The sequence below is a fragment of the Motacilla alba genome, unplaced genomic scaffold (assembly GCF_015832195.1).
Source record: "Motacilla alba alba isolate MOTALB_02 unplaced genomic scaffold, Motacilla_alba_V1.0_pri HiC_scaffold_28, whole genome shotgun sequence".
In the NCBI taxonomy this organism is placed as follows: Eukaryota; Metazoa; Chordata; class Aves; order Passeriformes; family Motacillidae; genus Motacilla; species Motacilla alba.
This window is the reverse complement of record NW_024037374.1, coordinates 738,329-806,768: the sequence shown is the minus strand read 5'-3', so window position 1 is coordinate 806,768 and position 68,440 is coordinate 738,329. Positions and strand designations below refer to the sequence as shown.

Here is a 68,440-nt window from a genome sequence, read left to right as displayed (position 1 = left end):
TAACCCCTACCAATCCATAAAAGACCTAAAATCCTATTGGGAACAACCAGATAAAACAGATAAAAAAATGGAAAGCCCCTGATGGAATATATTTGATTTGTGGGCAATGAGCATACAGTGAATTACCTCAAAAGTGGGAAGGAACCTGTACCTGAGGAGTTATATGACCCTCCTTCTTTGTCAAATCAAGGTCCAAGAGCAATATACTAGGAACACCACTTTATAGAACCCTACATAGGAATAAAAGAGACATAAACCTCAATTTCCAAAAGCAGGAGGAAACCAGAAATGGGGGAAGATGAATGGCCTGCAGAAAGAATTATACCGTAGTATGACTCAACTACTTGGGCTGAGGATGGATCTTGGGGATATAGAACCCCAGTTTATCTATTGAATTGGTTGATAAGGCTTCAGGCCTTATCAACTCAGTAGTTGAGGTTGTTTCAAACCATACTTCTGATGCCCCAAAGTTACTGGCTAAGCAGCATTCACAAATGTGAGCATTTGTATATCAAAACAGAATTGTCCTAGATTATCTGTTAGCAGAAGAAGGGGGAGTTTGTGGAAGATTTAACAAATCTGAGTGCTGTGGGGACATAGAGGATTATGGGGAAGCCATCACAAAATTTGCTGAAGAAATTAAAAGAGTGGCACATGTACTAGTTTAAAAGTGGAATTCTATTCTGAAAGCTGATTGGTGGGATAACCTCTTTGGAGGTGCTTGCTGAAAGAAGTCGGGATTTATGCTATTATGTTCTGTTTTATGATTGTTGTTTTTACCTTGTATGATTCCATACCTTATTAGACTAATCCAATCAGAAATTAATGGAATTCAAATTACAGCAATGCCCATTGAATTGGCAGCAAAAAAGGAACCAAATTCTTCAATGATATTAAAAGCAAGATCTAGGCACACTCAAGGGAAAGGAACCAAAAAGATGGTGACTGAATGCAAAAAGAATACACTAGCACAAGAAAGGTTAACCAAATTTGAGAAAGAGTGCAAAGAAGTTGATACAACAGGGGAGATGTTACAAAACTAGAAGCTGAAATGAGGAAATGTGAAAACCTGCATTATTGGGAGTGTAGAGGATACCGAGATTCAGCCTTTTTATAAAGAGCACGAATCAATATGATCAAAAAGAGAAATGGGGGAAATTGTGATAAATGGATATGATTCATGCTAACTAAATTGTAACTATATCAATATTTTAGAAAATAGTTGTTATAAAATAAGAAGGAAAAGTATATGGGATTAGTGTTACAAAGCAGATGGGCTTCTTTGCAGATGTTACATGTGAAAAACAGGATGTAGGATGTAGTATTGAGATAAGCAAGATCTTTCTCTTGGTTTGAAAAGACAGGTGTCTGCTAAGGAAGGCTGGAGCCCCTCCTGAAACAGGAAATGTAAACCCCTTCCCTCCGAATTGTTATAATTTTGAAATTAAGAGGGGCTCTCAGGCAAAGGTATGGTAAGTTCTTTATTAGGGAAGAAAATAAAAATAAAATAAACAATACATTAGTACAAAACAACACTGACAGAGTCAGAATACGACCTGACACCCTGTTGGTCAGGGTGTTGGGAGCAGTCCAATTGAAATGGTGGCTGCAGCCCTCCTGGAGTGGCAGGTGTGGGTCTGTTGGAGCAGTGATCCTGTAGAAGGGCATAGTCTTCCTGTGAAGATCAGTGGTGGTGTAGATGGGCCTGGTCTTCCTCGGGAATCCAATGGGAAAGGGGGGTTCTGGTGTCCCAAAAATCTCAGGTTATATCCAGTTAAGAATGCTTGGCTCCTCCCTCTGGGCAGAGCATCTCAACAATAGGATGGTGTAATTTTTATCAGTCATGCAGTGACACTCAGTGGCCCATTAACAGCAGGTGTCTCCCCAGAGGGAGGATTAGTTGTGGAAGAGAATAAAGAAAACTGCCCCAATAACAGAAGATAACTGCCCCACCTCTAACAGACGGCAAATAGGATACACACATTGCTTTGCAATCTTAAAACAGAATCGACCTGGGGATGAACAAAACTGGGACGATTCCAGATATGGAATCTAAAGTAGTGATCTTATCTATGAAATAATCAGGCTTATTTGGAACATAATGCTTAAAGCTTAATGCACATGTGCAACCTGCAAGGTTAATTCAGAGGGCAGCGAGGGAGATGGTGAGCCTTCCTCTGAAAAGAACACCAAAAAGCCAAAAGACCCCTTAGCAACAAGCAGAGCATGCGCTATGCAGTACAGTGACACATATTTCAAAAATCGAAAATAGGAGGAGATTTATGGAAAATTATTGATAAATATGTATTAGCATAGAGTATATAAGCTTTACTTTGGATTCCTTGTTTTGTACGTGAGGCAGGGTGAGAAAACCCTCCCAAACCCTGGTCAGTTTGGCTTATGCTTTATATGACTCTCAATCATACTTAATTAATCACTGCCAAATTTTTGTATATGCTTGAGTATATTTAATATACTTGATTGTATTCATTTATACAAAATTGCTGTTCAATTAAAATTGCTGCTAAATTCAATTTGTTGTTTATTAAATTAGACATCTAGAACTTCATTCATAACAGAGCCTTGTCCCGCTGTGGCTTTGCTGTGAAATCTTTCTTTGCCCACAGCTTTGCCGTCATTCCTGCAGTGATGTCCAAGTGCCTGTGCCATGCCGGGTCTTTGGCAGCGTGGAGAGCCCTGGGCTGTGAGCACTAAGGCCCTGGCAGTGCCTGTGACGCCAGGGCTTCTCAGCAGCCTGCAGCCTCCTGAGATGTGCATCTGGGGCTCTGCTGGGGACCGCCTGTGAGCTCAGGAACAGTGTTCATTTGGAACACAGAGAGCTGTGGCATGGCCCCATGGAGTTCCTGTGCCAGCACGTGAGCTCCTGAGCCTTTGGCAGCCTGGAGATGGCTGGAATGTGCCCAGGGAGCCAGTGTGACTGTGTGTGACACCCCCAGCTGTTTCAGAGGATGAAGACTGCAGGTGTGTCCCCATGCAGGCCCGGTGAGTGTGTAGTGAGCAGCCGGCTCCTCAGCAGCCTGGAGACACACGGGATAATGCGGGAAATGGATCTGTAGAGAATTCTCAAAGCTTGATAGACAGTTCACATAGTATGCATCTGTATGTAAACTTTGAGATAAAATTGTTGACTTAGAAATGCTATGGAATAGGACAGACCTTGTTGAGAGAGAAATAGAGTTAGAAACAAGTTTCAAAGGATGGCTTAATCAACAAGACTAGATACTTTAGAGAAATAGGACTACAAATGACATATTGTAGTAGGACCCACGAGAGGTAATTTCAGATAATTTGCCTTAAGGCATTTAAGCATGTGATGAGTTTCAGTACCAAGGAGATCCATAATTAAATGTTACTCCCCATCATCCTGTGTACAGAAACTCAAGCTTGTGGTGCAATTGTACCACCCCAGTGCTCCCTAAGGGTGAAATTGCTGACCTGGATGAGCTCCCACGGCAAGTGCCAAAAGGATATTGGCTCATTTGTGGAGATAGAGCCTGGCTGGGCATTCCCTCAAAAATTAAAGGTAGCCCATGTAACATTGGACAGCTTACTGTGATAACACCTAATGTTAAAAAAACCATCAAGAGAGAACATAGAAGAAAAAGATTTGCCCATCATTATGAAGAAAACTATAATGACAATTTCAGACACTAGGGCATTGCAAAGTGAGTTACATGAGGTTTATTTCTACCTTAACTTGCCTCAGGTGTGGCATTGAAACAATTATACCGATTGGGTGTTGGCTGAGTAAAGAAGTCAATGCTACTTCCATTGCAATTAGTGACATGATGACAGATGTTAGTGCTGTCAGACATGCAACCTTACAGAACAGAGCCGCAATCAATTTTCTCTTACTGGCACAAGAGCATAGTTGTGAGGAATTTAAAAGATTGTGTTGAATAAATTTGTCTGACCATTCTGAGTCCATCCACAAACAACTTCAAACACTGAGAGATTTGACGAATCAAATTAAAACGGATGATGGATCATGGTTAGACGACTTGTTTGAAGGATGGAGTTTTGCACCTTGGCTAAAGGAGCTTTGCAAAATAGGTTTCTATGCATTGATAGTTATCCTGGCAGTGTTAGTGATAGTGCCTTGTGTACTTCACTGTGCACGGCAATCAATGAACAAAACCGTCAAAGAAGTTTTTTTCCGTTCAAGAGAGAGGGAAATGGATTTGTAGAGAATTCTCAAAGCCTGACAGAAAGCTCACATAGTATGCATCTGTATGCAAACCTTGAGATAAAAAATGGTGACTTAGAAATGCCATGGAATAGGACAGGCATCGTTGAGAGAGAAATTGAACTAGAAACAAGTTTCAAAGGATGGCCTTACAAATAAGACTAGATAATTTAGAAAAAACAGAACTATGAAAGATGCATTGTTCTTGGAGCCTCCTCTGGTCAGGATGACCCCGAGATGTGTTAAAAGCCTCTTTTTTCCCAACCCAACTGTCCAAGAAGAAGTCAGAAGTCTTTGGCTGTTGTTCTCAAGGTTGTTTATTAATTCTTATCTAAAACATTTTCTGTCTGGCCTGCCGAAGTCTGTTCAGGAGATCAGCCAAAGGCACACTGCCCTCCCACGGGGCCGGCGTTGTCTTTTATACTATAAGCTCCATACTTGATATTTACAGTTATGTTCCAATACCTAAGTTAGACAGTGACTTTCTACTCTAAACCAATCTAAGAATGCCAACATCACCCAGAAAATGGATTTTAGGAAGAAGAAAGAAGAAAGACAGGGCACACCCTAATTCCTCCATCTTGGAACCGTAAACCCCTATGTTCAAAATCCCAAAATTTCTCTTTTCACCCTGTGACTACTACTACTACTACTATGCTACCTAAACTTTTGTGACCTTTAATTCTTCATACAAAGTTGGTAATTTGTTCCCTGGGTCAAACTCAAAGCCACAGGGGTCTTTGGCTGCCTGCCAGGGTCTCCGGCCCCCCCTGCCAAGGCTTCAAAGCCCCCTGGCTGGGGCTCAGATCATCCAGGACTGTCAGAGAGACATCCTGGGCTCTGACACATTGTAGTAGGACCCATGAAGGGCAATTTTTGATGATTGGCCTTAAGGCATTTACAGCATGGTGTGGCTAAAGCTGATAGGCCAAGAAACACTCATAATGTATTGTAATTAAGAAATAGCTTCTGATTGTGATGGCGTGATTTATAACATCAGTATTGTCTCAGCCTTCTCATGAGACTGAAAATGGAATAAAAGTTTTCAAAATGCCTCTCAGTTGCCCCTTCTCTGGATCAGAAAAGGGCTTAGTCTGACAGGACAGAACACGGAGGGGGCCCAGGACATTTGTCACAGTCAGCCTCTGTCCCCAGCCATTGCCAGCCCTGGCTGCTGAGCCCAGCTTTGCCCTGGGCTGAGTTTGGCTGTGGCCCAGCTCCATCCTCCAGCGGGGCTCAGGGCCTGTTCCCGGCCCATGGCCAGCCCTGGCTGCCTCTCTGCTGGCCAGAGGCCGGCAGAGCCCGGGGCTGGGCTGTCTGTGCAGCCCCACAGGTGCCAGGGGCTCTGCAGGAGCTGGCAGAGGGCTGCCCAGCAGGGAGGCCATGGGGCACAGAGCCCCAAGGCTGCTGTGGGCACCCCGGCACAGGGGCCCTTCCCAGCCGCAATGCTCCTGGCCTGGGGCTGGGCCTGCCCAGGGGCTGGGGCACCATGGCTGGGCCAGCACAGGGCCACAAAGGGGCCACGCAGCCGCTGCCGGGGGCTGACAGCAAGGCCAGGCACAGACAAGCAATTGCTGAGCATGGCCTGCGCTGGGCAGGGGCTGAGTGTGCCACAGGCAGAGCTCAGCTGCCCTTGCTGCCTGCAGCAACAGTCAGGAGCCCAAAGAGCCTCCATGGCTGTGCTGGAGACCAAGGCTGCAGGAGGGAAATGCAGGGCTGCTGCGGGATGGGGGGAGGGCATTGAATTCCAGCAGACACAAATGTGGGGCTTAGGAAGACTTTGAAGAGAGGAGAAGCTTCACAAGCTTTAAAGGGGGGGACGTTACCAGATGAAAAAACCATCTCTACCTGCTGAGCACACACAACGCTTGTTCTTCAAAACCCTGCACAACGTGTAAGGAGGAACTGCACAATGTGTAAGAAGGAGACTTGCAAAGCGACCAGCTCCAGTTGTGCCAAATTTTAACAGTTCACTGGGCAGTCAGGTGAGACTCTGGTTCTCACCAACCACCAGGGACCACCAAAGAGACCCCCAAGACTGAAGAACACATCTGTGAAGGGCAGGGAAAATATGTTAGTGATTTCAGGAAAATGATTATGATGTGCATGTTTATTCTGTGACAATCACTGAATATGTATGTAAAATACAGTCTGTAAGCAGGAACTTTCCTTTAGTCAGCATGCACAGCTTTGGGAGGAGCTATTCCCCCTTGTGCATCTGCCTAAATAAAGAATGCTGCATCTTACTGCTTCTTTGGTGTCAAGCGGTTTTTAAAATTTTTTCCGATTTTTGGTAGCAGTGTCACAATGGCCTCTTGTTTCCCTAAGGTCTCACTGCGTTACAATAATCTCATCAGTTCAGCCAGGCCCCACAGTGTCCCAGTGATCGACTTGGCTCTGCAGTTTTAAAAGAGCCCTTGGTTCCATGAGGCCCTGCAATGCCACACTGGCCCTTGGTTATACAAGACCCCAACAGTGCCACAATGATCCCCTAGCTTTCACAAGGCCCTGAAATGTGACAATGGCCCCCTGGGTTCCTTGAGTCCCTGCAATGGCACAATGGACCACTTTGTTCCATTGGCCTCCCCTGTGTCACAATGGTTCCTGGATTCCATGAGCCCTTGCAGTGCCACACTGCTCTCCTCGGTTCCATGAGGCCCTGAAGTCACAATGGCCCCTTGCTTCTGCGGAGGGCCCCAGGGCCACAAGGGTTTCGTTGGTTCCACAGTGTCACAAGAGACCCTCAGTTACATGAAGCCCTGCAGTGTCACAATGGACATTTGCAGGGCTGGAACACCTCTGCTCTGGAGCCAGGCTGAGAGAGATGGAGCTGTTCAGCCTGGGCACGAGAAAGCTCCAGGAAGACATTAGAGCCCATTCCAGCACCTAAAGGGTCTTCGAGAGAGCTGGAGAGGGACTTTGGACAAAGGGCCGGGAGGGACAGGACAAGGGGGAATGGCCATGAGGTGAAGGAGGGCCAGTTTTAGATGGGATATTGGGAAGAAATTCTTCCCAGTGAGGGTGATGAAGCCCTGGCACAGGTTACTCAGAGAGGCTGCAGACTCCCCACCTCTGGAGGTGTTCAAGGCCAGGTTGGATGGAGCAATCTGGTCCAGTGGAAGGTGTCCCTGCCCATGGCAGGAGACTGGAACTGAATGATATTTAGGATTCCAACCCAAGCCATTCTATGATCCTGGACTTGCCCCTCCCTGCCCTCATTTAGCAGCAGCAGGTTGACATTTTTCTTTCGCAGCCATTTACTGCAAACACAGCGACTGAATTAGCTTTGCTCTGGATGCTGCCTGCAGCCTCCATCAGCTCCGCTGGGCTTTGGCTTTCCTACACACATGAACACACACTCAGGTCAGATTTCTGAATTCCTCCTACATAGTTTGTCCTCACTTCCACCTCTTGGTCGCTGCGTTGTGGCTCATTCCTGTCACTTGTGCCTGAGGCAGCACAGCCCCCCTGCCCAGCACAGGCTGCACATCCCTCTCATCAGACACGGCACAGCACAGGGTGTGTTTTGGGTGGGCAAATGTTCCCCACCAGAGTGTCCATTCCAGACCTCAGGGTCCAGCCTCTCCAGCCATTCCCAGTGCCTGGGTTCACAGAGTGCCCTGCTCTGGGGTCTGCCAAGGGCTGGCTGAGGAGTGAACCGGGGCAGGGCTGATGCTGCCACTATGCCGGTGCTGAAATCGGCAGGAGGAAGGAGGAAACCACAGACCAAATAGACAAATAAAGTGGGGGGAGTGTCCAGGTCTGAAAGTGGCTGATGGAAGAGGCTGGAGGGATGGTCAAAGCCCTGGGGCACCTTCTCAGACTGGCCATACCACCAAGGCCACAGATCAACCTCCTCAAAGCTGCACCTGCCTGAGATCCCTGCCAGGGGACTGGCACAGCACCACACACCTGGTGGAACATGTCCTGGCCCTGCAGAGTCACACAGCTCAGCTGACATGGGTGGGTTTTATCTCCTGGGCACTTCCCAGCCCAGGCCAGCTTCTGCCCAGCTCCTCCCATCTCCCCTGCCCTCACTCCAGCCCAGCCCAGCCCAGGCCAACCCAGCTCACCCCAGCCCAGCCCGGCCCATTCGGGGTGAGCCCCATGGCAGTGCCTGCTCTGGGGTGCTCCAGTGTCACTGTTGAGCAAGAAATGACACAAATCCACCAGCAGGGTGGTTCGCACAACAGCAGCAGCTTTTAATACGAAAGTTCTCTTCTTTTATAACTGGGTTCAACACATTCTACTTGATTGGCTAATTAACAACAACATTTTTCTCACAAACAGTCCTTGAGAAGAACAGAATAACAGAGTAGGAAAACATCACCTGCAGGTTGTCTATACTAATAAGTTATCATAATTTCTCTAAAACTCCCTAAAAAAACTCACAAGTCCATTGTGAAAAAACGAATCCCATTTTCTTGCTCTCTGACTGTCCTAGGGTGACGTTATGATGCTTGTATCCCCATTTGTGTGTCTGTTTATGCTGGATATATGTTCTGTGCCTTCAAGACTAGCTCTGAAGAGCAAATGTTTTGTTTTGGGTTTTGTTATCAGCCTGCTTCCCCACGGCTGGCAGGACACAGAGACAGGGAGTACACAGCGCGGCTTTTGCTTTTTGCTGGGCTTTTTGCTTTGCTCTTGCTCTGGCTTCTGCTTGCTCCTGCTTCGCTCTTGCTTTTGCTTTTGCTTCTGCTCATTAGTTAGTTTAGCTAAGCAGTCCGAATCTTTTTCTCTGGACTATTTTTTTTCCTTCCCTTTTTGGAGCTACTCAAACCTGCTCTGGACTGGGACCTGGAAACACCGAGAGCTTGCACCTTGTGGCTGCAGCAGCCATGCCCAGTGCCGGAGGGACTGACAACAGAGCAACCACCCCCCAAGAGAGACTTTCTGAATTTGTCATCCTTTTCAGAGTGGTGAAGGAGTGTTATCATCTGGTATTGTTCATTCTGTGTGCTGGGGTGCTGTGCCTGTTAATAAACAGGTTCTTTCCGCTTCTCTCCGAGGAATCCTTCCCAAACTGGTTGGGGGAGGGGCTGTGTGGGTTTGCTTTCTGGAGGGGCCTCCTTTGCAGGTTTTCTCCCAAATTTGCCCTAAACTAGGACACTGACCAGGCTGTCACATCCACAGGTCCCCCTTTTTGTTTAAAGATGGAGGTGGTATTTGTAATCCTCTGCGGGGTCCCTTGCAGGAAGGAGAACAAACATGGCTCCAGAGGTTACTTAATCGACACCGATTAAAAATGGTCAGAGAGATTGGATCTTGTGATTCTCTCTTACAAAAATGCACTAACAATCCTAAATCATGTACTCATTATATTACAAAGCAGTCCTTTTTTTCAGAAGCAGAAGGAAATGTCTACTCCCTACTCATGGACTGGCCATCTGATTGATGGTCATCATCCTGGTCCTCATTCGAAGGTTGCCTGTTGGCCACATTGCTGTTTTGGTGTTGCAAGTCAGGGTGGACACACCTTGCAGGTACCCATCGCACTCCAGTATCTGTGGAAACACATGCATAACCCACGGCCCCAGGTTGACAAGGTTGTACGGGCCTTCCCACTTATTAGTGGTTAGATCCCGTATCCAGACCTTTGCTCGAGGCAGGTGCGTGTCCCCTGAAGAGTGCAACAAGAGAAAGTGATTTAGAATGACAGGGTTCTCTGAATTCTGTGACACTGTCAAATGGTTTATTGTATATAAAGCTTTTTCCAGTCCACTGTGCGGCATTTCTCCTGGCATTCCCCTTTTCTGTCTGTCCCGAACACGCTTCAAGGTACCATAAGCACGTTCAATAATGGCCTGGCCCGTTGGAGAGTGCACAATACCAAGCTTGTGTGGCACTCCCCATAGGCGTAGAAACTGCTGCGTCTTCTGTGAGACATAGGCAGGGCCATTGTCAGTTTTCACAGAAGAAGGTATTCCCAAGACTGCAAAAGCCATCCTCCAGTGGGCAATCACGTCGCAACTCTTTTCCCCAGTGTGAGCAGAGGCCCACATGGCAGAGGAAAATGTGTCAATAGACACGTGCACATACTTGAGTCAGCCAAATTCAGCAATGTGAGTGACATCTGTCTGCCAAAGCTGCAAGGTCTTTAGGCCTCTAGGGTTCACCCCTGCTGGCAAAGGTGCAGCAAATCCACGACAGTCAGTAAAAGAACTGATGATGTCACGAGCTTTCGTCAGCATCAAATGAAATTGTTTCTGCAAAGTATGTGCACTTTGATGGAAAAAATCATGCGACACCTTGGCTTGCACAATTTTGACAGGCTGAGGTGCTACCCAAGCAGGGTTAGCCAACCTGTCAGCCCTGGCATTACCTTCTGCTATGAAACTCGGTAAGTTGGGGTGACTCCAAATATGTAAGATGTAATACAGATGGACTTGGGTTTGAATTGCACTCCACAAGGCTTCCCATAACTGAAATAAAACCACGGTATTGACTTCCTTCAGAAGTGAACAAACCAAATGCTTGGTTGTGTCAGTGGCATAGGCAGAATCAGTCACCAAATTCAGAGGCACTTGGGGAAAAAATTCCTGGAACGCCATGGCAACGGCCTTTAACTCAATCAGTTGGGCTGAGCCTTATTGGAATATTACCAATATTGCAGACGGGACATGCCTTGGCTTGTCTGGCCCTTGCTGCTGAACGAAATAGCGGCAACTGTGGTGTTTCACCCCAGAGACACTATTGGCTAGCTGGATGTTGCATCTGGGCAAGTGGAGACAAGTCCAGGCATGCTGGGGCTCTGGTGGTAGCAGGATGGAGTTTCCTCCCGTGGAGGGTCCACTTCTCAAGTTCCCTCTGATGGAGAAGCTTTAAGGCGATGGTGAAGGAAAGGAGTTGGTTCTGATGGAGGATTTTAATCCAGAGCTTTTAGTCTGGCCCGCAGGCCTCTGAATCTAGCAACAGCTCCAACAGAATTCTGACCGTGCAGTTTGCTCGCCCTTTTACCTGGGGGAGAGGAGGAGAGAAGGGATAGGGACCCCACCAACCAGGTACGCAAGAGAAGGTCTCAAAGGAAAAAGGACACCTGGATGGCCAATGCCCCCCGGGGGTAGAAGGCATCTTTTGAATCTGTCAATCACTCAATGCCCTTCTGGAATTCCAGGATTGACAGACAGTGCTTGACAGAGGTCGGGATGGGGGAAAGGATGGGTGATTGACACACCTGGGAGGGAATCTTCAGGGGAGGGAGCCAGGGTTCTGAGGAAAACCAGGAAATCATACCGCAACAGAACCTGACTCATGGCCTTCCAGTGTCTGCCATCCAGATTCATCCTCCCAAGTAACAGTGGCCTTCCCTGTTTTTCCGGAGCCATCAGTGAAGACAATGGGCCCTTGCACTGCTACCCGCCTGCTCTTTGGCTGCAACGACAAACCCGTTGTCTTTGCCAGCAGCAGCAACTTATGGCTGGGCATATGATAAGCAATCTGCCCTGAAAAATTCTGCAGTGCACTCTGCAAAGGAGCGCTGTTAGCAAGGCTCCATTCAAAATCTTCCCGTTCCACAGGAAGAATGATCACTGAGGGATCGGCAGCCATCAATTGCAAACACCATTGACGGCATTTGATTATCAAACAAGCAATTAGCTCGAACAATGAAAGCGCCATCTTTTTTAGCTGATGGGGCAAAAAGACCCATTCCAAAACGTGCAAGGGATCAGACCACCTATCACTCCACTGGCCAATGTTACCTGTAGGATGAAAATCTGGATTGGTAATGAAGACAGTAATATCAATGGAAGGATCTATCTGATGAACCTGATGAGCAGAAACAGCCCTTTGGACGTCCCTCTGTTGCAGTGTGATGCCATAGTTTGCCTCAGATACCCCAGGTTTCTCCCTGAAGATTCCTTCCCTGGATGTGTCAATCACCTCTCCACACCCCGACCTCTGCTAAGTACTGTCCATCAATCCTGGAATTCCAGAAGGGCATTGAGTGATTGGGCAAGTTTAAAAGATGCCCCCTACCTCTGGGGGGCATTGGGACAATCCAGGTGTCCTTTGTCCCTTGGGACCTCCCTCTCCCGTACCTGGTTGGTGAGTTTCCTCTCCGTCCCCTCCCCCCTCTCCCCAGGTAAAAGGGCAAGCAGATCACACGGTCAGGAGTTCTGTTGGAGCTGTTGCTGGGTTTAGGGGCCATGCGGCCCAGAATGAAAACTCTGGATTAAACCCCTCCATCATAACCCACTCCTTCCTTCACCATCGCCTTAAAGCTTCTCTGGCACAGGGAAACCTGGGGAGTGACCCTCTAAGACAGCAAGCTTCATCCACACCGCTGGAGCTCCAGCATGCCTGAACTTGTTCTCACGTGCCCATCTAGCTAGCCAGAAGTGTCTCTGGGGTGAAACACCACAGTTGCCGCTATTTGGCTTAGCTGCAGGGGCCAGACAAGCCAAGGCATCTCCCATCAGCAATATTGGTAATTTCCAATACTCCTCCAGCACTTGTCGTGCTGCAGGGGTCAATTCCTGAGGCGACCTCAGGTCAGGATCCCCTTTCAAAGTGTCATACAATGGGGACAGTTGTGTTCCCCAGGGTGTCAGTCTGAATAAGGACGCAAACAGCTGATGACACCCATCAAACTTCTGGGCATCATTCAAGGTCAGAATAGAATCTGAAAATTGCACCTCCTGATGCTGAATGGTTTGGTCAAGAATTTTGACCCCCAGATACTTCCAGGAAGGGTGCTGATGAACTTTCTCCGGGGTCACCTGTAGCCCATAAGCATGCAGAGCCGCAAACAACTGAGGCCGTATCCTCAGCAACTCATCCTGGGTAGGTGCTGCCACCAGGATGTCATCCATACAATGCTAACAATACGCGTCAGGAAACTGAACGCGAACCCCGGGCAAAGCCTGAGCCACATACCACTGACATACAGCAGGGCTACTGTGACAGCCCTGTGGCAAAACCTTCCATTGAGATCTCCGCACAGTTTCGGCATTGTTGACTGAAGGCACTGTGAAGGCAAACTTTGGCTTATCATCAGGATGCAAAGGAATTGTAAAAAAAAAAACCCTTCAAATCAATGACCAAGAGCTCCCATCCTACAGGGATCATTGTGGGTGAGGGCATACCAGGCTGCAATGATCCCATGCTTTCCATCACTGCATTAATTTTCTGGAGGTCTCGTAACAATCTCCATTTCCCAGATCTTTTCTTTATCACAAAGACAGTATTCCAGGGACTCATAGAAGGCTCAATGTGTCCCTGTCGCAGTTGTTCCTGAACCAATTCACGAAGGGTGGCCAGTTTCTCTTCTGTCAGGGGCCAGTGATGAACCCAAATGGGTTTGTCCACCAGCCACCGCAAAGGCAGCGTAGGATATCCTTTGCCCTTCAACGCAGTGGCCCCAGCTAAAAATCTGTCCCAATCTGCACCCCCTAGGCGGCCAATACATCCTGCCCCCACAGACTGATTGGGGTTGAAATGACATAGGGTCGAACTGGAGCCACCTGCCCCTTCGCGTTGGCAATGAGCACAAAGCATTGGCTCATCAAGGTATGTACCGGACCCCCCACAACGGGTGCTCCTGTAGGGGCCAAAGGCCATGCAAGAGGCCACATCGAGAGGGAGATGACAGTCACATCCGCCCTCATGTTGATCAAACCTTGCAGCTCGATCTTTGGCGGGTGGGCACCCGGTAGGTCAGGGTACACACCATCTGGGGTCGCTGAGCAGAAATGGCCACAGACTAGAGGGCTTGTGGCAGTCCCATGGATCCAAAGCCACCCCTCCCATGAGTCTGCAGGTCAGACCTGGGGACACATGACTGAAAAAGCACAAGTTGAACAATCCAAGTCCCTGCCCAAATAGCGACGGGGGGAGGGCATGAAAACCATGGCAAAAATCAGACCTGAAAAGTCAGACTCAATGACTCTCAGGTGAACAAAGATTCCTTGGTGGGTGACACTAGACCTCCCTGCAGCCTTCTCTGCAGCCACGGGAGCCAGACAATGCCGGCTAGCCGCTCCCAAAGCTTGGACGGAGGTGGCCAGAAGATTTGCCACCCCTAAGTCCTCCTCGTGGACTCCAGGTGGTGGTGCCATCTGTGGCATGGGTGGCACAGGTGAGAGTGAGGCTACGAGGATCCAAGACAGAGGAAGGAAAGAGCGAACACTTGTTTGGCTATCAAGGAGACTTCATTTCTCGATGGGTCCAGGGACAAGTGTCAGGGGAGAAGGGCTTGGGGAGGAACTTACAAAGGGAGTGGGCGTGAAGGGAGGAGGCACAGAAACAACCATTAAGCCAAGGACATGGGAGGAGTGTAAAACACAGTTGAACCAATGAGGAGCATACAGAGGAGGGGAGAAGCCCGGCAGACAAATCACATAACAAGGTAGGGATGATGGACACCGAAAATTCTCGTAATAAAGAGGGGGGTGGTTAACGTAACAGACAAGGGAAGTGGGCAGCACCATAAGGAGGGGAAGAGGCTTATAAGGGCAGGAGGGGAGGGGCGGAGGATCACTCAGTTTGAGGGACAGGCTACTGGCCGGAAAAGAAAGTGGTAAACAACTTGGAGCAAACCATTGTGAGGGGAACATATAGCGGGAACTGGGGATCAAGCCATTTTCCAGACTTAGACCAATTAATAAAACTTAACATTAACAATCTTTTAAAACACAATGCCACTCCTTCCCACAAGCAGTGCGCCCAGCCCCTTTCCCAAAGGTCCGAGCATGTCTAAAGGAACCTTATGCTCACAACAGGATTCTAAAAGGACTGTGCTGATGGTACATACATCCATGCCGGCAGAGTCCTGGGTGATGCCTCTGAGCTGGCTGGGCAAGCCTGACCCAGCGCCGTGCTCTGAGGAATCACTTGTGTCAGGGCGCAATTCCTCTGTGCGCTCTTCTTCCCATTTCCCAGGCCCACCAAAGGCTGGCCATTGGCATGAAATTTGGACTTGCATTGGTCTGAACAATGGCCTGCCTTTAGGCATCCAGAGCACAAGAAGGTGCCATCCATACCTGTCACTTGTGTGTACCTTGCTTTTTCTTGCCCTTATTTTTGTGCCTTTTCTGTTGTCTGCCCCCTGAGGGCACCTGGCCTGGCCATGTAGCAACTGCCAGAGCAGACACTCTGTGGTCCACAGCCTCCATCTTAATACATGCATTGACCATGTGTGCCACCGACGGATCACCTGGAAGAGCATCTATGATCCTCTGGCAGTAATTGTTCGCGTTGAACTGGACCAACATCTTGCAGAAGCTCCCCCTTAAGGCAATATCCTCAACCTGCTTCTCCAGGGCAGCAACAACCTTCTTGACAAATGGCATAAAAGGCTCACCTGGTCCCTCTACAATTGTTGTACATTGTGGTGCGGGGGAGGCTGCCTCAATGGTCTTCACCAATGCACCAAATCCTACACTTCGACACTGCTCAAGAACACCAGTGTCCCAGGTAGCCTGAAAACTAGGATCAGAAAAGGCATGCTCCCCGAGGAGAGCATCCACCCCCATGCCATACCTAGGGTCAGCCTGAGGCAGAACCCTCTTGCTTGCCACAACCTTCACAGCAGCTTGCGTCCAGTACTTCTTAAAAATCGCATACTGCACAAGCCAGAACAGAACCTGAGCAATATGTTGAATATCAAATGGAGCAAGCAGGTCCATGGATAGCACTCTGAGAGTCTGCACAACTTGCTCAGAGCCAAGGCCATATTTTGCAACCTGGTCCTGCAGATCTTGGATTGCCCGCCAGGCAAATATATCATGCCTGTCGGAGAGTCCCAAATTTGGGACAGCTTTAAACATGGGTTCGCCTTGTGGCAGAACATAGTCCTCCTGAACCACCTGTGCCCCTCCCTCTGATGCCAGACAAACCATCCGATCCACACCTGTGGCCCCACCCCCCGAGGCAAGCGTGGTGTCATCAGCTGTACACCGCGGCCTCCCCGCCCTGTCCAACGGACCCCCACCCCCAGCTTCTGAAGCTCGTGCCTTGACTGTGTCCCAAAAGCTGCGGGGATTCGTGGGGTGCACGGTCACCCGACAGGGAGGCAAAGTCCAGAGATTATGAGCGGACGATGATTCCACCTGTCAGTGCCAGCAGTCTACCATCAGAGCACGCCCCTGCCGGGGGACTGGCCGTTGGCCGTCATCGCTGTCCGAGTCCCCATCTAGGAAAGGGGAGGACAGCCAGCGGGTAACGGGGTGGCGGATCAACCAAAAGGCCTGGATTTGAGAGGCCAACCGCGGGCTGCGAGACTGAAGGGCTAGATACAAGCGCAGGGGCAGGGGGACTGGCTGCAGGCTGTGCCGCGGCCAGGGGCCCAGCCACGGATGGCGCAGCCAAAGAGGGCCGACAGGCGGCGTGGCCATGGCCGGTGGCACTACTGCCACCGCCGCAGGCTGCACCGGCAAAGGTGTAAAAGCCATTAAGTCAGCCAAGTTGGCTGCCGTGCCGGGATGACGAGGAGGCAGCCTCCCCGTAACCAAAGGCGGGGGAACAAAAGAAGACACAGCCCCCGCTGTGTGATTTACCATTCAGAGATATGGTGCTGGAGCTGTGATCACGGTCACACGGTCACTGTTGTCTGCGCAGGCACCATGGAAAAGGAGGGGGAAACCTTCCGAGGCATGAAGTCAGCAGCTGGAAAGGGCACTCACCGACAGGCATCAACAGTGGGCATGGCTGGTACAACCGTCCAGGCTCTGTGGCTGACAACAAGGAAGCTGACGGAGCGACCAGTGTTGTCATGTTGTCATGTTGTCATGTTGACCGCTGATGCCAGAATCAACCCCACTCCTTCCCGTGAAGCGGGGGGGGTGGGGGGGGCGGGGGAGGGAACTGTGAGCCAGGGACTGCTGCTCCTGCTGGCTGTAAGTTGAGGTGCAGTGAAATCCCCAAAAATGCTTCCGCGAGCCGGTTGCCCAATGCCTGCCACAGGATCAGGCTGAAAGCAGCGTCCACACTCACTGGAAAATCATTAGCCTTGGCCCATACTAAAAATTAACGGAGTGAATCATCCAACACAGAGAGTTCCTTAAAAGAAATCAGGTCCCTCCATACGGAGAAAATCGCTGCTTCCTCTTTAGAAGTGTTGCTCCCCATCGCGGAAACACCGGCACCCGACCCCAGCGAAGCACAAACTGTCCGCGGCACTGGGGCTCGTCCCGCCCGCTGGCCCAAGCTACCAGGACAAAACTGTGGACCCCGTCCGATTCAGAAGGACGTGGGGAAGGATTGTTACCTCTCCGGAGAAACAGACGGTGTTGAACGCGGGCAGACGGCGCCGTGGGGTCCCGGTGGAGATCCGGCAGGGGTCCCGCGGGGGCCCCAGGCGTCCCGGTCCACTGGCCCGTGAGGGGCCGATCGGGCGGGCAACACACGTCATCGGTCACCAGATGTCACCGTTGAGCAAGAAATGACACAAATCCACCAGCAGGCTGGTGCACAACAGCAGCAGCTTTTAACACGAAAGTTCTCTTCTTTTACAACTAGGTTCAACACATTCTACTTGATTGGTGAATTAACAAAAACATTTTTCTCACAACAGTCCTTAAGAAGAACAGAAAAACAGAGTAGGAAAACACCACCTGCAGGTTGTTTATACTAACAAGTTATTATCGTTTCTCTACAACTCCCTGAAAAGTCTCACAAGTCCATTGTGAGAAGATGAATCCCATTTTCTTGCTCTCTGACCAGGCTGTCACATCCCCACTCCAGCGCTGCGGGCACTCACCCCACAGCCCTGGCCCCCCTGAAGGGCTCAGCAGCCGCTGAGGGGCAGGGAGGGAGGTCAGCCTCCACATCAGCCCCAGGGCTGGAGCTCCCCATGGCAGGGCAAACGGAGCTCAGTGACGCTGCAGAACTCCTGGTCCTGGCTCCAGGAGATGCCCAGCACAGACTGCCTCTGCCCACTCAGTGCCAGCCCCTCTGACCAGGCCAGCACAGCAGCCCTGGGCAGAGGACAGAGGGGCCTGGCCAAAGGTGGTGCCTGCAGCAGCAGCCTCCTCTGGATTCCTCCCTGCAGGCCCAGAAACGCTCCCTTGCTCTTCTCCCTAGACATCCCTTTCCCCAGCTGAGCGTGTCCTGGCTGGCCGGGCTGGCTTGTTCTGATGCCCCAGCCCCTGCTCCCCACAGGGCCCTGAGCTGGCTCTGCTGTTCTGCACACACCAGGTTCTGCTGCTGGCCATGGCTGCAGGGAAGCAGCAGCTCCAGGGAGAAGGTTGCAGAGAGGCTCTGGGCACTGAGGTTGAAAGGGGCACCCCAGGGTCCACAAGTTCTCTGTGTGGGAGCTGAGCTTGTGACCCCCTGAGCCCTCCCAAGTGCTGGGGCTGCATGTGGGGGGAGGGGGTGAAAGAACAGACTCTGGAATGCCATGGGAAAACAGTGTTGTTTAAAGTTAAGGAGAAATGCATGCCTTTTATTGAAATGCAGATCTGTTTGTACCCTTTGTATCTCTCATTAGTTACCTCTGTAAGAACTGTTCCCCTTCCAGCCCCCTAGATGTTGCCACTTTTGCTCTCCCCCCCGAACTTTCCCTATTGAGCCTTTGGTTTGTATTCAACCCCTCCCTTTGCTGCTGTGCATGGAAAAGCTGTAACTTTCCCCAAAAAACCGCCATTCGCCTGGTGTCCTTCAGACTGACTGTTATCCTGTACACCTTTGCTCCTCTGATTTACCGTCCATTCTCCCGCTTATCCTTTGGTTTTCCTACTACCTATGGACCTTGCAATAAAATCAGTTGGAATTATCCAGGATTTAGTGACCCTCCTTCTCTCCCGGTGAAGAGAAACACCTAGCCGAGGTCGAGTGGGTGGCTCCGGACCTCCGGCAGCTGCACCTCCAGCTCCAAAGGAGGTGTGACAGATGGGAGCAGAGACAAAGAATTCCTGCTGGATTCTTTATTGTGTTTGCTTATACAGGGGACCTGGAATCCATATGCAGAGGTGTTTTGTGTCAGTAACGCTGGTAGAGTGATAAGAGTAATAGTTTTAGCTGAAAGTAATTATTTCATGCATAATACACAATAAGAAAAAAGAGACATATATGATCAGAAGAGCATCTGAGTTTTTCAGAGGATGAGAGACTAATTGATATACCATGTATCCTGTTGAAATACTTTCCTCAGGGCTTCCTGGAGAAGAGAGATGACCAGCTGTCCTGGTTTTGCATCAGAAAGTCATTCAAAGAGAAGCTGATGGCAGTTTCTTCCATGTCTGACAAAAAAACCAATCAGTAATTAACTTTGAGAACTGACAATCTGTTAAACCACTGAGAAAGCTGATACGCCTCTGTGAACACCTATGTAAAAAAAGAAAACTCCTGGGAAATCCCTCTTTCTCTTCTGGTCAGCAAAGAGGTAACAAGGCTCCTGTCCTAGCTGGGCCGGGCCAGGCCTCGCTGGCTGCCAGGCAGGGGCAGGGAGGCTGCAAGGCTGAGGCCAGGCCGGGCCCCAGGGGGTGCAGGGCAGAGAGGGGAGGCTGCAAGGCTGAGGCCAGGCCGGGCCCCAGCGGGTGCAGGGCAGAGAGGGGAGGCTGCAAGGCTGAGGCCAGGCCAGGCCCCAGAGGGTGCAGGGCAGAGCAAGGGGAGGCTGCAAGGCTGAGGCCAGGCCGGGCCCCAGAGGGTGCAGGGCAGAGAGAGGGGAGGCTGCAAGGCTGAGGCCAGGCCGGGCCCCAGCGGGCGCAGGGCAGAGAGGGGAGGCTGCAAGGCTGAGGCCAGGCCGGGCCCCAGCAGGTGCAGGGCAGAGAGGGGAGGCTGCAAGGCTGAGGCCAGGCCAGGCCCCAGAGGGTGCAGGGCAGAGAGAGGGGAGGCTGCAAGGCTGAGGCCAGGCCAGGCCCCAGCGGGTGCAGGGCAGTGAGGGGAGGCTGCAAGGCTGAGGCCAGGCCGGGCCCCAGCGGGTGCAGGGCAGAGAGAGGGGAGGCCATCGGCCACTGAGTCCAAGCCTGGCTGTTGAGATCCCAGCCACTCCCTCCCTGCCTCACACGGCCACCAAAAAAACCCAGAGGTGGCTCTGCAGCCTGTGCAGAAAGAAGCCACGGACCAGACCAGTTCAGCCTAGATTCTGCCACCGCTGAGATTTGTCTGCAACTGCTGGGCAGGAGGAGGAGAAGCCATCAGCCCCCCTCCCCGGGTGCCGGCTGCTGAGTTCTGACCTGGCCACTGAGACCCTGGCCACCCCTGCCCCAGCCCAGCCCAGCTGCAGCTCTGACCCAATGTTACTGAGCACGGCTGGGCCACATAACCATCTGCAGCCCCCAGAGGAGATATTAACCCTTTGAGTGCATCAATCCCCCCTCGGGTGAGAGAACGGGACAAAGTGCAGACACGTAAAGAAACAACATGAAGATACTGAGGTCAGTGAAGAGGAAGTGAAATCCCAGATGGGAAGGATGAGGAGATGCCTTTATCTCGGGGCTGAAATCTTCTCATAAAGCTATGGAGAAGAATTAATTGATCCATCAGACCTTTTTCCCTATATTGTATTAAAGAATTAGGGGGGGGGATGGATTGTTCAAACCTGTGTTGAAGCAGGTAAATGCTGAAATAGCTGTGAATTTTAAAAGTTTGAACAGAGAGAGAAGAGCCCTGAGACCCTGTGCACCCAGGGAGAGAAGAAGACCTCTGTTCCCAGAGATGAAGATGATCTCAGATAAAGAGAACCTTTGCTCTTGAACAGCACATCCTTAAAATAGTACCCCATAACTTGACATGGCCCATAAACCCAGCTGTGGGAAAAGCTGTGGAAAAGATGGGAATGACTTCACAATTGCCAATTTCCTGGGTGGCTGCTATTCGTGAAAATTAGACACCATGAGAGAACTGTTTTCTGGTGGAGCACTTTCCAGTTAACAAGAGGGACTCCTCTCCCTAAGTGAATTGTAGAAAGACTATTCTAGAAGTGCTAAACTGACTGAATTGTTTCTGTGTATTGGAAGTGGGAAAGAAAAGGTTGTGGGGGGAGGAGAAGTGTTCTAGAAGTTTTATCCTGATTCTCATTACTCTTTCTTTTAGTTACTGTTAATAAAGCTTTCTTTATATCCTTTTTAAGTTTTGAGCCTGCTTTGCCTTCCTCCTAGTCCTATCTCACAGCAGCAAATGAGTAAGTATATTCTAGTGGATGCACTGGCGTTTGGCCAGCACTGAAATCCACCAGATTAATTGGTGAGTTGGCTGGGAAATCTCAAACTTGGGAACCAAAACCACTACAATGTACTACTAGTACGAAGCAAGTGAGGAGCTTGGATCCACGGTTCTGTTTCTCAGGTGACCGGAACAGCTGGAGAAAAGCAAAGTGTTTGTCATTTTATAATAAAGATTTTGTGTTGTTTTTATGAGTGCAATTTTGTGCTTGAGTTTTGGATCTGGGTGTGAACCTTGGGTCATGTGTGAGTGTAAAATCTGTCAGAAGAGGTGGTATTGCACAGCCACTCGCAAGATTGCCTGGTGCTGAGAGTGTAAAAGAGCAGAATTAAGGACCAGAAATCAGGCCTTTAATTTGTTAATTTCTCTAGGACACAGGGAAATAGGCAGTCCAAGAATAGGAAAAGTTTGGTGGGAGGCATTGATTGAAACACACCAGGCAGAAATAATTAAAATAGTGTGTGGGAGACAGTATTTGGTTCTTAGAATTTGGACTGTATCTGAGGAGGACTGGGAAAATACATGTTAGAAGTGTAAAGTTAGATTTGCGTAGAAGCTAAGGAAGAAAAGAGACAAAAAGGGTGTTGGGATAAACTAAAAAATGGGACACAAGGCAAGCAAGAAGAAAGCCCCCAGGAGAAAGTGAAGCAAGAAAGCATCAATATAGATACCTTCTGATAGCCCCCTTGGGATAATATTGGCACAGTGGGAACATAAACCTGACACACAGAATAAAAATAAGATCAAAATGATACATTATTGTATGATAGAATGGACTAAATAGGAGATATACATGGAGGAGATATACATGGAGCTTTATACATGGTTCCTTTGAGAGGGAGATGTGCCAAGCTTTGAGTATTTAAGTGAATGCTAAAGAAGCAATCAGGAAGAGAAGGATTCTGCCGCTTGCTGGTGGGGGGAAGCCTCTCTGGGAGAAATGAATACATTTAAATTAAAGGAAGCAAAAAACTGGGACTCCTTAGATTATCTGCCTCCTCCATATCTACCAACACCTAATGCACCCCCTCCACACCCTGATGGACCTAGCAATAATACCAGGGGAAGAGCGGTCCAATGAGAGGAATCAAAAAATGAGGACCAAGGAGAATCACTACACCCCCTCCAGAAAGTACCCTTGGGAAGGGCACAAGGGGAATTGGGTTTGTAACTGCCCCACTTATCTCCTCTGAAGTGAGGGCCTTTGAAAAATAATTAAAAGGTCTACTACAAGATCCTATTGGATTAGCAGAACAAGTAGACCAATTTTTGGGACCCAATGTTTATACTTGGGATGAAATGCAATCTATAATAAACCTTTTGTTTACACATGAAGACAAATGATCCCAGCAGCAGGGTTGCGGATAGGAGAGGGAACATGTAAACAGACACTCTGGGGAGGGGAAAATGCCATTACAGTGCCCAATTTGGGACCACAGTAACCCCAGGGGAAGGCAAAACATGGAAGAGTATAAACATTAATTATCGGGGGAATTAGGGAGGTTGTTCCCCCACACTCAGAATGCCCATAAGGCATTTGCTGAACAACAAAAGAAGGAGGAGACTCCAGCTGAATGGCTGGAGAGGTTAAACAGAAATATGAGACAGTACTCGGGAATGGACCCTGTACAGAGACTGGACAAGCTCTGTTAAAAGTGACCTTTGTCACTCATGCTTGGCCAGATAGAAGAAAAAATTTAGGAACATTAGATGCATGGCAAGACAAAGGATTGAATGACCTGTTAAAGAAGCCCAGAAGGTATACATACAGGGAGATGAAGAAAAAGCAAAGACAAAAGCTAAAATAATGGTGGCTGCTATTGCCAAGGCAAACCTGCTGCTTGCCCAAGGACCCATTCCTACAAGGAAATGAGGCCCCAGTCAGGCCAAGACAAATGGAGCCAGGAGAGGACAAGGAGAACAGAGCTACCTGGGAAAAAGGCCCTAAACAGGGAAAAAAGGGAATTAAACAACCAGGGCCCAATCTGTCATTATTGCAAAGAAATTGGACATTTAAGGTGGAACTGCACACAGAGGGAAAAAGACTTGAAAGCCTTTAAGGAGGTTTGAGAAATGGATGAACAGAGGTGGTCAGGGGCTCTATCTCCTGGGGTCAAAATATCAGCAGGTATCCTTGATAATTTTAAAAGTAGTCTGCCAGGAGGGGAAATTTGAATTTCTAGAAGATACAGGGGCTGAGAGGACACGTGTCTGTAAAATTCCAAAAGGATGCAAAAAAAGCCAAAATACCATTCAAGTAGTAGGGCCAAAAGGAGAAGGATTTAAATCACCAATTATAAAAATGGAATATTTGAGGGAACAAAAAAAAGTAGGAATGGAGGATGGTTTATTAGTATCAGCGACAGGATGGAATTTGCTGGGGAGGGATTTGCAAGTGCAGTTTATTATCAAGGTGCTTCCAGAGGGAAAGAAAATGGGAGAAGACAAAAAAACAAAATGAGGAAGCAGTTTGGGCCAAGCCTGGAAATAGAGGCAAGGTAAACATAGTGACTATAATAATCAACACAACTGATACAGATTTCCTGTTTCAAGTAAGACAATACCCACTCTCTCTTGAAAGGAGAAAAGAGTTGCAAACAGTAATTCAAGAATTGATTAAAGATGGAATTTTAGAATTGTGCATGTCTCCCCACAATACCCCTGTATTATCAGTAAAAAAATCAAATGGGACATACAGGCTCGTCCAAGACCTAAGAGAAGTAAATAAACAAGAGATCAATATCCAGTGGTACCCAATCCCTACACACTATTGAGTAAAATTCCCCCACCGCATCAGGGGTTTAGTGGGATAGACCTCAAAGATGCCTTTTGGGCCTGTCCCCTAGCAGGAGAAAGCAAGCTATTGGACAAGCCTTAGAAGAAGTACTGCAATGTTTCCCCAAAGTACCAGAGGTAAAACTTATCCAATATGTTGATGATTTACTTCTCTCAGGGGAAGATGAGGAAAAAGCCCAAGAATTCACCCTGTTGTTACTAAATTTTTTGGGAAACCAAGGGCATCAAGTATCAAAAGAAAAACCTCAATTTGTGGAGAATGAAGTAAAATACTTAAGGCATATAATAAGCCAGGGGAGTCAGTGAATGAATCCTAAAAGGATCACAGGAGTAACCTCACTTCCCCAGTCAAAAACTAAAAAGGAAATTGAAAACTTTTGGACTTGTTGGGATATTGTAGGATATGGATAGAATGGTACACCCAAGCTGTTAAATTCCTACATGAAAAATCAGTAAAAGAGGAAATGACAGGGGAAAAAGAAAATGAGCAGAGATTTGAAAGTTTAGAACAAAAATTGATTAGTGTCCCTGCTCTAGATAAACCTTTTTACCTATTTGTAGATGTGCAATAGGGCAGCCCATGGAGTCCTAGCCTAAGAATGAGGGGGGTCCAAGAACTAATCATTCCCCAGTATGGAATAGTAAACAACATCGATTCAGATCGAGGAACCCATTTCACATCAAAAATACTATGGCAGGTGGTCCAAGCTCTGGGTATAGAATGGGAATTAAACACTCCATGGCATCCACAAAGTTTGGGGCGGGTTGAAAGGATGAATCAAACTCTCAAGAGAACTCTAAATAAACTGATGCTTGAAACCCAAATGTCATGAGTAAAATGCCTACCCCTAGCCTTGTCGAAAATCAGGACACAACCCAGATCAGATTTAGGGATTTCACCCTATGAAGTGATGTTTGGCTTACCCTTTCTGATTTCACCAAATAATGTTGCCACTTAATGGAGAAGGGGACGACAGTGTCAAGAAATACATTCTGTCTAAAGCACAAACCCTAGAGGAACAGCGAGGAAAAGGGATGCTCCCTCAGACTGCTACCTAGACTTCAAAATTCATAATGTCAATCCTGGGAATTAGGTACTGGTTGAATCACAGAAAAACCAAGCCTTAATCCCCCAAAAGGGAAGGTCACTTTCAGGTGTTGCCACTGAATCAGCTGTACGAACTGCGGAACGAGGATGGACACATGCTAGCAGAATAAAAGGACCAGCAGCAGAACCCCACAACTAGGAAATCATCACTTCCACACAGAAGGACTGAAAATTACTCTAAAACCAAATGCACAAGGTGAATGTGGCAAGTAAACTACGAGCAACCTCATTATCAATCCAGACTAGGAGGGAGTTCCCCGTGAGCTTTATTGATCTTTTGTATTCCCATAGGCCAGAGGCTTTCCAAACTCCAGGGTGGTGGTTTGCTACCTCCCCAGTCGGGGGCATCAGGATTATCTATATTAACAAACACAGTATCCATAGGTGATCCTAAAGTTTTTGCTTTTGCCTGTGACCTACAAAAAGAAAAAGCATCAGCTCTTCCTGCTGAGACATTTCCCAGATTTATTCCTGGTCACATACCCTGCTTAAAGCACCTTAGGGCAAGACACTCAAGCTAGGTACAATGTCAGTGTGAAAAATTGTGGCCAGCTCTGGCATTGTAGCTCGCCCAAGCGGCAAGCGGGTTGCAAAATTTGTCAAGAGAAAGGGAAAAGTTCAAACACAAACGGAGGGCAAGTACCAATTCTAATGCTTTGTTGTGGAGTTGAATGGATGCTCCCCAATACTCATGAGCTATTACAAGCTGAGTGAGAGGCTGTAGTAAGTCAAAAACAGAGACCATATTTTGAGTGTAGACAACAACTCCATGTAGTGGGGAGGTAGTAAGACCCTATTCAGCAAGTAAAATTAATAAGCGCTGGGTGACTAAGGAACAGTAAAGAACCACAATATAAGAAAATTTAAGAAATAAAATATAAGAAAAACAGGTGACATAAATAATCTTGTAGTAAGGAGATAAGGAGGCAAGACCAGATTAACTAAAACTCCAAAACTCAAAAGTTTTTCACCCTTTGATAAACTACACTACTATTTATTTCACACACTCATAGATTCCAATTCATGCCAAAGTCTTGGAAGCTTTCTCCATGGACGAAGGTTAAAAGCAGTGCTCTCCTGGGGATCAGGACATCTCCCGGCAGGCAGAGAAATATTCCCTGTGCCCTGGGTTCCAACAGAGAAGAGTGCCTCTGGCATATGGGAAGGAAATTCTTGGATAGTATAGGACAAACCTCCTGTAAAAGATATAAAGTCTATAATGGAACTTCTACATGGTGGATTCCTGGAAAACTGACACACTGTTGAGCCCAAGAGAGGAAAAAAAATTCTAAATATGAAAAAGAAATTAAACTTTTCCTGTGTAATAATCCTGGGAAAATCCTCTATTATGGGATCCCTGAAATATCTAAATTTTGGGAAAACATGAATAACCAAGGGAAGGAATACTGAAAATACCAGATGGCTCACTCTGGATATGTGGGAAAAAGGCTTAACCAAAACTCCCTCCCCTATGGAAAGGAAGTTGTACTCTAGGAATTATACAACCAAGATTCTTTCTGTTACCAAATCAAGACAGAGATAATTTCGGAATACCAGTCTACAATGCCTTAAAAAGAGACAAAAGAGAATTAATCAGAGAAATTGGGGTCATCAAAAGTAGGGTAATGAGGAGTGGCCTCCTGAATGAATTATACAAACACAGGGTCCAGGCACCTGGGCACAGGATGGGAGTTGGGGATATTGTACCCCAATATATATGTTAAACTGGATCATAAGACTCCAAGCAGTCACAGAAATCATAACTAATGAAACAGCCAGGGCCATGGAATTAAGAGTCAGCCAGCAAAGGCAAACCAGAGCTGCAGTGCATCACAATCAGCTGGTGCTAGACTATTTATTAGCAGAAAAAGGAGGTGTTTGCAGAAAGTTTAACACATCTGATTGTTGCCTGCAAATTGATGATAATGGGGATGCAGTCCTGGATAAAGCCAAAAACATCCAGAAAATAGCCCATGTACCAGTCCAAAAGCGGGAATCTATAATGAATAAAGGAAGGTGGAAAGCCTTTTTTAGAATATCCTGGTGGGAAAAGGTGGGGTTTATAACGCTATGTGGAATAACAAGTTGAATTTTTCTTCCATGTTTAATTCCACGTCTTACCTGATTAATTACTTACATAGTTCAAAATATGCAATGAATAACAATGCCCACCAATCCCCAGTCAGGAACCTCGAGAGGAACGCAGAAAACTATGGTGATCAAGAAGATAAAAGATGATAAAAATCTAAAGGCGGCACTCAGAATCTACGAAAGGCATCAGTGTGCCAAGAGCACAGAGGTTCAAAAGCTGCAGCTTAAGCCAAATAGAGCAAGAAAGAGAAAAACGGGGGAAATTGTTATAAATGACAACATAATGTTGGCTTTCGCATTCATGTATTTAGCTTTTCCTGTTGTTATTAATGACAAGTATTTTTGATATGGTACAATTTATACTTACTTTTAAACTGCTTTTGGTATAGTACAATCTGTCAGTTTATGTATGCACTGTATAGTTTATATAAATAGTGGTGTGATAAAACTATTCTATTGTAGACTTTAACAAAATGTTAAAATAGAGATGATGTAATGTTAAAATGCTTTTACATAACTAATTCAGAGAATGGTGCAAAACTATTATGCTGCTTCTCACATCTGTGGACTGGCTGTGATACTCTGTCCGAAAATGCTCTCATCTGCCTCATGGTTTTTAGAACACTGGGCATCCTGTTCGACATCCTGGTTTGGTGGGGGCTTGCTGGGGCCCCAGGACTGGAACTCAAGTTCTTACTCGCAGGTGTGTTTGTCCACCCCAAGGAACACTGAACCCAGTGAAAGGAGAAGGGGCACTTTGCCCTTCTTTGCCTGCATCGCTTTGCTACAATGGCCCTGGGATTTCTCCACCTCCAAACCTGGCTGGGCTCTTTTCTGGACCACCTTTTGGTGGTCTCCACAGAAGACCCTTCATCCACTGTACAACCACCGTGGCAGATGGACTGAGATGGGAGAAGCCATTCCCTCCAAGACTGAGACATGAAACCCCTATATGGAAAAGACTCCTTTTCTCCTCAAGGACTGAAACCTGTAACCTGGGGGAGGAGGAGGGCAGTGTGTGTGGGGGAGAACAGCTGATCAAACTGAGATGTTTGCCTGCAGGTGTGACCACTGGACCAAGAAGACAATAGCTCTCGCCCACTGCTGACCAGATGACTATTGTGTTACCCCTCTCCCCTCCTTCACAATTCTCAATAGAAAATTCTAATAAAAACCCCCAAGTTAGCTAGCTTAAACGAGATCTCCCCAGCATGAAAGCAACTCCTTGACTGGACCTCGACTGGACCTCGACTGGACCTCGAAGAACTTTGTTGCCTCTACGTTGGTAGCTATTACCTCCCTTTCTCTCAACCCTTTCTTTCCATAGGCTTTCTGTCTCTTTTCCCCAATCCCCTCCAACACATTTTCTATGATTATTCAATAAAGTACACTGGTTTTGATTGTTACTGCAAACCCCCTGCCGTGTTGGTGTTTTGTACCCTGAGATCAAGTAACGAACCATCACGATCTCTGTTCGTAAGAATGGCTCGTGACACTGGCCTCTCCAAGTGATAAAACTGACAGAAACCAGAGCACCAGAGGGGAATTTATTGACTCCTCGTTATCAGGGAGTGTGAAACAACAGGATGGAACCACAAGAAGAAATAAAATATATTGGCCTTATCTACAGAATGTCATGTAGACAAGCCAGAGGTTGAAACCAAACAAAAGACTTCCTTGAACGTTAAGAACTCAAAAAACTGTTTGAATAATATAGTACATACTCATAATAATATATTTACAATAATATAATGTAACTCTACTTATAGTATAATGAGTATAATGTACTCACAATAATATAGTATAAACTCATGAATATGCATGTGTTTCCAGCAATGTAACAGTATATAGAGAACACAGTTTCAAGCTACCCGTGGGTTCTTTGGCCAATCACCAAAAACATGTCACAGCTGGACATTTGCCCTTTTTTATTCTTTATTAAACTTTTAAAAATTCTAAAGAGTGAATTGCGTTTTTCACATGTATTTCTAAAACCTCTCTGGAAAAAGTGAAAAGCAGGCAATAAATGGATTTTCCAAGGCTTGTTTGGTCCCCATGTGCTCAGACACAGCCCAAGCCTCTGCCCAAAATGATGATGTCCTCCTGGAGTGAAATGCTGCTGCTCAAAGTGGGGAAACACCCAGGAGCCCCTGGGCCATCCTCCAAAGGGAGCACAGCATGAGGCACTGGGATGCTTGGTTGTTGAACAGCAAGATCTCCAGCCAGACTGAAATCTAGGCAGAAATCCCAGAGGAGAAGGAAGGAGATGGCCTGCTGAAGGCCATCAGAGCAGAAGGGATAGGGAACAAAGGTTAGGATTTTTTTTCCTTTCTCTCAGGAAATTTTGGCCCATCTGTTGCCCAAGAGATGATGACTGGTACTTAAGAGAGACAAATTGGCCAAGGTGGGGAGAAGGGGTGCAGCTGTTGCTGGTTTTCTCTTGGGAAGGGCAGAGTGAGATTTTTGGTTGGGGGGTGAGGGGCTGGGAGGGGCTTCTCACTCTCATGATCAGAGGGGAGACAGTGGGAAGAATTCATTGCCACTGTAGAGCTCTGTCTTTCACTTCTACCATGAGTGAGGCTTTGCTCATAAGAGCAGACGGTGAACTGGAACCTTACTGAACAGCCGATCTCACTGGAAAAGACCCTCCCCATCTACTCGGGTGCCTCAGGGGAAAACCTGGCACCCCGATCCCCTCCGACAGAGCATCTCCGGGTTGTTTGCAGGAGCCCAGCTGCCGTGGCCCAGCCCTGCTGTTTTCTGCTGCCGCTTTGGGCTTTTTTGCTGCACTAACCCAGCACCCCCTGCCTGCCGGGACACCTTCCCCTTCACGGCTCCTGCTGCAGAGTTTCTGCTACATTTTGTTTGCTATTCCAGGTGTGCCCACCTGTGCTGTTTCAGCTGCTGCTCCGAGGTTCCTGCTACAGTCCGTTTCACCCCCGGAGTGGCACCGGGGCTGGCTGCTCCCCGTGAGTTTGCAGAGCGAGCCCCTCTTCTCTCTCTCCCGCTGGCTGAGTCGCCATGGCCAGCGAGAGAGGCGGCTGACCTCCCGCCACAGCGCCCCCCGCAGCCGCGGGGGAATCATCGCACCTGCCTGCCCGGCCAGGAGCCAGCGGCGCCCCTGCTGGCTGTGACCAGAACTGCGCCAGAGGGGAAAGTGCCTGAGAGACGGGAGAAGGCTGGGACTGGGTTTGTACTTCAGGCTGGGACTGGGTCTGTGCCTCAGGCTGGCACTGGGTCTGTGCCTCGGGCTGGGACTGGGTCTGTGCCTCGGGCTGGCACTGCCTCTGTGCCTTGGGCTGGCACTGGGCCTGTGCTTTGGGCTGGGACTGGGTCTGTGCCTCGGGCTGGGACTGGGTCTGTGCCTCGGGCTGGGACTGGGTTTGTACTTCAGGCTGGCACTGGGTCTGTGCCTCGGGCTGGGACTGGGTCTGTGCCTCGGGCTGGGACTGGGTCTGTGCTTTGGGTTGGATCTGTGCTTTGGGCTGGCACTGGGTCTGTGCTTCTGGCACTGGGTCTGTGCTTCTGGCACTGGGACTGGGTCTGTGCCTCGGGCTGGGACTGGGTCTGTGCTTCTGGGACTGGGTCTGTGCCTCAGGCTGGGACTGGGTCTGTGCCTCGGGCTGGCACTGGGTCTGTGCCTCGGGCTGGCACTGGGTCTGTGCTTCTGTTTGTTGTTGCTGCCACTGTTATTGTTTGTTTGAATTGTTTTACATATATATCTTAGTAAAAACTGTTATTCCTTTTCCCATATCTTTGCCTGAAAGCCCAATAATTTTGAAGTTAGAATACTTTGGAAGGAAGGCGGTCACATTTTTTATTCCAAGGCAGGTTGCCACCTTCCTTGGCAGACATCTGTCTTTCAAAGCAAGACAAAGGGAGATGAATTTCCCTGCAGGAGACCTCTCTGGTTTGCCATACAATGGGAGGGGCTGTAGCTGCAGGGCAACACTGGTCCCATCTGCTGTAGGGATGCACCTTCCCCACTACAGCCCAGCTGCTCCTTGACTATTTCCTGGTGCCAACTGAAACTTCCCCATTGCAATATTTTCAGAGTGCCTTAAAATCTGCTCATGGCTCATAGTAATTTCCATGTTTTGATTCTTCTCAGGATGTGTCCCCCACTACACACTTTGGAGGGGGATCCAAACAGAGTTACCAACTATCTGCTCGGAGACCCCTCTCACACTCCCCTCCTCCCCACTCCATTTTCTTAACGAGTTCTGCTCTCATGTCTCCAAAAGAAAACAGTAAATCAAGAGTTGTGATAATTCTGTTTCTCAGACATAGGGCTCCTGGCTCAAACTTCTCTGAGGTCCAAGGAGTACTAAAAGCTGCTGGGAGATGAGGTCAGCCTCTCCTTCATTTTCAGATAGGAAAGAGAGGCCAGGGGAATGGCCAGACCATGGACTAAAAACGAGATGGGATTTCACAGAGAAGGAGCTCACAGGGAACAAAGGCCACTTTTGTGCACCAGTTGCCCATGGAGATGCTTGGCAGGCTCCACTGTCCTTCCTGAGATGAAGGACTAGCATCACTGGGACAGTGATCTTGCCTGGCCTGAGGGGACACCTTGTCCCAGTAATGATACTGGGCCTTTGCACTTCAAAAAGACCAAGAAGTCTCTGATCTCCTTTCCCTGCCAAAGAGGACCCAACCTCAAAGCACAGTGGTGTATGAATGATCCAGGTCCTGAGCTGCTTTGTCCAGGAAACGGACACTGTTCACGGCAAGCTGAGGTTGACAGAACAGAAGCCACACCAGGACTGACTGAGCACTCCTGAGTCAGCGAATGGGGACAAGGCCTGAGCCCAAGATTCCCTTAAGCTCTTCCTCACACTCCTACAGTCCTTCTCTCCCTGAAGCGTCCGCCTCCCAAGGTTCAAGAGCACATGGGCTCTGGAAAGAATCACAGGATCACAGAATATCCTGAGCTGCAAGGGACACACAGGGATCATTGATTCCAGCTCCTGGCTCTACCCACGACACCCCAAAAATCCCACCCTATGCCTGGGGGCATTGTCCAAATGCTCCTGGAGCTCTAGCAGCCTTGAGGCCATGACCAAACCCTGGGGAGCCTGTTCAGTGCCTCAGCACCCTCTGGGGGAAAACCTTTCCCTGATATCCAGCCCTACCCTGGCACAGCTTCAGTTGTTACTGCAGGTCTGGTCATGAGAGAGGAGAGAGGAAAAAAGCTCCTCCTACCCTCACAAATCACCAAATGGGTAAGACTGGAAGGGACCACTAAAGGTCTTCCAGTCCAAACTCCCACTCAAACAGAAACCATTAGTCAGATTTATATCTAGGTGGCTTTTGAAGTTCTCCATAGAAGGAGTCTCCACAACCTCTCTCAGAACTGCTCCCTGTGCTGTTACCCTCACGGTAATGAAGGTCTTCTTGTGTTTAGGTGGAATTTCCTTTGTTTCTGTCCATTGCCTCTCATCCCATTACTCAGCACCACCAAGAACAGCCCAGCTCCATCCTCCTGACACCCACCCTTCAAACACTTCTGTCCATTGATGGGATCCCCTCTTAGCCTTTTCTTCTCCAGACCAAACAGGCCCGGCTCCTTTAGCCTCTCCTCACCAAAAAGATGCTCCAGGTCTCTGATTACCTTTGTAGTTCCTCCGTTGGGCCTGTCCCAAGAGCTCGAGGTTTCTCTTGTACTGAGGAACCCAGCATGGGACACAGAGCTCCAGATGTGCCCCACTAGGGCTGCCCCTCCCTCGGAGGTTGGCAAAGCTCTTCCTAAGGCAGCCCAGGCACCCATTGGCCTTCTTGGCCACAAAGACCATTGCTGACTCTTGGACAACTCTTTGTCCACCACAACCCCCGGGTCCTTCTCTGCAGAGCTGTTTCGCAGCAAGTCAGATCTGAGCCTGCATGGGTGACTAGGCTTATTCCTTATCAGGTTCTTTGAATTGCTTTGGATGGATGGACTTCAGCAGGGCTGGGAAAAGATCACAGGCCCTGTGGGTATTTCTGAGGGTTTGGCAAAGGCCTGGGAGGCAGGATGGAGAGCAGGGATCATCTCTCTCCATCTCCCCAGACAGCATCTGTGGGCTGTGGGAAACAACACTCTGTCATGAGGAAGGTGAGCGGACAGGTGGATTTGGACACTTTTTACCACATGTCAGGCCATACCTACACACATTCTCCAAAGACAAGAGAGCCAAAAGGGGCTTTGAGTACCCGCAGAGAATACTTCAGCACAGAGGAGTTTCAGTGTTACAGATCACAAAAGCTGAGAGGCTCAGAAAACCTGACTTCAGTTGCAGGATGGATTGTGCTGGTGCATCCCATGACTACAGTCAGCTTCTTTGGGCCTCTACCCACGTAAGGACTGTCCCTCCCCATTCCCTCTGAGGAGCTGAGCAGCATGAGCTCACAGGGTGGTTGGCCTGTAGAGCAGCTTCTGCCTTTACACAGATGGAAGTCTGCTTAATAATAGCCCTGCTTACCTTGTTACTTCTCCTGGTCTGCTCTGAGAAGCTGAAACTCATGCTACGATGACTTTGGCAATTTCTGTAAACGTTCTTCCAGAGTTTCAATTCTTTGTAAGACCTGCTGGAATTTGCTAATCATCTTAGCACTTGAAATGTCCCCCTCTTTCTTTCCTGTGAAGAAGAAAAATGCCAATGGGTCACTAATGATTCCTCCTTGAAGGGGAGACAAGCTCTCTGACACAAGGATACCCAAAGGCTCTGGTTTAATGTCCCTGACAGACGGGCTCCGCTCTCACAGACGCATCCAGGCTCTGCTCAGGGAAGCTCCTCTCCCTGCTGATCATCAATAGGGAAACCTTGATCCCACATGTGCCCCAGCATGGAACCAGGAGAAGGGCAGTGGGGAAAGGGAGAGAGATGGGGACAGGACTTCAACAGGGGACCTTTGGCAAGTATCAGGCAATGAGAGAACTCCCAGCACAAAAAAGTCTGCTTGGCAATGGTCCTGCTCACCTTGTTTATTCTCCATCTTTGCTCGGAGCTGACGCTCACGCTGTCCGGACTCCCCTAATTCACTGAGACATTCCTGCAAGGCTTTCAGCGTTTCTTCGAGCTCCTGGGTGGCTTCATCTGTCTTAGATTCTGGGGCTTTTCTGGTCTTCCTCTCATTTCCCTTTCCTGTAGAAAAGGATTGCCGTCAGTGGGAAACAGACATTGCTCGTTTGATGGGGAGACCACCCATCCTGCCTGAGGATGATCAAATCCTCTGTTTTAAAGTTGCTTCTTGAGGGACTCTCCTTGGGTCTTCTACAGGTGGGTTTTTGGTTTCCTCTCCTCCTGGTTGTGCTGGGAAAAGCCCTCTGCTGGGACAGCTCTGCACCCCGGGATCCTGGGCATCTGCATAGGGATGAGCAATGTAACAAAGGACCGGCTGGAGGCCTTTGGAAATGGGAATTTATGGACAGTGGGATTGCTCAATCTGACTGCACTGAGCCCTCATGCACAAAAGACCTCTGGATCTCCTTCCTGCTTGGTAGGGTTTAGTTTCAGGTAGTGTGGGCAAGGACTGGCCCTCACCTGCAGAAAGGCTTCTGCCTTTTGTCCCTGTAGCTAAGCCCAGGGTGAGATTCCTCCTTTAGTGCTCAAAGACAAGTATCAGGCAATGAGAGAACTCCCAGCACAAAAAAGTCTGCTTGGCAATGGCCCTGCTCACCTTGTTGCTTCTCCAGCTTTGCTTGGAGCTGATGCTCACGCTGTATGGACTCCTCTAATTCACTGAGACATTCCTGCAATGCTTTCACTGTTTTCATGTGCTCCTGGGAGGCTTTATCTGTCTTAGATTCTGGGGCTTTTCTGGTCTTCTTATCATTTCCCTTTCCTGTAGAAAAAGATTGGTGTCAGTGGGAAATGGACATTGCTCGTTTGATGGGGAGACCACCCATGCTGCCTGAGGATGATCAAATCCTCTGTTTTAAAGTCTCTTCTTGAGGGTCTCTCCTTGGGTCTTCTACAGGTGGGTTTCTGGTTTTCTCTCCTGGTTGTGCTGGGAAAAGCCCTCTGCTGGGACAGCTCTGCACCCTGGGATCCTGGGCATCTGCATAGGGATGAGCAATGTAACAAAGGACCGGCTGGAGGCCTTTGGAAATGGGAATTTATGGACAGTGGGATTGCTCAATCTGACTGCACCAGTCCCTCATGCATGACAGACCTCTGGGTCTCCTTCCTGCTTGGTAGGGTTTAGTTTCCAGGTAGTGTGGGCAAGGACTGGCCCTCACCTGCAGAAAGGCTTCTGCCTTTTGTCCCTGTAGCTAAGCCCATGGTGAGATTCCTCCTTTAGTGCTCAAAGAAAGGAAAGGAAATCCCAGAAGGGATGTGCTATGTCTTTGAAATCGTTACCAATTGTGAGGAACACCCCCTGCTAGAGTAGGATGTGTCCCTGGTCAAAGGAGGTCACCCCTCTGACCAAACTGATCCCACCCCAAAGGCCAGGCCTTCTGCTGTGCTCTGGAAGGAGTTCTGCAGGCAACGTGCTCAGGGGAGGGACCTCCACTGGCCTCGCTTCTCTCAGGGATAACACATCCCATCCCACCCCATCCCATCCCATCCCATCCCATCCCAAGGGTTCCCAGGATGGCAACAGACAAGAGCAATGGGATCCAGCACACTTACTTAATTCTTTGAATACCATTTCTAGACTTTTCTTAGTCAGAAAGCCATCAGCTGCAGATACTGGACATCCGGTGCACATGAAAATAAAATCAAAAAGAAAACAGGACATTTAACAAGGACCTTTCTCCAAGGAAATCCAGGACTGCACTGAGCAGGTTGTGGGGAAGAACACATCCTGCAGCTGGCCCAGGAGCCAAGAAGCCCTGTGGGCCAGGAGCCCCACAGCAGTGCTGGGGGTTCCTGACCCCCGGGACCCACTGAGGCTCTCCTGGGCCAGGAGCTGCCTCAGCTGCCACAGCACTCAGGCACCACACAGCTGCCTCAGTCCCAACAGAGCACAGCCACCCACAAGAGGGTGAGACTCTTCTGCCTCACACTCTGGGAGAGGAGAGGAACCTCCCAGGTCCCTTCACTGTCCCTTGGTACATTCACAACCTGACCCTCAAAGCCCTGCTCAGCAACACCCCCCACTAGAGTAGGATGTGTCCCTGGTCAAAAGAGGTCACCCCTCTGACCAAACTGATCCCACCCCAAAGGCCAGGCCTTCTGCTGTGCTCTGGAAGGAGTTCTGCAGGCAAAGTGCTCAAGGGAGAGACCTCCACTGGCCTCACTTCTCTCAGGGATAACACATCCTATCCCAAGGGTTCCCAGGATGGCCACAGACAAGAACAATGGGATCCAGCACACTTACGAGTTTTGTAGAATAACTTTTCTGCACCTTTCTGAGGCAGATCATCATCATCATCAGAATCAGAATCAGTATCAGAATCAGTATCAGAATCAGTATCAGAATCAGAATCAGACACTGGACATCAGGTACACATGAAAATAAAATAAAAAAGAAAAACAGGACATTTTTAACAAGGTCCATTTAACAAGGACCTTTCCCCAAAGAACTCCAGGACTGCACTGAGCAGGTTGTAGGGAAAAACACTTCCTGCAGCTGGCCCAGGAGCCCCACAGCAGTGCTGGGGGTTTCCTGACCCCCGGAACCCACTGAGGCTCTCCTGGGCCAGGGAGCTGCCTCAGCTGCCACAGCACTCAGGCACCACACAGCTGCCTCAGTCCCAGCAGAGCACAGCCACCCACAAGAGGGTGAGACTCTTCTGCCTCACACTCTGGGAGGGGAGAGGAACCTCCCAGGTCCCTTCACTGTCCCTTGGCACATTCACAGCCTGACCCTCAAAGCCCTGCTCAGCAGCACCCCCCACTAGAGGATGTGTCCCTGGTCAAAGGAGGTCACTCCTCTGACCAAACTGCTCCCACCCCAAAGGCCAGGCCTTCTGCTGTGCTCTGGAAGGGGTTCTGCAGGCAACGTGCTCAGGGCAGAGACCTCCACTGGCCTCACTTCTCTCAAGGATAACACATCCCATCCCATCCCAAGGGTTCCCAGGATGGCAACAGACAAGAGCAATGGGATCCAGCACACTTACTTAATTCTTCGAATACCATTTCTACACCTTGCTGAGCCAGAAAGCCAGAAGCTGCAAATACTGGACATCCGGTGCACATGAAAATAAAATCAAAAAGAAAACAGAACATTTAACAAGGACCTTTCTCCAAGGAAATCCAGGACTGCACTGAGCAGGTTGTGGGGAAGAACACTTCCTGCAGCTGGCCCAGGAGCCAAGAAGCCCTGTGGACCAGCAGCCCCACAGCAGTGCTGGGGGGTTCCTGACCCCCGGGACCCACTGAGGCTCTCCTGGGCCAGGAGCTGCCTCAGCTGCCACAGCACTCAGGCACCACACAGCTGCCTCAGTCCCAACAGAGCAGAGCCGTGACTCCTTCCTCACATTCCAGGAGCAGAGACAGCCTGACCCTCAAAGCCCTGCTCAGCAACACCCCCTGCTAGAGTAGGATGTGTCTGTGGTCAAAAGAGATCACCCCTATGACCAAACTGCTCCCACCCCAAAGGCCAGGCCTTCTGCTGTGCTCTGGAAGGAGTTCTGCAGGCAAAGTGCTCAGGGCAGAGACCTCCACTGGCCTCACTTCTCTCAGGGATAACACATCCCATCCCAAGGGTTCCCAGGATAGCCACAGACAAGAACAATGGGATCCATGAGTCCACACTTACTTATGGACTCAAGTTGGTCTGTTGGGTCATGCTGAAATGAACTTCTTTTTGTGGCCATTATGTTCACCTGAAAAGAAAAAGAAAAATGAAAAAGAGGAAGCTTCACTGCAACATTTCCCCTTAGGATTTAAAAAATGTATATAAGAGCTTTTTTGGGACACATATATTCCTTATACAACTCAAACCTCTGATATACTCAGGGTTTTTTCATTTACTGATTTTCCCTTCCACCACTGTCCAAACAGAATACAGCTCTTTCCAAGATGTTCAGTCCTTATTTCTTGTCTCCTGTATCCTTTTCTCTAGGTTCACTCTGCAATGCATGGGAAAAGAGGGGCAAAATCTCTGTGGTGAGCACAGCACTAGAGAAGATAATGTGGTTGATAAGATGTGCTGTTGTACTCCTGCTGGTCCCTAACCCATCTTGTCTGCCCTGGAGCTCTGTGAATTCTCACAGACACACACATCATCTTCTTTGGTCAAAATTAGGACCTTCTGCTTTTGCAGAGTGCAGAACCTGGTGTTCAACCCCAGACACAATTTTACAAAGGAAAGGGACCGTTTTCCATTCCTTCAAACTCAAATCCTGGAGGTTATCCTGACCAGCTATGAAGAAATCTATGGAGAAAGGACAAGTGACCTTGGCTGGCTACCAGGTGCTCATCAAACTTCTCTCACCCCCCCCCCCGCCCCCTCCTCAACTGGACAGGAGGAAAAATATGACTGAAGAGCTCACATAAAGCCTGGGACATCCCTCTCCAGTTGCCACAAGGGGCAAACCAGACTCGACTTGGGGACGACTGCTTTGCTTTCTCAGCAATTCCCAATAGAGCAGCAAGCCAAGTGACAAAGACAAAACTGAAACCACCTCACTCCCACTCTCCCCTCTCCTGGCTGTGAACACACCTGGTGCAGGTGGCTGGGGCAGCTGCAGTGCCAGATGAAAGCTGAGCTCCAGGTGGGAGCCCGAGACAAGAGCTCGTGAATGGCCAACAAAGCACAACACAGGGCACCAAGAGTGGTGGCACAGCTGGGGAAGGGACCCATGTAGCCATGATATTTTATGAAAATCCTTTTGTCAGGATTTTCTTCTCCTGAGAAGCTGAGGGGCCTCAGGAACAAATGTAAACAACTGACTATCTGCTAGTGTGGAATGCAACAGGTGCTTCCTTGATTGGTCAATGTTGGATGTTTCTACTTAATAACCAATCAAGGATGCAGCTGGCTCAGACTCTCTGGTCAGTCACAAGCCTTTGTTATTCATTCCTTTCTATTCCTGTCTCACCTTCTGATGCATCTTTCTTTCTGTTCTTCTAGTATAGTTTTAATATAGAATGTTTAATATAATATATATCATAATATAATAAACCAGCCTTCTGAAACATGGAGTCAAGATTTCACATCTCTCATCCTCGTCCTGGCTGCCCTGAAGACCACAACACCAAGAGACCCACCAGGAGCCGAGGGTCCGGGAGGAAGAGCCAGACTTGAGCCTTGGGCGTGCAGGCTGTGAGGGGATAAAACTGAGGGGCTGTCTTGTTGGGGGAAGAGCTCAGGCTGCTCCTGTGTTACTGCACTGGGAATAAATGGCTTTATGGAATCAGACAGCTGAGACTCTGCTCTGGGAAACCTGGGCTGGAATCAGGGAGGACACAGGGGCTGGGTGTGGGAGTGGGGGGTGTGGGGAGTCCCACAGGGCCCACTGGGGCACTGCAGCCACTGCTGTGGAGGGGCTCTGGTCCCAGCACTGAACATCTCTGGTGGCTGGAGTGTGATGGCCAGAGAGCCTCGGGAAGGGTCAGACTGGGAAGTTTTCTAAATATCCTCTTCTGCACAGCTGGCTGCAGAAAGCAGGGCCCTGCTGACCCTTCCAGCAAAGCCGCCTGTCCCTCCTGAGCACGTCCATCAGAGCAGCAGGGACGAGGTGAAGGCAGAAACAGGGACTGCTCAGGAGTGAGGAAAGGTCTGCTCAGGGCACAGCTCACTGCCGTGCTCTGCTCTCCCTCTCCTTCTTGCCCTCCCTTTCCCTGGGCTGTCTGCTCCTTGTGACTTTCTGTTTTCTTTGCCCGGGGCCAGGTTCCAGAGAGGAGCAGGACCTGGACTGAATTAAGGAACCCCTTGCCAAAAGCTGCTGCATGTCTAGAAAGCTTTCCTGGTGTTCAAGGGGAGGACAGACCCAGGTGAGGAAAAGTGCTCCACTGAGGATGAGAAATAGAGAAGTGCCAGCAGGGACACAAGAGAAGTCACAGCCCCAGGGCCCATGGCTGTCCCATGGTCGAACTGAAGGTCAGACAGGAAATGCCAGGGGTGCTTTCCCAGGACTGAACACTGCTCTCTTTCCTCCCACTACCTTTTCCTATTTTGCTCTGGTCTGAAAGGAGGGAAAGCATATAAATGACATAAAATGCTCAGAGTTTGAGGGGTTTTCTCCTGAAAGCAGAGCAATAGCGTGATGGCTTCTCAAACAGTAACAATGAATAGATGATGTGCACGTGGAGCTGTCCTGGACGTGCCTCTGCCACTGATAACTGATGAACACAGACATTACCTCAGATCACTCATGGAAAGATGGTTGTGCTTCCAGGGATGGGTCACCCCACTTCTCAGCGTCAGACACAAATTGTTCTCTCGTCTTTCATATTTGGAAGGAGCCCTGACAACTGGCTTAGACAGGAAAATTGTTTTATGCAGGGCCAGATCTGCACTCCTGAGCCAAAACTGAAGATTTGAGGGGGAAAAAGAAAAGGAATGGGGAAAGACAGGAGAGGGGAGGAGAAGGGAAAAGAAAAGGGGGGGAGGCAGGGGATAGAGGAGACAGAAAAAGTATGGCAAAAAAAAAAAAAAAAAACCACACAAAAAAAGAAGAAACTCTCTCTTCCGCATTGTCAGTGATGGCTCTGTTGCCCAGAGACCAAGAGAGTCTGGTCTGCCAACAGATGCCCAAAAAATTAGACATTTTGAATTATGCATTGAGTGTAATACAACATTAATACCAGTATTTGAGTTAAATCCAGGAGGATTGTATGAGTGGTGGTGAAATCTCATTATGCTTTTTCTTGGGTGCTAAGGTGAGCAAATAATATAAAATATAAAAATTAAAATAATAAGTTCTACTCACTCCATGAAATAATTATTCATTCTATATTCAGACTGAATTTTTTTCTGATCAGCCAAGATCAAAGAAACAAACAACTGGCCATAATGTATTCATGGCATCCAGGCTGTGCCTAATCAATACACTACTTGCTTTTTACTTTTCTCCCATTTAAAGTGTAGCAAGAGTCATGGCAACAATTTTTGCTATCAGACAAAAAACCCATGAAATAAATAAGTAAGGCCTGAATTGACCATTTTTTCTCTTTGTAGGAAAGAATTAGGAACTGGATTTGGGTCTGTAGACTGTGGGCGGGAAGGGACAATGAACTTTGAATGGGAATTCTATGAAATATTAACTTTGTGGTCTCCCTCCAACCCTTCTTGACTGGTCCCTACTCTCTGCAGCACAGCTGGGCCTTGACGAGGCAAAGACACTGAAAGCCCTGGGGGCTCTGGAGGGCAGCAGGGCTCCTTCAAACCTCAGCAAAGCCCTGTGAAGGCCCCAGGATGGTCCAGGCAGCAGCGTGGCTCTCCCACTCAGTCCCCTCTGGCAGAACTGGACACGGCACTTGAGGGGCCTCAGCAGTGCCCGGCCCAGGGACGGTCACTGCCCGGGAAGCCTTGTGAGGAGGGGCTGTCACTGCTGTGTATTGCCAACAGCGATTCCACGGGCCTTGCCCAGGGGGGCGGCTGCAGACTGTGCAGATTGCTCTGCTGCAGACAATTGTTTGGGCAGGGTCACGCTTCTGCTGTGGGTTTTGTAGTTGCAGACACTGATATTCTTAAGGAAATCCCACCAGCCCTTGAAGCACAGCTGGAGGATCGCCACCTCAGTGACTGTTTTAGGTTGACAAGGAAGTGAGTTTTTTGGGAGGTTGTGGTCAAACCATTTAGTGCTCAGATTTGAATATTAGCACCTGGTGTGGCCACTGAAGACATGAATACGCCTCTGAGAACACAGGGGTTTAAAAAGCAGAGAACTCTCAGAGGAACTTTTTTTAGTTCCAGTCGGTGAGAGAGGTCAGACCTGCCGTGCCAAGCGCGGGCTGGGCGGGAGAGGGGAAGCCATGCGGCCTGCGCTGAGGCAGGCCAGAGCCCCTGCAGGACGAGGGGTGGAGGAACACTGAGGGGCATCGGGCAGCCTCCCCCCTGCCCCAGGGGAGAGAGAGAGAGAGAGAGAGGGAGAGAGCCTGTGCCTGTGTTTGTGCTGCCTTGAAACTTCATATCATGTGCCAGCGGCACGGCCGAAGGAGAAAGGGGGGATGTGGCGAGAAGGTGCCCGGCCGCCTGGGCAGGCAGAGCCTGAGATTTTAACCCTTTTCTTAGACAATGAAGGCTTTGCAGAACATTAACCCTCCTTGATTTGAATGAGAAAAGAGACAGACATGAAACAGAAGGAAATGGGCAAGTGTGGTGAAGGTCTGAGCAAGTGAAGGATGCCAGAAGAAGATGAAGAAGAATCCTAGGTGGGAGGACATGATGAAGTGGCCTTTAGTTAGACTTTTCTTGCATAGCCATAGATGGAACCAATTTCTTGTAACACAAAGACAGCGTTTAGGGGGAGGCAATGGCTTAGAGCCAAGAGAGTGCAGTGATGTTATGTGAAGGAGTGCGTGACAAAAATTGCTGAAGAAACTGTGGTGGTGCCCTCTGTCTTCAGGGAAGAAGAAGATCTCTGTTCTTGGGACCCCTCAGCCCCAGGGGGTGAATTTGGGGGGGACTGGTGTCCCAAAAGTGAGAGGCTGTCGCTTTTTTGGAACTGCGCAAAGCATCCCTAAAAGGGGAACCCTAGAAGCAGCTCAGGTCCATGCACAGCGGTGAGAGCACTGGACATGGAAGGAAGAAGTCATGAAGGCAGATGTTCTCTGGACAGTGCCAAGTGTGACATGGAAACACAAGAGGCTTCAACTGTGTTTCCTGGGGAAACCTGTGGTACAAGGAAGACTCCTCTCTCCTTGATGAACTGAGAATGGATTATCTGAGGGGTGGTAACTGGGTTGAGAATCTAAGGTTTTATTTTATTGTATTGTAGTGGAAACTGAGGGGAGGAGGAATGTTTTGGAAGGTTTTCATTCTGATTCTGTATGTGTTCCTTTTTACATATTGTAAGTTAATAAAGTTTTTTCCTTTATTCCTAAGCTGGAGCCTGCTTTGCTCTATTCCTGGTCACATCTCACAGCAGCTACTAAGAAGATATTTTCATAGAAGCACTAGCATTGTGCCAGTGTCAAACCATGACTGTGACCCACCAGGGCAGTGGTTGCTGACTGCCACAGCCCCACTGTCCCTGGGCAGGTGTGGTGTGAATGTGCTGGGCAGGGGGGTCAAACCCTTCCCCTGGCTGTGCTCCTGCTCACACACCCCTGGGTGCTGTTGGCTCGCTTTGCTGTTGGCTCATGTGCTCCATCTCCCAAGTGCTATATTTTCACCCTGGAGCCCAGCCAGTTCAGCCGAGAGCCTCAGGAGATGAGTGCCTTACTCGTGGCCTCCTGGAGAGACCATTCCTGCCCTTGGAAGAGGCTGCCCTGTAAAGCCTATCAGATTTCCTGGTGGGCATTTACGGGAAATCAGTGTCACACTGAGAAAGGAGGTGCTGGGGGGGGTGGGAGGAGCCCGTGGGGGTGGGAACCCTCCACAGCTGCTGCTGGCCCTGCCACCACCTGTTTCAGCCCATCAAAGTTCTCTCCTCTGGAGCCCCAGCTCTGTGCTCTGCTACTGCCTCAGTCCCTGCCCTTGGTGCCTGGACCCCACTGTTTCCTGGCTGTGACAGCCAAGGCGGGCACTGATGAGCACATCCCTGACCAGCCCTTCCTTGTGGGGCAGGACCAGGTCCCCGTGAGCATCCCCCTTTCGCCCACCAGGCAGCTCTGCTGAGCCATCGCTCCCAGATCCCCCACGCTGCTGGAGCCCTTTGCTTTGCCAGCCCACGAATGCCAGGGCAGTTGCCATTCCCATGGGAACCTGCTCACCGGCCTGGAGACCCCTCCAGGCTGCCCCCAGAGCTCTCTGCCAACTCTCCCTGGTGATCAGGGAGTTCCTGAGCTGCCAAGGCAGCGTCCCCCCTTCCTGACCCCTCCGCTGCTCACTCACACAAGTCAACCCCTGCCCGTCCTGCTGAGGATCTCCAGGTATCCCAGCTGCTCTTCACACCTCCCATCCTCATCCTCCCTGACACTCCTCTGGCAGAGCCTCTCCCACTGCATTCCACCAGCACTCAGGCACAGCCTTCCAAGCCAGCTAGGGATGGGTTTGGCCCTGAAAAAAAATTATGTAGGCAGCTTCTGAGATCAAAACAAGCAATTTTGGGTTCTCAGGGGTTCAGAAACTCCCAGTCAGGAGCATTTGGGCTAAGAAACTGCAAGTTTGGGAGCTCTGGGGTCCCAAACACTGATTTAGAAAGATTTTGGGCTCTGAACAAGCCCAAACTTTCAGCAATATTGGGGTTGAGAAACACCAATTTAGGGAGCATTTGGCTCAAAACCACTGATTGGGGGAACTTTTGGTCTCAGAAAGTCCCCTCTAGGCAGCTTTTCAGCTCAAAATTCCAATTTAGGCAGCTCTTGGGCTCAGAAGCACATGTTTAAGGAACTGCAGTACTCAAAAAGGGATTTCAGGAAGCTTTGCAGGTCCAGAAAAGCAACTTGGGAAATTTCAGGGCTCAGAAACACCAATTTAATGAGCTTTGGGGCTCAGAAAAATCAGTGTCCAGAGACCTGGGGCGCAAAAGCAGCAATTCAGGATGCTTTGGGGCTCAGCAATACCATTTCAAGGTGCTTCTGGCCTCAGAACCAGGCATTTAGGGAACTTCACAGCTGAGAATACAGAAGTTTCAGGAGCATTGGGGCTCAGAAACTTTTTGGGACCTGAAACAGCATTTGGGTTCAGAAATACTGATTTACAGAGCACTGGGGCTCTTAAACACCAATTTAGGGACACGCAGGCCTACAAACCCTGATTTAGGGAGTTCAAGGCTGAGAAAAAATCATGTCGGGAGCTTTGGGAATCAGGGAGAGTAATTTGGGGATATTTTCAGATCAGCAAGAACAATTTAGAGAGATTTTGGGCTCCAAAAAACCAACTTAAGCCGATTTTGGGCTCTGGAGTCCCCATTTAAGGAGCTTTGGAGCTCCAAACCAGCGATTTCGGGAGCAGAAGGAGCAAACCCCGGGGAAACACGAGAGAGGCTGGCGCTTACCTGGGACAGGGCTGGGAAGATGCAGCTCCGCGCTGGGCTGTGAGCACCGGGGGCTCCGCTCACCCGGGTGTATCCCGCCCTGCCCGCCCCCGCTCCCGCCCCCGCGGGCTCCTCCCTCCCCCCGCAGCTCCTTTCTCGGTTTTACTCTGATTTCTCGTAAATGCCTGGAAACTGAAAGTGAAAATGCTCCGGTCAGGGGGCGGCTCCTTGGCTGGGTGGGGGGGAATGGGCGCAGCCAGCGGCCCCTCCCTGCTCCTGGAGCCTCCCGGGGGCGCCGGGAATGCACCGGGAGCGCACCGGGAGCGCTGGGAGTGAACCCCCGGGCTGATGGCACACAGGGCACGGGGCTCGAGTTAGGGGCGTCAGGGCTCTGGAACGCTGATTTTGGGAACTTCGTGTCTTAGAATCCCTATTTCAGCAGCTTCGGGGCCATAACGGTGGGGTCAGGAGCTTTGGAGCCGAGAAAGAGCGATTTTGGGGGGCTTTGGGGCTCCAGAACACTGATTTTGGGAGGGTTTTTTTTTGGCTCGGAAAATTTAAAAAAAAAATAGGGAGCTGCGAGTCTGAAAGAAAGCAATTTAGGGATATTTTGAGCTCACAAACAGCATTTTAGAGAGATTTTGGGCTCAGAAACAGCCATTTAAGGGTATTTTGAGTCTGAAACACCAACTTGGGGAGCTGAGAAACACCCATTTAGGGAGGATTTGGGCTCATAAATATCAAATTAAAGAGTTTTTGATCTCCCAGATCAAAAACCTATTTAGGGAAGGCTGGAATAAAAGTATGGGGAAGCCTGGCAGACTGACTACACCCCAAACCCACCCCAGCAAGTGCTGTGTGCCTGTGGTGGTGAGAACAACGTCTGGATGACTGCAGACAGACCCTGTGTCCCATGTCACTGCCTGGGACACTGTCCTGGGCTTCGAAAATGAGTGTTATGGGCACACAGTGCCCCATGAAAGAATTTAATCAAAGTGTGCACTCATTTCCAAAACAACCTTACAGACACCTGGCCAAGAAGGCAGCACTGAGTGGATTTATGACATCCCTGTGATGGACCAGCCTCTGGAAAGATGGAATGATGGAACGGGCTGGTGAAGATGACACTGAGCAATGGGTGGTGGGACAATAACATTCTGCTACAACTGATGTTATTCTTGCATCAAGAACAAAATGAAATTAAGTCATATACTGAAATGTTTCTCATTTTGAGAAATCACCCTGAATAGCAAAAGGATTGTGGTATTAATTTAGCACCTTCAGATCCTTTCGTTTAGGCTTTAGAGAAGGAAAATAAAGAGAAATTATTAGATGTTGATGTTATATGTGTAGCATGGAACACATCTGCTCTAAGGATTTAAATTATCAAGAGGAAGAAGGTTTAAATGCAGTTGCAAAGCCCAGTGCATAGAGGACTGAAAAGACTGGCTGCAGGCACAGATAAGAAAGCAGTAAACGTAAAAGAAAGTTCAGGAGGAAGGTAAAAGTTATTTGTTTTATAAATAAGGCTCTTATTTACATAGCATAGTCCTTGATGATATTTGAATAAAACTACAGGAAATCCAGGAAACAGATGCTTTTGATATGCGTAACCTACTTGACATTGCATCAGCAGTGCAAACAATCAAAGGAAAACCAGCTGGAAGTGACTAAATAGAAAATAATGCCAGCTGAAGAAAAAGGAATCAACAAAGGACTGCTGCCCCCAGGGAGGAAGGGGGGGGCTCTCGTGGCAGGGGAAGGGGTTCTGTTCCTCAACCTTCATTAGGAAGATTGGGAACAAATCAATGCACATATTGTAAAAAAGATGGACATTGGAAGCAGAAGTGTCCTGACCTAAAACCCAGGACTTCTCCAAACCCCCTGATGGCAACAGCTGGGTACTTGTGAAGGGAACCAGAGGCTTCATCTCCAGCAGAGCCTGTGGTAGCAGCCACAGTGGGAAAGGAAAAACTGGGAGTTTTGGTAGGCACAGGAGCTGTCTATTTTGTATTAAATACCCTGCAAGGGAAGTTAAGTGATGATTCCATCACAACTGTCAGTGCCACTGGGACTTGTGAAACACGCCCCTTTTTCAAGCCAGCTGTGCAACGCAAACTTCACAATGCCTGAGGTTTATGTCCAAAAAGGGTCCTGTAACTTTATTCGAATAAAGGGAGAGGCCATGACACGTTTACCCTGGGGTCTCTCCAATCTTTTGAGGACATAGCCTCCCTTTCAATACTATTTTCCCATCCACGTCTCCCTCTGTCTTTCCCCATTTGGCTGAGATACTTGAGAGGTACAGACTTCCTGAATCAGCTAATACATATTCCCTCCTGATATGCACCCCTCTTTTTCTTTGTACCTCTGTTCTTCTTTTCTAAGTCCAGGGATTTAACACGGCCTTGGATAAGCAGCAGTCTGTGTCAATTAGTAACATTTCCCTGAAATGTATGGTTCCTCCTGTTGCTTCTTTCACCTGCCAGTATCTGCTTTTATCTACAGGCAGACTCACAGTTTGTAGAGACACATTCCTCCCATTCATTTAACGAATAAATTCAAACTGGGAAAATTATGCATAACCCATCAATTTTTGTACTTGCTTAAGTCTACAAAACCTTTATTAGTGGGAAACTTACTGCGAAAATTGAATGCAGATATCAAGTTTTGGGAATGTTGCTTCATTCAACCAAGAAAGCACTGATGAGGGCTCCAGCTTTAGGCTTGCCAGATCCCACAAGGTCTTTTCAATTATTCCCTTGTGCCAAGGATGGCTCAGCTGTTTGTGAGCAGTCACAGCTACGGTGCTGTCAATTCAGGAAGCTCCTAAATTGGCTCTGGGACAAAGCATGACAGTCTGTGTACCACAGTTGGTACAGATGGCCCTGGAACAAAAGGGAGGCCACTGGCTGTCCCCAGCTGTCCCAGATTGCAAGGCAAGATGTATTCTATTTGCCATGTTAGAGGTGTGGCAGTTGTCTTCTGTTAATTGGGCAGTTTTTCTTTATCTCTTCCACAAACCAATCCTCCCTCCGGGGAGACACCTGCTGTTCATGGGCCACTGAGTGTCATGTATATAATCACATCATCCCACTGTGAGATGCACCGCCCAGAGGGAGGAGCCAAGCATTCCTACCTGGATATAATCTGAGATCCTGGAACAGCAACACAGCTTCTCCACTGGATTCCCAGAGGAACAGCAGCTGCCTCTTCCACTGGATCTTCAGAGGAAGACTACACCCTTTTCTACAGGATCCCTGCTCCAACAGAACCACCCCTGACACTCCAGGAGGACTGCAGCCACCATTCCAATTGGACTGCTACCGACACCCTGACCCACAGGGTGTCAGGTTGTGTTCTGACTCTGTCAGTGTTGTTTTGTTTTACTTCATTGTTTATTTTTTTATTTTCTTCCCTAATAAGGAACTGTTATTCCTGCTCCCATATTTTTGCCTGAGAGCTCCTTAATTTCAAATTTATAACAATTCAGAGGTAGGGGGTTTAAATTTTTCTATTTCAGGGGAGGCTCCTGCCTTCCTTAGCACTCCTGTCTTTCCAAACCAAGACACCTGCCAAATGCTCAGGTACCAAGTGGTACTAATGGACCCTCAGAACCACCTCTGTTGTTACTGTGGCTGTGTTTCTGCTGGCCTCCAAAGTACTCCAGAACGTGATTGCCTACAAACAATCAAAGCTGATTCCAGCCAGCCAGACTTCAAGGACAGCCTGCTAGAGGGCATTGATTGTAAGCCTAAAGAATTTACTACTGCTGTTACTAGACTTTTGCAAATAGGTGTTATCGACCTATTGGTGGACATACTCCACTCAGAAATATGGGATAAGTGCACCAAAGCTTTGGCAGAGGACACTATGTCTTCCGGTAGTGGGAAATGTCTCAAATCATGGGGTAAAGTTGTGCAGGCTCTGTGAACTGCTCTACAAGAGCAGGAAACTTGGAAGGCTGCTCAAGACTGCTTACTTGTCACTCCTAAACTCGGGGTTGGCGCAACAACGCAGACCTCAGAAGGCGACCTTTTGACTGGGGCCAGCGTCTCCCCAGAGCAAGACGATCACCCTTCGGCGCCTTGCCCGTCCAGCCCTACTCCCGAGTCACCATTGGCGGGACAGCAGAAATCTTTGTGGGATGATTTACTTGATGAGGTCAGAAATGTTGCTGTTGAATTAGAAATGGGGGAAGCCTGGGACAGACCCCCCCCCTATGCCCCTAAAAATGGTGCCGAGCAGCGGGCTGAAGGGTGGGGCACAGACACTGCGGGCAGACAAAAAGAGGAACCATCGAGTGTGGTGAGCGCGGGTGAGAGGAAACAACAGGAAGCTCGAGATAAGGGGGGTAGCAGGAGTGGTTTTGGAAGGGTGGAGGTTGTGAATAAAGGTGATAAGCCCAATCAGGACACACGCCGCAAAACATGCCTTTATACGGTTAGGCCTTCCAAGAGTAGGGGGCGGAGTGACCATAGGGGGAAGGATCGACCCACCCATCGTAAGAAAGAGCGGGGGAGGAGCTCCTCAAAAAGGCACTGGAGCCCGGAACTATCTAGTCAGTCGACTTCCACCTCTGAGTCAGACACTAACTGGGATGAGTGGTCGGACAGTCGATCCGCCACCGATTCAGATTCGGAACATGAGGATGTTAGCACAAATAAGACTAGAAGTGACAGCTCTCTTGCGCCAACAAAAAGGGAACAAACAAAGGGTACTCTGCTTACAGACTGGAAAAAGATACAAATCGCTTGTGCCAATTGGGTCCAGCCTACCACCTTAGCATTCCCAGTCCATGTCACAGACGGAGGGCAAAGGGCCTACACCCCTGTGAGTCCCAAAGACATTCAAGCGATCGTTAAAGCGATTGCAGATAAAGGGATTAACTCTGCTATGGTCTCTACCCTTGTAGACAGTGTCTTTGGAAATGATGATATGCTCCCATTTGACATAAAACAAACATGTAGGATGATTTTTGATGGGGCGGGAATGATTGTTTTCAAACAAGAGTGGGAGGATAATTGCACGAAGCAGCTCGCCCAGGTAGCCGGCACGGACCACCCATTGCAGGGCTCTAGCATACAGCGACTAATGGGTACCGACCCAACAATGACTACACCCCAATTGCAAGCCCAGCACTTACGGGCCCCGAAAGTCACGGCGACCACCCGCGCAGCCAGAGAAGCCATCCGCATAGCTTGCAGGGTAGTCGCCAAGCCAGCGCCGTGGTCCACCATACGGCAAGCCGAGAGTGAGGGCTTTACTCAGTTTGTGGACCGTCTCCAAGCAGCGATTGACTCCTCTGCCTTGCCTGCAGAAGCGAAGGGCCCAGTTGTGCTAGAATGTTTACGTCAGCAATGTAATTCGGCAACCAAAGAAATTTTACATTCGTTGCCAGCTGGGATGAGCCTCGCAACCATGATCAAACATGTCGCAAAAGAAGAACATCTAAACCCAATCCAGGCAGCTGTGTGCACTGCGATAGCCAACGCTATGGTATGTTTCAAATGCAGCCAACACACAAAAGTTGGGCCACCGGTAAGGTTTGGTCAGTGTTTGTTCGCGCCTTTCGTGACCATTGGGTGAACATCCAGATTATTAGACTCCCACAGATGATGCCCATTCCCCTCGGACCTATCCTTGCAGGAAACAGGGCCAAAGAGAGAACTATAGCTACTGCCAGACCCACGCGCAGATCGCATGCACCTAGCCCCACCCCTACACCACATGTCCCCGAAGTGCTTAAGTCAGCTTCTTATGACCCATTCTTTGACATGCTCAATGCTACCTTTTTGTCCCTGAACCAGTCAAATCCAGATCTCACCGAATCCTGCTGGTGTTTTTATGATCCCAAACCGCCTTTCTATGAAGGTGTTGCTTTAAATGTCCCCTTCAATTATTCAACGCAACAAAATCCACCCCAGTGTAGATGGGATGCTCCCCGACGAGGAATCACTCTGAGTCAGGTCACAGGCCGAGGAAAATGCTTGGGCAGTGTAAACGCAGCCAGACAAGAAAGTATCCTTTGTGATTAAATCACACAGCCGGGATGTGGGTGTGCCGTCAATCCGGAGTCAGCCCTTGCGTATATCTTGATCATTTCAATCCCTCTGTTGATTTCTGTGTCCAGGTTCTTATCGTTCCCAGGGTTTTATATCACCGGGAAGAAGAAATGCATCTCCTCTCTGACAAATCTCACCAGCTTCGAAAAAGGGAGGTGATTACTAGCATCACCTTTGCGATGCTCCTTGGGTTGGGAGCCCTTGGCATGGGTACAGGCGTTTTGGCCCTTGTGACCCAGCGGCAAGGACTCTCCCAGCTGCAAGCAACCATCGATGAGGATTTGCAGAAAATAGAGGAATCTATCTCCCTTTGGGAAAAGTCCCTTTCCTCCCTTTCGGAGGCTGCCCTGCAGAATAGGCAAGGTCTAGACCTCCTGTTCATGCAGCAGGGAGGTCTGTGTGTTGCTCTGAGAGAAGAGTGCTGCTTCTATGCAGATCACACAGAAGTTGTGCGAGACTCGATGGCAGAACTGAGGGAAAGGCTAGCCTCGAGAAAAAGGGAAAGAGAGAGCCAGCAGGGATGGTTCGAGTCATGGTTCAATCAATCTCCGTGGCTTACCACCCTCATTTCTACTCTTATAGGCCCTTGTGTTATGTTGCTTTTGACAGTAATATTTGGACCCCGTATCCTGAATAAGATAGTTTTGTTTGTTAGGAATTGCTTGAACTCAGTTAACATTATGCTAGTTGAACGCCGACAGTTGCTTTAGGTAGAACATGTTAAACATTTTTAACAGTTAACAATTATACTAACAAGTTTAATAGCTTTAACTTTGATTGTCTAATAACCTGCTGTTTGATAACGCTGAATTAACAGTGATTGTTCTATTAATGTTACCGCATTTTGTTAAGCATGGAGAGGGGGGGTAGTGTGGGAAGGTAGGGACAGGCGGTCGGAAGACCACGCGCTGTATGGAAAGATAGGACCTCTTCTCTCCACACTTGTTGTGCAAGCAGATGGAAGTGATGTAACCCCAAGTTATTTAAGGCTGTGAAATACGGAAATAAACGCCATTTTGCCGTCCACCAAATTGGTGTCTGTGAGTGATTGGCCTGAGCAGCCTGAGGTGGCTGCCATGCTGTTCCTGAACCAGGTTGCCCAGCCTCAGCAGAGGCAACACCCTTCTGGACAAGTACTAGTTCTGAAAAAATGATGAGAGAAATAGTAGAGAGCACCAATCTATACACTGGGGTGCAGAAAAATACTTAAGACACTTAAGAAAGACATCAAGTGTCTCCAAGATGACCAGAAAGACCTCTAAAGTGTCACCAAGGGATTGATCACAAGATTCTTAGAAAACTTAAAAATCAAAGCAGCCAAAATGTTCATTGTAACTAATTGTTGGAAATGTTCTCAACTAATGTTGAGAGGAATGGGAATCCCTTGGAGGGCCCACCCTGTGGGGTGGCAGAACTCTGTCCATGGGCTCTGAGTCGTAATGGAGTCAGTGAAGGGACAGTTAAAGAAAACTGTGCTGTGGAACACAGGAATACAATGATCAGTTTGACGTGATTGTCCTGGTTTAGGGCAAGTTTGGGAGAAAACCTGCAAAAGGGGGTCCCTCCAGAAAGCAAACCCACACAGCCCCTCCCCCCAACCGGTTTGGGAAGGATTCCTTGGAGCGAAGCGGAAAGAACCTATTTATTTAGCAGGCAAATCAGTCCCCAGCACACAGAATGAACAATACTGGATGACAACACTCTTTCACCGCTCTGAAAAGGATGACAAATTCAGAAGGTCTCTCCTGGGAGTGGTCTCTCTGTTGTCGGTCCCTCTGGCACTGGGCATGGCTGCCGCAGCCACAAGGTGCAAACTCTCGGTTTTTCCCAGGTCCCAGTCCAGAGCAGGTTCGAGTAGGGAAAGGAAAAAACAGTCCAGGGAAAAAATTCGGACTGCTTCACTAAACTAACTAATGAGCAGATGCAAAAAGCAAGAGCAAAGCAGAAGCCAGAGCAAGAGCAAAGCAAAAAGCCCAGCAAAAACCAAAAGCCGCACTATGTGCTGCCCTGTCTCTGTGTCCCGCCAGCCGTGGGGGAGCAGGCTGATAACAAAACCAAAACAAAACTCTGCTCTTCAGAACCGGTCTTGAAGGCACAGAACATAATATCCAGCATAAACAGATGTCACGAGCCATCCTTACAAACAGAGATCGTGATGGTTCATTACTTGATCTCAGGGTACAAAACACCAACACGGCAAGGGGGTTTGCAGTAACAATCAAAACCAGTGTACTTTATTGAATAATCACAGCAAAATGCATTGGAGGGGATTGGGGAAAAGAGAGAAAGCCTATGGAAAGGAAAGAGTTGAGAGAAAGGGAGGTAATAGCTACCAACATAGAGGTGACGAAGTTCTTCGAGGTCCAGTCGAGGTCCAGTCGAGGTCCAGTCAAGGAGTCGCTTTCACGCTGGGGAGATCTCGATTAAGCTAGCTAACTTGGGGGTTTTTATTAGAATTTTCTATTGAGAATTGTGAAGGAGGGGAGAGGGGTAACACAATAGTCATCTGGTCAGCAGTGGGCGAGAGCTATTGTCTTCTTGGTCCAGTGGTCACACCTGCAGGCAAACATCTCAGTTTGATCAGCTGTTCTCCCCCACACACACTGCCCTCCCCCCTCAGGTTACAGGTTTCAGTCCTTGGGGAGAAAAGGAGTCTTTTCCATATAGGGGTTTCATGTCTCAGTCTTGGAGGGAATGGCTTCTCCCATCTCAGTCCATCTGCCACGGTGGTTGTACAGTGGATGAAGGGTCTTCTGTGGAGACCACCAAAAGGTGGTTCAGAAAGGAGTCCAGCCAGGTTAGGAGGTGGAGAAATCCCAGGGCCATTTTAGCAAAGCAATGCAGGCAAAGAAGGGCAAAGTGCCCCTTCTCCTTTCACTGGGTTCAGTGTTCCATGGGGTGGACAAACACACCTGCGAGCAAGAACTCGAGTTCCAGTCCTGGGGCCCCGGCAAGCCCCCACCAAACCAGGATGTCAAACAGGATGTTTGGTTGTCTAAAAACCATGAGGCAGATGAGAGCATTTTCAGACAGAGCATCACAGGACCCAGTGACTCATGATTTTTTTCATCAGCGGGTTTCTGGAGAGTCTCCTTTTTCAGGCCTCATACATAGGGAGCATACCTCGTAAAACAGAGACAGTATGACGGGGGGGGGGGAAGAGAGAGAGAAAACGGGGGAAAAGGAAAAATAGAGAGAGAGAGAAAAAGAAAGGAAACAATTGTACAAACATAATTAATATTAATTCAAACAATATTGTTTCTTAAATGATCAAAACAAATCATAAACAATTAAAAGCAAAAGCAAGGAACAGAATCATAAACAAATAATAATTTAAAAATAATCTTTTAAAGTGATTTTTCAAAATAATTCACTAAAAATAAAAAATAATTCTCACAAAATTATTAAAGAAAAACTAATGATTGTTCCAAAACACATGTTCTAGTTTTATACCTATTTTGTGTCAATAGCCTTAGGAATGTCTACAGTATAGAAAGCATCAGCCAAGTTGTGTGCATTGATTATAGATGTCAGTCTGCTTAACCGTTTCATCATTCTCCAATTCATTACAAATAAGATTGTTGATAGAACAAAACCAATCAAGACTAGAATGAAAAGAACAACAATGGGATGACACATGGTATTCAGGACGCTTGTGGCAGTTGGTGACCACCCAAAAAGAGTATCCCACCACTCTTGCTCGGCATCTTTCTTTACTCTTTCCAGGACACGGTGTATCTGTCTTACATTGTGATGAACAGTCACCAAGGTTTTCTGTCCGTTTCTCTTGATCTTTTCCAAAATCTCAATCAGGTCCTGGTGGAGCAACAGTTGTCTTACCAATGTGAGGTTCATCCCGATGGGAGTGGGTTCTAATTTGTGGATCAGCGTGTAGTTGGATTGCAAAAGGTAGTGAGACGTAACCGGAGCTTCATAGGAAAAATCACATCCTGCAATCTTAGTAAAGTTACAAGCACAAACATTTGAATGATTTCTGGTGTCTACTAATACATCCTCTACAAATACAATGTCACAAGCAGTTCTAAAGCATGCACACCCACTACCTATATATATGAGGACTGTTTTAGAAGTCTCATTAGGATGAATTTCAAAATGACAGATGTTTTGCTCTGTGTCCAAACAGATATCTTGAGCTGTTATTGCATTGCTTCCACAGATGAACCCTTGTTGTTCTCGGACAATACAAGATTCCAAATTAACAGTTTGCCATTTGTTACCAACGCGGTGGGCCCATTCCCTGTGCTCAGAAGGATAGAGAACAGCTCCGCTGTGGTTCAGTCCTAATGGAATAATATAAAATGCACTGAAGCATTGTGTATGGTTAACACAAAAGCTGTGGCTGTGTTTGAAATAGGGTCATAGGTAAAATTCACCAGGTTCCACCAGGATTGGAATTATCTTTCAAAGTCATTGGCACTGTCCCAAATTATTTTCAAATTTCAGTAGGAACGGTGCCTTCTTCTCCTTCTCTTATAATTGAGGCAGAAACTGACTGCATCCGTAATTGAGCTTGGATACAGCTGAGAGCCAAAGAGACATTGTTTTGTGTAGCACTGAGTGCATCAATTACCAATTTGTGATCGTTAACATTTACCTTTTCCCAATTCGGCAAAACGTTTGATAGCAGCCACTGATGTGTTCCCAGAGCCAATAAGGATGACTGCAGTGGTTGCTGTATTTTGTTCAAATATCTACTTGTGACAGCCAATTTATTTAAGTTCAAAGAATTCACGTTATATGTAATATCATCACCTGGTGTTACCATAAAGGGAAGGGAAAACATTATTTTTGTCATCCAGCGCCAGTGTTGTCATGGGTTATCAGGTCTTCATGTTGTCCCTCAGAATTCTTCTGCAAAAGCAAACACAACAAACTCTGCCACGAAGAGGCAGGAAAAGTTAGAACAATGGAATTGTCAGAGAGGTTTTTAATATCAGCGGTACTTCCCCTACAGCAGGGGAGTCCACCCAAACAGGTTGCCCAGGGTAATGTGCTGGGTTCTTGAAGTCAACTGGTTCCTGTAGTGAAGGAATTATGCTTGGAGCTGTTGGGCAAAAAGCAGTGATTTTGGGACACCCATTAACCCCCCATCTATAGTAAGAGGTGAGAGAAATCCATTTAACCCCTTCACCTTTTGCCCAATCCTGCACACTTTTGACAATAAAGTGAGAAACATTATCAGATTGAATTTCCTGTGGTTTTAGAAAAATTCCAAACAATCCCTGCAATGCTTTAACAGTATTATCTCTGGTAACTCCTTTGAAAGCATCGGCCTGGACCAACACAAATAAAAACACAGCATAGGACTTGGTATAAATACAGACAAGGAAATAATTTTGTCCCTCATGTTGGAAAGTAGTCCAACTAGTTAACAGTTTTTTAACTTGTGCACTGCTTTCTTCCTCTCTGTTAGCAGAAGCGGGGGAGAAAGGAGGGGTTGCTTTAATCCCAGAGGCAAGTTTGTCTTGGCTGCTGCCCAGGCTCTCAGTTTTGGGTATTGCTAAGTTTTTATTCACTTCTATAAGAGTCAAGCTAACCACAGACAACCCTCCTTCCCAGGTAGAGTATCCTTTCTCAGCATCTTTGAAACCACGGGAATAGAAACAAACAGGTTTTGTCAGACCCTCAGAACCCCACTGCCAGATGTGTACTGATAGTTGTGAGGAGGCAAATTCCCACTCCACCTGGAAGGGATCTGGAGGATGGATAGGGTCCAGGGCTTGGTGAGCTGTTGCTTCTACAGGAGATATAGCTGCTATAGTTTTTTGAGGGAAAATTGCTATAGGTTCAAATGTTCCTGGAAGCCCTTGAATTAAAGAGGTCATAATTTCAGGCTTTACAGGTGATTGCATTGGTAACTCAAACTAGGAATTAATTTCTTTTCACGAATCATTTGCAGGCAGCCAGCTTTGTGAATGTTTTCCGGGAGTTGGTCAGGGGTACCAGCTATGGTTAAAAGGTCTCTCCTTTCCAAGGGGTTAAGCCCCTCTGCCCGATGAGCTGCACACTGAGTCAGGGACCTTTGATCTCCCCCAGTGAGAGACACTTGGCATATGTATTCTGTTTCTGATTTGTGGGGGAGAAGCTCATACTGCTTTGCAAGTTTTTTTAATTCAGTAGCAGTTTTCGGGTTTTCCATGGTGGTTATGTGCGGGTCAAAATCCTCACCATTGATATAGTTACATTCTGTTGTAATTAGAGGTCCCATACTAGAACAGCAGTGTTCCCCTCAATTTTTCATCAGAGCTAATTCTTTTTGAGGGTAATTTTGATTACTGTGAGGAGTTTCCTTCTCCTCTGTCTCTTTTGAGGAATCAGCATTATGTGAAATTTTAACACGTTCCTCTCTCAAGGCAGCTCGTAATAAATTATTTTCATTTCTTGCTTCATCTAATTGTTTTTGCCAAACTTCAACTAGATTTTGGAGGGAGTCTATTATTGCATTTTCCTCACTTCTTCGCTTAAAGCGAGTATCTACAGCTGCTGTGAGGCAGGCTCCCAAGACTGAGCAGAGGATAGTCTTATTTTTACCCAGTTTAACTTAGTTTCATGTTGCAGAGAGCATATTTTATTAATAACATTTTCTAAATTAGACCAATTGCAGTTTGCCCATTCTTCTCCTTCTGTAGAAGGTGCAGCATTGTATTTACCAAGCAGAGCATAAAACTGAGCTTTACCTTTTACACCGAGGTTCTCAGTCATTTTGTGAAGGGACCAAAACTACGACACGGAGGTACAACTGAAGTTACAAAACCACACAGCCTTTGCTGCGTTACCCTTTGCTACTCTGGGTAGCCGAAGAGACAAAGTCTGTCGGGAAGCACTGCTTAGTTTCTTCAGGTTGTAACTTCCTTCCCGGACAGTCCAGATACACACAAGCACAACAACAAATACAGTTTTTCCCCTTTTGCACTGAGAGATCTTTTGTGGAATTCCAGAGACAGAGCCCTCAAGAGAATCTGTCAACTGGAATCCTGCGCACTATGCCAATTTAATGTCACGAGCCATCATTACGAACAGAGATCGTGATGGTTCGTTACTTGATCTCAGGGTACAAAACACCAACACAGCAAGAGGTTTGCAGTAACAATCAAAACCAGTGTACTTTATTGAATAATCACAGAAAATGTGTTGGAGGGGATTGGGGAAAAGAGAGAGAAAGCCTATGGAAAGAAAAGAGTTGAGAGAAAGGGAGGTAATAGCTACCAACATAGAGGTGACGAAGTTCTTCGAGGTCCAGTCGAGGTCCAGTCAAGGAGTTGCTTTCACGCTGGGGAGATCTCGTTTAAGCTAGCTAACTTGGGGGTTTTTATTAGAATTTTCTATTGAGAATTGTGAAGGAGGGGAGAGGGGTAACACAATAGTCATCTGGTCAGCAGTGGGCGAGAGCTATTGTCTTCTTGGTCCAGTGGTCACACCTGCAGGCAAACATCTCAGTTTGATCAGCTGTTCTCCCCCACACACACTGCCCCCCTCCCCCCCCAGGTTACAGGTTTCAGTCCTTGGGGAGAAAAGGAGTCTTTTCCATATTGGGGTATCATGTCTTGGAGGGAATGGCTTCTCCCATCTCAGTCCATCTGTCCCGGTGGTTGTACAGTGGATGAAGGGTCTTCTGTGGAGACCACCAAAAGGTGGTTCAGAAAAGAGTCCAGCCAGGTTTGGAGGTGGAGAAATCCCAGGGCCATTGTAGCAAAGCGATGCAGGCAAAGAAGGGCAAAGTGCCCCTTCTCCTTTCACTGGGTTCAGTGTTCCATGGGGCCCTGGCAAGCCTCCACCAAACCAGGATGTCGAACAGGATGCCCAGTGGTCTAAAAACCATGAGGCAGATGAGAGCATTTTCAGACAGAGTATCACAACAGAACACACAACTGGGGATACAAGCATCATAACGTCACCCTAGGACAATGATTCACTAAGATTTCTATTCAGGAGAAACCGAACCCTGTTACCTTTAGAGGCCACAATGTGAAAGGGTTTATGTGCTTGTTGCCATCACTCCCAATGCCAATAGAACTCGGGGTGCTGGAGCTGGTCAGGGTCAGTGTCCCACCACTCCCAGCTGCAGGGCCACTGGGAAACTCCTCTGGCCCAAAGGCACCGGGGATGCAACAGGAGCACAGGGAGGAGCCTGGATCCATCAGCAGCCCACAGTGGGAAACAGGAAATCAGACCTTTGGTACTGGGAATGGGAGCTGCTGGCTGTGTGGAGACTGCCCAGAAACGGCTTCCTAAAGGAGGCTTTGTGTCCTGTTTCCAGGCAATGTTGGTGCCCCCCTTTGGGGTCCTTTGGCAACAACCACAAGGAAGAGTTGGGGCTGAGAGCAGAGGCAGCTGATGCTGCTCCCTGCACTGACCCCCTCCCACACAGGCTCTGCGGGGCCATGGAGGGGCCTCAGAGGTGCCTGCCTTGTGCCAGGGCTGCCAGATGGGCTTGGGGCTGCCCTGGATCCTCCTGGGGGAGTTCCCTGAGGTCAGAGGAGTCAGTGCCCAGACTCCTTTCCCTGGGCCTGCTGTGTCCCCTGGGCTGCAGAGCTCTCCTTTGCCAGTTTGTTGCCAGATGAGGAACTGTTGGCACCTGATGGGTTAATGTGGGGGGATAAAATGTAAGAAAATAAAGATAGTGCAGGAGGCAATCTCACCCCCGAGGAGTTGCAGCTGCACTAATTACCAAAGATTAGGAACAGGCCTGCCCTTAACAGGCCACAGCTGTGTCACGGCACCCATCCAATGAGGATGAGCGCTATAAAAGAGTGGGTTAGCTGCTTCAGAAGAGAGTTGGAGTTTGTTGGCTGTGCTATGAGGAGCTGCCCGTGGGAAATCACCAAGAAGGTATGGTACTTTTGCAATTAGATGACAACAGGTTAATGCAGTGCTCACTCTTTAAAAATCCCTGTGCCTGTAAAACCACTCAGTGCTTATTCTGCAGGAGCATGTTAAACATTACCCAAGAAAAATGGTCAAGTAACCACCCCTGTTATGCCAACTTTTCTCCTAATCTGGAAAGCAGTACCATTCACTGGGCAGTCAGGTCTGACTTTGGGGTTATCAGCCACCAAAGAGACCTCTGGGATAGACAAATACATGCCCAAAGGAGAGGGAACATATGTTAATGATTACAGGAAAATGATTATCATATAGATGTTTATTCCAGGAAAATCAAGGAGCATGTCTGTAAAATACAGTTTCTAAACAGGAGCTTTCCTGTACTCAGCATTCACAGTACTTCAGAGGAGATGCCCCTTGTGCATCTGGCTGAATAAAGAATGCTGCTTCTTCATGCTACATTGGTGTTAGGGAGTTTTACTTTACCAATTTTCGGTAACAAGTTGACAGAGAGCTTCAGTCCTTTATCTCTGGATGCCCCCACCCTGGGCAGGATTCTGTTCCCAGGGTCCACTCACTGCTGGCTTGATGAGATGGGCTGTCCCTGCAGATCCTCTGTGCTCTCCTGGCAGGTTCTGATGTCCTACAGAAAAGTGCTGACCTGCCACCAGAGCCATCACAAGCTGCTCTGCCCCTGCAGAGCCCCAGGCACGTGACTTGGAGATCATTTGTCATCTCCACGGACATTGGCCACCAAAACGCCCTGAGCCAGCCCTCAGTCCCAGTCTTGGTGCCCTGGGCACAGCAGGGTCTGTGCCAGCAAGGGCTGGCAGGAGACACCTTGTCCTGAGGCCCTGGGGCCTCCTGGCACAGCCCCAGCCAGGCTGGGCACTGTCAGCCCCTTGTCCTGCCCTCAGCATCCCCCCCTGGCCCACATGCCAGTGGCCTCAAGGATCTGCTGGAAGGAGTCCCTGGGGAGCCTTGGCCAGGAATGGCCCTGGGGGCTCCTTCATGCTTCCAGGGACTGCAGGTTTTCCAAAGGACTTGGGGTTGTGCTTTTGCCTTGGAGTCTGTGAGAGGTTTGTGCAATCATGGCCTCCAATGATCTGCTGTAATTAGTCCCTGGAGAGGCTTTGTCAGTCACAACACTCAGTGGGGCTCATTAATGCTCAAGGTACTTCAGTTATTTTAAGGTACTTGGTGTTTCCCTTTTGATCCAGACTCTGTGAGAGGTTCCTGCAATCATGGCCCCAATTATCTGCTTTAAGGAGTCCCTTGAGAGCTTTGCTCTGACACTCAGTGGGGCTCATTAATGCTTGGAGATACTCAAGGTGTTTCAGGTACCTTGGATTTTCCTTCCCACCCTGAGTGTCTGAGAGGGTTTTGTGCCATCCTGGCCACCAATTCTCTCCTCCAAGGAGTCCATGAGGAGCCTGTGTTGGAGAGGGACCTCAGTGGGACCCATTCATGCCTTGAGACACTTTGGGTGTTTCCTCTGGCTTTGACTCCTGCAAAGGTTTGTGCAATCTCCTCTCAGGCCCTGAGGTTCCAGGGCTCAGCTCCAAATGCACCACGGGGCTCATTAGGACCACCCAGTCCTGGCAAACCATGGCTCTGCCTTGATTTCCCTCTGCTCTGGGGCAGTTCATGAGGAGGGTTTCCTTTTACAGTTATGGAGAAATAGTTCAAAGAGCTTCTAAGAAATATGCATTCCTATTTTAAATGCCCCACCGAGTCTTATCATAGTCGGGCCTTCATCTCCCATCCAACCCTGCGACCACAGAGCCCATCAATTCACAGTTACATTCCTACAAGCTTCACCATGCCCCGCTCACCAAAGCACCCACGGTAAAGCCTCTCAGTTGCCCCCGAGTGCTTCCCGAGCTCGCAAGTTCCACCAAGGCTCCACCCTGAGGGCCCGAGGTGGCCGCTCGGAGCCCCAGAGGCCCCGTCAGAACGAGTTTCGGGACTACAGCTTCCATCATGCACCGCGGGCCTAATGGAGTGCCAGTACGGCCGGAACTTCATTTCCCGTGAGGCCCCGCGCCCCATACAGCGTCAATATGGTTGGACTTCATCTCCCATCGTCCACCGCGGCTCCAGAGCCCCTCATTCCCCAATTCCGCCCCTACATCTCCCGCCATGCCCCGTGGCTCCAGAGATCCCTCTTAGTGTTCTCCAAGTGCCACAAGTGCTCCCGACCCCACAAGGTCCCCACCTCCGGTACCCCCTGATGAGGACCTGAAGTGGCCGCTCGGACCCGGAGTGGCTCCCGAGTACTTGGAAGTGCTCCACTAGAGGCCCTTTCGGGACTACAGCTCCCACCTTGCACCGCGGCACCCGTTGCGCTTCATTACAGCCGGGACTTCACCTCCCATGACGCTCAGCGCACTGTGGATCGTTGTTATGGCCGGGCCTCCATCTCCAACATGCCCCGCGACCCCGGAGCCCCGACATAACCCAGTTCCACCCGTACGAGTCCCGTCACCTACCGCGCCCCGAAGGGACCCCTAACAGCTCCCAAAGTGCCCTCCAAGGGCTTCCCGGCACCACAGATTCCCCGCAGGTGCCTTCTGAGGACCCGAAGTGGCCGCTCGCACCCACAATTGACTCCCCGGACCCCCAAGTGCTGCCGTGAAGCTACTTCCGGGACTACAGCTCCCATCATGCTCCGCGGTTCTCACGGAGCGCTAACGCAGCCGGGACTTCATTTCCCGGCATCCCCGTGCCCCGCAGGGCGCCATTGGAGCTGCGCCGTCACCCCCCGCGCCCCAGAGAGCCCCGTTAGAGCCCCCCAGGTGCCCGCCCGGACCCCGAAGGGCCCCAGATTCCCCTCCCTGACCTCCAAGGGCCCCTGCACCCCCAAGTGCCCGCCCGGACCCCGAACTGTCCCTCAGAATCCATAATGCCCCCCGCCCCCCCGCCGCCATTTCCCACTCGGCTCCCCCAAGTGTCCTCCAGAGCCTCAAGTTCTCTCCGAATTCCCTCTCCAGACCCAAAACTCCCCCAAATGTGCCCCACAATTGTCTCCGTGGAGCCCGAAGTGCCCCCGTGAACCCTGTGTGAGAAACAGATTATTAAAAAGATGACAGAAGGACTAAACATAGGGTGAACTAGCATAAAGAGGGAGAAATCAATAACCAAGAGAAGTTAATTAGCGAATGAAGGGAACTGCGATACTTAGAAACAATGAACATTCATTTTATTGGTTGCTATGTATGTACAGATTTTTTATATAAATAAAAAATAGGTAAAAAATGAAACAAATATTATTACTAATAAGAAATACAATAAACATATTTATAAATAGTAAAAATAAATTATAAATTACTTTTTAAAAAATATTTTGGGATGTTAGTCCCAGGTGGGTGATGTCGGACATGGTGATGCTGGGGGTGAGAAGCAGCTTGTCCAAACAGGGTCAGCCTGCAAGGGGCTCATTCTTCTCTGTGCCCAGACCTCTTAAGGAGATATTCAGCATCAAGATCTCCTGGGGAATAATTCTGTCCCCTCTTGAATGAACAGAAAAGTAGAAACATATTCCCTTGATGAAAACCAAAAATCATGAGGTGCACTTCGAAATCTTCCTCCTGAAGAGATCTCCAAACTGACTTCAATCACCGCACAAGCCCTGGAGCCTTGAAGACAATTGAAGGGAGACAAAGAGCCCCCGAGGGCTTTCTGTATCTTCATGATCCCCACGGTGGATTCGGGGCTGAGTCCAGGACCCTCAGGCACTGAGAGAAGGCTGAAGAAGTGGCTCAAGGAGTCAGCAGCAAAACTCCAAGTCCCTTGGAGCATCCCTGGGCCCCAGGGAGGGCAGGGAGTGCCAAAGGCTCCCCAGGGACTGCTGAGAGCAGATCCTCGAGGCCAGGACTGCAGGGAGCCCAAGGCTCTGAGCAGGGAACTGCAATGCTGAGCAAGGCCTGGGCTGCTTGGGGGAAGCAGAAAGGCCAAGCCCTGAGCCCAGCCTGGCACAGCAGGGCCTGTCCCTCACGGGGGGCTCGGGGCCGTTTGTGGGGCAGGGGATGTGAGGGCAGCAAGGACAAATGTCATAAAGCTGTGTGACACTCCAGATCCTCATGGAACCCAGGGGCCAGTGTGACACTGTGGGGCCTCATGGAAACAAGAGGCCATTGTGAGCCTGCAGGGCTGTTACACCCCAGAACACTGAAATGCTGGGGGTAACCAAAGGCTCCTTTACTCGAGTTTGGTGCACAGGAGAAAGACCAAGATACTCTCAAGAGGTCAAAATGATACAAAATTTTACTGGCAAAGTACAAGAAACCAAGGAACTTTGGCAAAGGATTTAATACAACATCCAATTCAACATAAAACGCTTATCACAGCAGTAACTTAATTCACTCAGTCCATTTAACCTGGAAACCTCTAAACACTGAAGTTGTTGAGGTACCCAAAGATGTTCCTTATAAAGAGCATTAGAAGGAGAAGAAAGAGAGAGAGACAGAAAGACATGCATATGACTACCAGCTCCTAGGGTTCCAGTGTGGGTGAGATACAAACTCCAGGAGAAGGCAGAGTCCATACCAGGGGCTGACCTTGTGCTCCGTGTTTTTAAGCCCCTGGGCCTTTGTGGGCCTTCCCCGAGGTGAGACTTGTGATTGCTCGGGCAATCAGGGCTGGGTTAGCACTGTCCCCACTGTGTGACTGATTGACAGCTCATCCCAAGGTGTCTCGGGACATTGATCTCATCCAGCCTCTGACAGCGACCATGGTGACACCGGGGAACCTCATGGAACCATGGATCAGGTGTGACAATGTGGGTCCAAGGACACCCCAGTGACACCGGGGAACCTCATGGAACCATGGATCGGGTGTGACAATGTGGGTCCAAGGACACCCCAGTGACACCGGGGAACCTCATGGAACCATGGATCGGGTGTGACAATGTGGGTCCAAGGACACCACAGTGACACCAGGGAACCTCATGGAACCATGGATCAGGTGTGACAATGCGGGTCCAAGGACACCACAGTGACACCGGGGAATCTCATGGAACCATGGATCAGGTGTGGTCAATGTGACAATGTGGGTCCAAGGACACCATGGTTACACTACGGAATCTCATGGAAACAAGCGGCCATTGTGACACTGTGGGGACCTCATGGAATCAAAGGAGACCATTCTGGAGCTTCCCTGGAACCAAGGGCACAGGGTGACACTGTGGAGCCCAGAGTGTCACAGAGGAGCCATTGTAACACTGTGGGTCCCCATGGAACCAAGGGAACATGGAACAGGCTGATGCCTTAAGTTGTGGGAATCCATAAAATCAGAGGGTTTTGGGAAAGCTGCAAAAGGCAGGCCTTGGAGACAGCAGAGCTGTGATTAGAGCTAAGCAGTAGCCATGAGATAGGTCAGCAGAAAAATTATTTAAGAAGTAGAAAAGTAAGGACATTAGAACAATGGTCTGTGTATTAACGCTTGTCTAGAATAACTCCCTAAGCTGCAGAAAAGTATATCCAGAGAGATATTAGGAAGTTGTAAGCTTAACAATGGAGCTTTGTGCATTACATCTGAAGGCTTACAAGCATGTATAGTATTTGAAATAAGCAAGCATTGTTTTAACCAAAGGTACGTGTGCTTATAGTGATTGGATAGAACTACTGTCAATATGGTTTTGCTTTGTGTGATTGGTCAAAAAACTTATAAAGTGAGTGGTAACATTAAGTTCTTTGTCTGCTGCCTGGGATGTGAGCTGTTGGCATCTTCCCATTGTCATAACCATGTAATGAGACTGATGCTGGAAAATGAAACAGCTCAAGGCACATTCCCAACAGTCCTGTCCTGTTTGTGATTTGTTCATAGCTCCCCTGCCAGCGATAAAAGTTTTAGCTTTCCTATTTTCCAGATGCTGTACTGCATTAGTATGTAACTCTGGACTTCATACAGAGTGTTAGCAAGTTTTCTTCACAGTGTAGTCTGACAAAACAATCCTTTTCCAGCCCCAGAACCAAGGACATGGTTGCAGCTTCAGGCCCAAAAATCGCAAACAACAGTGAATTGAGGCAAGCAAACTGGAGGATGGGACTGCATAACCATAACTGGACAATTAACCCCAATATTTAAATGGACCAAACCTTATAAAAGTTTGAAAACTCTTGACCGGTCATCCATCTTGAGTGTAGTCTCGGCTGGGCTCTCACTGCTCAAGGTGAATCCTTTGAAGGCCTTTTAATAAATCCCTACTTTATTCATTTAACTCTGCCCAGCCTCTGTTCCAGGGAGCCTCTCTGGGCATCAAGCTGCTCAGCGCCCAGAGAGCAAAGGATTGCACAGGAAGTCTCCCTCACGCTCAGACAGTCCCATCTGACCAGGGCAAAAATCCAGTGGGGAGGAGAACATTATCTTGGGCCCTGGAAGGTGTGTTCATCCTTTGCTTTGGACTGCCTTTTCTTGGACATTTGTGACACCTTCTTTGGGGAACTGAGGCTCATGGACTGGGCACCAAATCTCCCATGGGGCTCCTCAGAGTGCACAAAGCCCAAAGGAGTTGTACCTCTACCAGAATTGTCTTCAAGAATTAATTTTTTCAGGAGCGGAATTAATGAAAAAGATTTCAATGAGCAATTACCTCAAATTATTTTTTTTCCCGTTTTCAAGATTTTCTCTCATTAGTTTATTTTTCATAAGAGACAGAAAAACATTATTTTGTAATTGATATTGAAGCAGGGTGTTCCCTAAGGAAGTCTTGACTGGTAGGAAAAGTCTTCCTTGAAGTCAGGAGATTAGATATTTAAGTGGGATGCATGAGAGAAGAAAGGGGGAGACCCTCTTGCTGGCGGGATGTGTTTAGAAGAGAGGCAGAAATGCTGTAGGTGGGATGTGTAAAAAGGAGGAAAGCAGGGACCCCATCACCGGGGGGTTGCATGAGATTGAAAGATTTGCAAAGACTTGGGAGTGGGGAGACCGTGTTGTGCCAAGGACCCGTGGTGGGGTCCCGGTCAGCTCACACAAAGGGAGATGGTGTAAGACTCCACATGGAGCATTGGTGTGGGGTGTCTCGGGTGGAGGGACCGTGGGGGCTGCGCACACGTGCCTGCCCGTGGTGGCTCGGGGACGCCAGGCAGTCGAGCCCAGCAGGGCTGGCCTGGTAAAAGAGCACCTGGCACCACGGGGCTGGCGCCACAGCATCAGGAGGCAGCTGCGTGCGCGGGGGCTGCTCTGTGCGGAGAGCGGCCAGCAGAGACCTGGCGCAGCGCCTCCCGGCACTTGCTACCCCAGCAGAGGCAGTGGCAGCGCCGGGCACAGTCCACGCGGTGCTGCCAGGGTCAGGGCTGTAATAAATGAAGGAATTAATTTGTGCTAATAAAAGATTATGTATGAAATAAAGTATATCTGTGGGATGCCTGTCAGGGATAGTTCCGAGGTTTAGCAATTGCACACTAGGGTTCGAGAGAAAATTACCTCACTACCTTATGAAATTGTAGGTGGTCACTGAATAGAATCTTAAATTAGCAAGTGAAGGAGCTAGCCACTGTGGGAATGTTGGGCAATTGCAGGAACACCCAAGCCATCAACAATCTATAATGACTCAAGATCAAGATAACCCAGAACCTGCATCCAAATGCCTGGTTCAGTAACTCAAAATTAACATTCATCTTTTCCAGGACATTGCTATTGCACACCTAGGAACTGCTTTGTCCACCTGGAGACAGGCTTCTTCCAACGCCGGACAGAGAAAGAAGACTACATGAATATGCGAAGGAGAAGAAAAGAACAAGAGGCACTTTGCCCCGACAAGAAAAATAGTATGAAACCTAGGCTCACCTGACGAGCTTCGTGAACATTGGGGGTTCTGATGCAATAAAGGTCGGAATGAGGTTCACCCAGCGCCAAGACCCGGGCTTGATGCTGTCCTTTTGATTGTGGCTATTGAAATTTTATTTCAATTTGCGAAATAAATTCTGTTTCTTGTATTTTAATTTGGCTCTCTCAATTATTGATTCAAGCCAATCATATTTTACCTATAACAGGGGAGACTTAGTTCTGCAAAGGTCTTATAGACCGCGGGGGTCGCTGACCCAGCGATGGGGCAAGACGCGTCTGCATGGGGGCCGCTGGTTTCCCTGTGAAGCCCATCAACATAAAGCCGTGAGACCGAGGCGCCGCTGGGGGCCGGTGCCCAGAAGCAGAAAGAGGGGAAGAGAGGACTGCCAGCTTGTTATAAGTATAAAGTTGGCTTTTGTAGGCAGGGTTATGAATTGTTAATGATGTAATTTCATTCAAAATTGTTAATTAATGTAATA

The 68,440-nt window shown here is 48.7% G+C and overlaps 1 protein-coding gene across 1 annotated transcript; it reads right to left on the bottom strand.

The window, feature by feature from the left end:
* Positions 1 to 26,177: 26,177 nt before the first annotated feature.
* LOC119696371 (nucleolar protein 58-like) lies at positions 26,178 to 45,378 on the bottom strand. The gene is made up of 9 exons (XM_038126082.1): positions 45,286 to 45,378; positions 37,995 to 38,061; positions 37,354 to 37,413; positions 36,612 to 36,725; positions 35,921 to 35,980; positions 34,965 to 35,129; positions 34,265 to 34,429; positions 33,767 to 33,922; positions 26,178 to 26,410 (listed from the first exon to the last, which is right to left on the bottom strand). The coding sequence occupies exons 2-8, from the start codon at positions 38,050 to 38,052 to the stop codon at positions 33,810 to 33,812; spliced, it is 735 nt and encodes a 244-aa protein (XP_037982010.1). The 5' UTR covers positions 38,053 to 38,061; positions 45,286 to 45,378; the 3' UTR covers positions 26,178 to 26,410; positions 33,767 to 33,809.
* Between the last annotated feature and the right edge of the window lie 23,062 nt (positions 45,379 to 68,440).

What these genes read in the sequence shown, in the direction of transcription:
- LOC119696371 (XM_038126082.1), bottom strand. Translation starts at nt 38,052, where the DNA reads ATGGCCACAAAAAGAAGTTCATTTCAGCATGACCCAACAGACCAACTT. An exon ending in AATGGTATTCGAAGAATTAA is followed by an intron (nt 36,726 to 37,353) that starts GTAAGTGTGCTG and finishes CCTGATGTCCAG; the next exon opens with TGTCTGATTCTGATTCTGAT. An exon ending in AAAGCTGGAGAAGCAACAAG is followed by an intron (nt 34,430 to 34,964) that starts GTGAGCAGGGCC and finishes CCTTTTCTACAG; the next exon opens with GAAAGGGAAATGAGAGGAAG.